Below are 60948 nucleotides of genomic sequence, written 5' to 3'. Positions count from 1 at the left end.
TTGTGCTGCAGAACGAACCAAAAACCAAAGCCCCCAAACCAAACCAAAAATATGGGGGGGGGGGGGGGGAAGGAAAACCACCCCAAAACACAACCAAAACCAGGCCTTCTGAACGAAAACCACCATTGTAAACTGTCCAGTTTATTATTAAAAACCAAAAAAAAAAAGAGAGAAATAATAATGACTACAACAGAGACAACATGAGATTTCATATCTAGACTAGCTTCCTGGTGTCGCACGGCACAAACATACAACAGGTTCGGTTTCTGTCTTTATTTAAAAGAACAAAGCAAAGAGATCGGAGTTGGGTGCTAGAGGCTTCCGTTTGTTTCCAAAAAGAAGTGTCATGTACATATATAAACCCTTCTGCACAAAGAAGGGTCTTGTCATGTCTTGAAATATCTTAAGTTTTGTCCTTCATGTTTTATGGAATAAAAAGTTCAGCCTTTTTATTGCATGAAACTAAACCTGGGGTTTTGTCCCCCGCCACGCGTGTCCCTGCCCATACACCTAGCTTCTTCTTCTTCTTCTTCTTGCATAATTCGTTGAGATCCTCCGAACGGCAGCTGACTCTCTTGATCCTGGAGAGGAGGAGGGGGAGGGAAATCACACACTCATCGTCATGCTGGGGGAATACTGGAAGAGAGACAGAGCCAGCGTGAGAAACCAGCCGGGCCAGACCCCCCGACACCGAAGGGGGATGCCAAAGGACGGCTGATGACAACTGTGCAGCAACCTAGTTGGATCCAATAAATCAGGAGGAGACTTGTATTTATCAGGGTATAATCTGCTCTGTAACTTGCTTTTTCTAGGGGTAAAAATCAGCAGAACAGTATGGGGTGAGATGCAATTAAAAACAAGTAATTAACATGCACGCGTGTATATGGTGCTAATAGAGGCAGAGGAGGAGGGATGTCTGGAAGTCTCGAATCAGGCAGGCCAGCATGGCCGGCTGCATCCGCACCATCCATCTCCTCTCCGTCCTGCGGGATCCTCTCCCCTCCATCTGTACACTCCCATCCCCCCCAGGACCCAAAACTGCACCCACCACTGTATTTCTTCCTCCCCACTTTCTGTCCTGGAGCAGCTCACAGGTCCAAAAGGCACCAACCACCAAGCCCACCCATCCCTGTGCCACCCCAGGGACCATCCCCAGGGCGGTCCTCACTCACATTGTCATTTTGGAAGGAATGGAGAAAGTTGCCTCCCAGCTCCCCGTCGTCTCTTGGAGTGCCCGGGGGATTGCTAATGCCACTTATGTTGTTTGGAGAATTCTGCAGGAGATGGAGAGGGGAGGCTGTGAGCAGGGCCCTGTGCCCCCCGAAACACCATGGCGGGAGGATGCAGCCCCCCCTGCCCCAGCCACGCTCCCTCAAAGTGCCCCCATCATTGGGGTCACACCGGCACCCCAGTGCTGAGAAAAGGGGGCCCACACACACTCTGCAGCTCACTTACTTTTGGAAGTCCATCTATGTCTCCTGACCCTGTGCGGCGGGGGACACAAAAGGAGAAGAGCATTACTGAGCGCACAGCGATGGTCCCCATGCCCTCCTGCCCTTCTCCTCCCTGGGTCCCCATCTGATTTCCAGCCAAAAGCTCTGCTTTGAGCGCTGGTCTGGACTGGGGGCTGACCCCAGGATGGGAGCAGGCACTGGGATGCTCTGCAGCCCCCAGGGAGTGAATGCCGCAGCCCCTCAGGTGGGTGCTCACCTAACGATCCGTTCATGTGATGGGGCTCCATGCCACCCATGCCGCCCATGGGGCCGTCAGAGCCGGGGCCCATCGGGAACTGCGGAAGAAGAAGGGAACAAACCCAAAATCAGCCACAAAACCACCCTGCGCATCTGCCATGGCCCTGGTGGCTCCATCTCTACCCCAGCCATGCCTCTGGAATGGGGCGAGAGGAGGGATGCATCCACCCCTGAGGCTGTGGGGAGGTCATGGTATAATAAATCGTGGAGTACCAAGTTGGAAGGGACCTCAAGGATCAACCTTTCTTGGCAAAAGCATGGTCCAGCTCCATCTTAACAAGCAGAATCCGGACAGACCCACGACAACGCAAAGGGCTCCCTCCAACCAACATTTAACCCTCCTGTATCCCCCACAACAGAGCTGCCACCACCTTGGCCGGAGCGGCAGGACCGCCGCTCTCTTAACAGGCATCAGAAATGAACAAAGTCACCCAAGAGTTAATCGCTTTTTGATGGTTTGTTTTATTCCTGTTTTGTAACAAATGGCTGAAATCAATTAAACTGCTTTGCTTGCAACTGATGAAGTTAATTATGATTTGTTATGGTATCTGATATGTAAATTATTAGAAAGCAGACTTACATTCGATCGACTGCCTGCGGGCGGTACTGGATTAATCATTGTGTAGATGTTGTCACTTGAATTTGTTGAATCTGTGGAACAGTGAAGCCCAGTAAGGCGGGTGATTAATTCATTTCTTAATTAAAACAAACTCGTGCCACTTGAACTCATTCTTTTGTATTTTATCACCTAAAATTCCCTCTAAGTACCACCATTTTCTGCCTAATTTGTATTTAATGAAGATCCACAAAGTTTTTAATCACAGAAATTCAACTGTGAAAAATAATTCAAGTTCCTGGTTGGGAAGTGCAGCGAGGTAATTCCCAGCTGTGGAGCACTCCTCACCTCCCTGAGCCCTGCAGCACCTGAATCCATAGGCGGATAGAAGGAATATCCCCAAATGCCATCCTGAAGCCAAGCAGCCCATGCCGCTCGCCCGGCACAAAGGCAAAAGCTGCATGAGTTGGTTATCACTGGTTGGGCATGGGTTGCCCATGCTTGGTGGTGCATCCCTAGGGATGAGGGTTTCCTAGCAGGGGAAGGGACTGGAGAAGGGGATTTCAGGGGGTTCATACCTGCAGGACTGGGCATGATGGGTGTCCCTGGAGGACCGCCGCCGCCGGGCGGACCCTGCAGAGAGACAAAGAAGGGCTCAGCCAGGCAAACGCCAGCAGCATCACCCGTCTGCCCACGTCTTCAAACGCCCCCCACAGCTGCACCTTGCACCCCCAAACCCAGCCCCCCAACAGGCAGAGCCACAACATCTCTGCACGCCGATGACAGGATGGACAGACAGAGCCGGGGGACTCACCACGTATGTACCAGGCGATGAAGAAGAGTATGGGATCTGTAGAGAGGAGAGAGCCAGGTTCAGCCATGGGGTGCACGGGGGGTTCTGAGGGCTGGACCCCAGTGTGGCGCAGCCAAAAGCCCCCACCACCCCCCAAGCCCAGCCAGGATGGGGGTACCAGGGCCCACCAGCCCCAGCTGCACCCCACAGAGGAGCAGGGTTTAGATGCAGTTCTGAACAAGAGGTTGAGGAACCCCTCTAATTAGCAGGATTCAGCTAATGAGGAGCGGCCTCATTTATGGGATGCTCCCCAAGCCAGGCTGGACAGAGCCTTGGGTGGCATGGTTTAGTGTGAGGTGTCCCTGCCAATGGCAAGGGGATGGAACGGGGTGATCCTAAGGTCCTTTCCAACCCAAACCATTCCATGATTGTGTGATACTCACTGAGTTAGCACTGCTGGGGTTCGGCCACGGTCTCCCGGCTCCCGGCCCCCTGAGATCAGAATGAAAGAGGGGAAAAGATAAGGTAAGTTGTGTTTCTATCCGCACAGTCCTGCAAAACCCGCGCTGGCACCCACACATCCCAAGGGGTTTTCCTTACATGTTAATTCCAGGCATGCCGGGACCTAGGGAGTTGGGTGGAGGTCTCATGCCGCTGCCGTAGTTCTGCAACGATAACCAAGGGTCAGTCTGCCATAAAGGGAAGGGAAACCAGAGAAGACAAAAGAAGGGGAAAAACCCCAAACAAACACAAACCCAAGAGGGTTTGTTTGCAAAACCAAGGGCAGCTATGAGATGATGAGGATGAATGTGGAGGCACTTAGCAAATGTGTTTATAACAAACCCCAGCAATATGGAAGGGAGCCAGGCTGAGCCCCGAAGTGCCCCCTGGTCTCTGATGCTGCGCTGGTGGAGGGAAAACAGCCTCCTCCCAGCTCCAGGAGATGAGGCCGCTCACAGCCCCCAGGCGCCAGCAGCAGCCCTTTGGGCTTGTCTGTGCAGGAGAAAACAGGGGCAGGAAGAGAACAGAAAGCGTTGCTTGGGAGGTTATTGCTGCAGCATACGGATGGGAAAAGGCTGCATGAGCTCCCCTCCGAGATGGAGCATCCCCTGCTCCCAGGCTGGAGCAAGGAAAAACCAAGCCAGGCTTGTTTTCCCCTTGCTTCCAAGCTCTCTGCTACATCCCCTGGAGCGTGTCTGCAGCCACAGGGAGCAGGCGAGGGCAGACAGCCCCTTGGGGCTGCTCTCCTGGCTTATTCCACCCCAGCTTTGCCCCCAGCTGGGACCAGGAGCCTCAGATCTGCGTCCCTCATCTCCTAAACCCAGCTCCAGTACAAAGCCAAGCCCAAGGCTTGGAAGGAAGAGGAATCCCCTGAATGCTGTGCTCCATTTGGTCTGCTTTGCTCCCTGTGCCCTCTGGGTGATGTGCAGCCAGATTTAGGTCACGCTACCGCTCCTCCCCTCCCACCTTCCTGCAGCGATGCATCTTTCTGGGCTGTATTTCTGCCATTTAGAGCAAAAACCGCTCGGGCAGGAGGAGGGATGAATGGCCGCTTCCTAATCTGAAGCCCCTCGGAGCGCTCCAAGCTGGATTTTAAGAGCAATACTCCAGTGCCATCGATTTCCCCTGGATTTATGGACACACGGGAGCATGGTGCTCCGCTGAGGGCATCGCCAAGTTTGTTTTGAAGAGGCAGAAAAGGGTTTTCCCTAAACAAATTACCAGCAAGTCCTTAATTGAGTGAAATTCCAGCCATTTACACTGAATAGCAGCATCAAACCCCCCCCCCCCTTCTTTTTTCCAAGGAAAGAAAAAGCTAAGCGTTTTTAATTGGAGCTGAAAGGCTGGAAAACGAAGCCAGCTGAAAAGATGCTCATGGATGGTGGGGAGGGAACGCAGCTGTGCCGAGCGACCTGGATGCCAGGCTCCGGCAAGACACCGCTGAAACCCAGCGAGCTACAAACACCCTTCACAAGAGGCACTGGCAAACCTAATCCTGGCTTCTGCAGAGCTGAAACTGCGACTATTAAAGGGAAAAAGGCAGCGGGGATCAGCTGTGAGGGATGATTCATCCTTGGTGCGTAATGAGTAGCTGTTGTCAGGATGCTGGGATGTCCTGGCTGGATGCTCTGCCGTCCTTTGGAGTAATTTAAGGATGTTTACGAAGGTCCTGATGCAAAGCTTAAAGGAAAAAAAGCCCCGGGTATGCAAGGTGTGAGGGGCTGATGGGCTTGGTTTGGTACGGTGTATATGATATAGGGGCTGGTCTCTTCTCCCAAGTAACAAGGGATGGGACAAGAGGAAACGGCTTCAAGCTGCACCAGGGGAGGTTTAGACTGGATGTTAGGAACAATTCCTTCCCCAGAGGGTGCTCAGGCATTGGAACAGGCTGCCCAGGGAAGTGCTGGAGTCACCGTCCCTGCAAGTGTCCATACACCGTGGAGACGAGGCCTCAGTGCCATGGGTTAGGGGTGGCCTTGGCAGTGCTGGGGTAATGGTTGGACTGGATGAGCTTAAAGGGCTTTTCCAGCCCAAGCAGTTCTATGTTATTTCTGGTGGCTGCCTGCACAGGCGCTGGCTCCCGGATGGCTGCAAGGAGGCAGCGCCCATGGGTGCCAGATTGGGAAGCCCAGCGCTTCTCCAGGGAAAAGCTGCCTCCAAACCCCCCCACCTCCATTCCCTCTCCCCAATGTACGTACACAGGGAACATCGGAGTCAAAAATAAAGCCCTGAACATTCACAACTCCCGCGGCTGCCGGAGCCGCCGCCATCCCACGCGGCGCTCAGCGCGCGCTCCCCGCTTCCAAGTTTCACTGCAAGTGGGAAAGCGAGCAGCCTCCCCCAGGCAAGCGCCGCCGCTCGCCTTGGCACAGGCCACGCTGACAAATGCCATCTTCTCTTTGGGAGCAATCCTCCAGGAAAACGGAGGAGCTGCGGCACAGCGCTGGCGCTAACGGGGGGCTCGTCCATGGAATGATGCTCGCGCAGGTTTGATCCCCTTGCGCCCGAATGGACCCTGCCGACACAGGCGGGCATCCCCGAGCAGCATCCTCATGCTGGTGTTAAAGAGAGGTGACACAAGCTCCCTCTTTACACAATATTCACTTCTCTCAACAGTCTCCGGGGGGAAAACAAAACAAGCCTGCAGCGCACCCGCTCGTCTCTTGACAGACTCCGATCCTCGTGCTACAAACTCGACGTAGGCGACGATGCAGAGAGGATAAACCTCCAACCAAAATATGGCAATCCGGTTTTGAAGTCTCGTAGAGGGAACAAACAGGAGTGAGTCAACAACGAGCCACTCCGTAAAGCGAATCCATGGGAAAGACGGCATATATTAACCCAGATCTGCTTAATTTCAAGAGTTTACTCCCCTTGCCTGAAATAGAGAGCTCAAGCAGGCAGGCGGAGGGGAAACCTCGCAGGGGAAAGCCTTATTCCCCTGCCGAAGGGATCTTTGCCATTCCTTGTTATTTATTTATTTCTAATGCAAGCCTCCTTTCCCTTTCCTGCTGTCAGGGTCGGAACTCTTTCCCAAGCAGGCAGTGTAATGCACTCAAAGGCTGCTTCGGCACGGCACTAAGTGCCATCCCCTTTGACGGAAGGGCAGGAGGGATGTTGCAATATCCTTAATGAGCTCCGAAGACCTCACTCATGTTAAAAGGAAGGGATTTCCAGATGCAAGACTAATGTAAAACACATTAACACTAATGGGGGGACAGGGTGTGTGGGGGGAACTCCCAGCCCTTTGAGCCTCAAGAGGTTGTTTGATGGAGCCTGTAAGATGCTCTTTGGTGCTGGGCTTACCTGTGGACCGGGACCCATGGGGCCCATCCCTCGCGGAGGATTCATCCTTTGCATGGGGCCGCCCATGTTAGGGTGCCCTGTTGAGAGGAAAGCAGGGGTGTTACATGGCACGGCAACCGCTTTGGGTCCCAAATTAACAGGCAATGAGAAAGGTTAACGTTCAACCCTCCTCTGCTGGGTTTACCTTGCTGTCGCGTGGGATCCATCGAATTGGGCAGCAATGGCTGTGTACCAGGAACGGCGCCCGGGGGCTGTGAAGGCAAGGGAAGGAAGAGTAAAAAACCACAGTAACTGCTAAAATGCAGCCCACAGACAGAGATTCGGGTTGAGGCTTTAGGCTTTCAGTGGGCTCCTCAGTGCGCAACCCGGGATGCACCATCCCTCCTGCTGCATCATAACCTGCGGTTGCTTGAGCATCCCGCATCCTGCTGCATCCCACATCCTGCTGCATCCCGGCCATATCTTCCTACAGCATCCGTGTGTTTGCCTCCCCTTTCCTTTCACAAACACCCTCTAAAAACCACGTAAGTCACCAGTGTTTCCTTCTCTCCCTGCAATCCATGCGATGTCAGGCTGCCATATTTTAGGGAAGCAAGGGGAAGCCCAGGCTGCACAGAGCAGAGGTGTCAAAGCTGGCAGGGAAAGGAGACCAGCAGCACAGCTCCCCAGTATTCACACAGCACCAGGTCCCAGCTGCACAGGTTGCAGTGGGGAGATGCTCCATTTGCAGCAGACCAGCATTCAGACCCATCCCCATGCAGGCAGAGGGGAAGGCGGATGCTCCCCCTCCCCAAACCCCCGTTTCTGCTCAGCCAACATGCTATTTAAAGTTCAAAGGCTGCTCTGAACAGATAAAGGGGCAGAAAATCGCAGATACCATCTGCCTGGGGGAAGCAAACTGTAAACAGTTTTGCTACAGCGCTGCCTTTCATTTGAGTGCCGACACAGGATGGATCCCACTGCTGGGGCGCAGCATGGGGACGGGGTGCACATGGCTGTGCCAAGGCACAGTCTGCCCAATGCCTTGTTTTGTGCAGCCTGGATACTGGCAGCAGAAGGAAGATAAACGAGGAGGGGTTGCAGAGATGGGTATTTACACTTGTGCTGTCTGACCTTCCTGCCTGCCTATTTATTCCTGTTGTCCCTCTGGATGTGACCATAACCTTGCTGAGCGAGGCATAGCTGCAAACCTGTGTTTTACACATGGTGTTTGGGGGGAAAGAATGAAATCCTTCTCATTAACTTTACCCACTCCTGGATGCTTGACCAGCCTCCCCAAACCAGTCTCCTGCCTGCCCCAGCTCACTGTGCTCACCTCCAGCAGAGCTCCGGAGGAGCCCAGGACCACAGCAGGATGAGGTCCCACTAAAACTGCCCCATGAGGAGGTGCAGTCAATTAATACCTCTCTAAAACAACCACCAGTGCCCTGGTGGGAGGCTCTTGCAGCCCAGCCAGGCTTGGGGGTCCTACATCAGCCCCCACTGTGTTTTTCCCAGCTCCATCTCAGCTGTCTCCCCACCATTTAGCAAGCTCCAGTGATTTAAGTCTCAAATCCACACAAAGCAAGCTGCTACATCCTATTTCCTGACTATCCCACTCTTTCTGCTAATAAGAGCTATACAAAAAACGATGTTGTTAGCCAAAAATCAAGCTCCCAAGATAACATTTACACAGTCACCTTTGCTCCTCAAAGGAATCACAGGTTTCCTTTAATGGTTCGGCCATTACCCTATGGATCTGCATAGCATCGTTGGGAAGGAGATGAATTCCTCACCCAAAGGCCACGCGTTCAGGCAGCGCGTGGGGTGGAAGCCTCCGTCCGTAAGGCCAGAAACAAAGTGCCCTTGTTTAAGCTGGGATAAGAGGATAAAACCCAACCCAAAAAATTCAGCAGCGACCTGCCCCGCTTGACCCCGCCGCTGATCCAAGCACTCGCTCGACCCAGCAGCGGGATTATCTCCATCGCTTTAATTTTCCGTGATTGCAGGGAAAATCCAGCCGGGCAGCAAGCATGCTGAGAACACCACAAATCAAAAGCAGCCTATTCCCCACCCTGGATATACGCCTGAACCTCAAAATAGCATTAAAATACCGTGGTTATGTGACAGCACCAAGAAAACAGGATGCCCGATGGAGGCGATGCGATGCTTGCCATCCAAACCCAAGGAGCACCTTCGGGATGCCCATCCCCTTGTCCCCCCCGATCCCAAACAAAAGCCATCCCTAGGAAACCCGCCGGCAGGGAGCACAGTACCTGGTTGCCCATCCTGATGGGGGGCCGGGGGCCTCCGGCGTAGCGCGGCGACATGAACGGCTGCGGGGACACAAAAGGGAGGTGAGGGCCGAGCTGCGGGGAGGCAGCACGCTCCCCACGCACGCCGGTTAGCCTGTACACGCCGTGTTTGTGTGAGTTTGGTGCTTTCTGGAGACATCCTCTTTAAAAAAGTGATACGTTTCCAAAGGAAAAAAAAAAAAACAACTAAAAATGGAAAGAAAAAAGGTGTCCGGAGTCCTCTTATATTTTTTTAAACAGTTTCTCTGTCGGTTTAGTGTTTGACATCGGCAATACTAGGTGAGGCTGTTCAAATCAGTGCATGGGAAACCCTGAGTGTTAGGTACTGGTCAGGTTTAAATATATAGAGGTATATAAAAAAAAGGTGGCAAATAAGCACATACAGACACGCACACACAAAAAAAACCCCCAGTGCTAAGTACTGATAAAAAACCAGAGGAAAGATTTAAAGTTACTCTTTTCTTGCTGCTACTAAACAGAAGCTTAAAAACCCACATCAAGTTAAACTTCTCAGGCTACCTTGGGAAGGTAAAACAGGCTGATACCCACGATTGACTCCTCAGTCCATTGACCACTGCACATCCAAAAAGAGGGGAAAGAAAAAAACCACCACAAAAAAAAAGGGGGAAAAAGCCAACATTGTGCTTCAGAGCTGGGATGCCCGGGGGGATGCTCCCCAGGGGAAGCGGGTTCCCGCTGCCCAGCATGCTTATAGAGGGGGGGAAGAAAAGGCAAATCGAGCGCACGTCCCAGTTCACAGCCCTACCCATCGCTAGTGTCTTTACCTGACTGTGGGGTCCCATCATGCTGTTAGGATTGTGGGGTGGAGGCTGTGCGTGTGGCGAGGGCTGTGACCCAGGCGGTCCCTGTGAGGTCAGACAGTAGAAGGAGGTTATAGATTAGCACATGAAAGCGCAGAAAAGAGCTAAAAAAAGGATTGACGGGTGGACCTGTTTTGTCAGGGAGTCCGTCCTCCCATTTTTCCTCTTTTTTTTTTTTCCAAGTGAGTTTCTATTCATTTGCAGCTGAACAATGAATAATGAGATATGGGAGGGGGGGAAAAAATGTTAAAAATATATATCCCAAATCAGAACATCTGTCAAAATACAGCAGCCACATCGTAAATAGTCCCGGGAGTTCAACCAAGTCTGCAAGGAGAAACACAACAGGGAAACACTTCGCAAGGGCGTGCAACCAGGAAGAAAAAAAATACACAGGAGAGGACCAAAGAGGTTGGGGAAATACAAAAAACACCCCCAAACCTAAAAAGAAAAAAGCATCGTTTTCCTCTCCCATCCCAAAGGTTGGAAACACCTCCGTTCTGGGGGGGAGGTTTGACAGTGGAGGTGCTGGAGAGGATGAGGAGCACGTCCCAGCTCGCGCCTGGGCAGCGTTTAGCCAGCACAACCGGGGCTGCATCGCCAGGCTGTAGGGATGCAACATCCTTCCTCGAGGTGGATTCCCTAAGGATTGGAGTAAAATGGCTTGCGAGCAAAGAAAGGATGTCTGGGGGTGGGGGTGGGGGGGAAAGGAGAGATTAGTCGGTGCAGGTTTAAGGCTGCAATGCAGCAGCCGCTGGCATTTTGGTCTTGAACACCCACTTTTTTGCTTTTTACTTTAGATTTCCCTTAAAAGCACGGAATGCTTGGAAAAGCCACGAGCTCAGTGCAGGAATATACCGGTGCGTGTTAACATAAAGGGAGGGGGAAAAAAAGGCTGTTTTTTGAGTCAAAGGAGGTGTAATTGGTAGTGAAAGCAAACGAGCTTTGTCAGTAGGTGATGGGAAGCGACGGCAGGCTCCAGGACCGGCGCCGGAGCAGATGTTCTCTACCTGCCTCGTTACTAATTTCAACAAGTGTTCGCCTTCTAGCTGCTGCCAGCAATGGCATGGTTTGTTACCATGAGCAATTTTCTTAATTAACAGACATTAATTAGCCATTTAGCAATTTTGCAAGCATTTGTTTAGCAGCTTTCCTAAACATGAATACCACTGTGATAATGGTACTGATTAGAGGGTCCCCTAATTAACAGTACAGGGAAGGAAAATTGAAATCACATAAATTAAAAAGGGAGGGGAAGTTAATGAAGGCAGGACATATTTGCACCTGCAAATCTTTTGTACAGCGGAAACTTGAGTGCAATGTAAATAAAGTAAGAGGGTGGGTTTTTTCCTCCTTTTTTTCTCCTCTCTTCTTTATTTGAACTGTTCGGTGGCGAGATGGAGCCAAGCGCATTGAAACCAACAGCCTCCTGCCAGCCTCCCTGCTCCAGCCGCTGCGCCTGCGGGAATGAAGTCCCACCGTTTATTCTCCAGGAGCTGAAGGCAATCAGTTCCTGGCCCTACTGCCCAGGGAGGCTTGGCTGGAAGAGGTCACAGCACCTCTGGTCAATCCTTCCAATGCCAACACAACCGCCTTCTCCATCCACATCCCATCAGAGCGGAGAAGACAAACCTCTGCGGTCTGATTGTAGCATCGAGCTCCTTTAGCAGAAGTCCTCTTCATGCATGAAACTCGACTTATTTCTGCTTCTGAGGTGGCTAACTCTGCGTGAATGCAAACTGAACCGGGGCAGCAGCCACTTCACATCATCAGTTCACGGAGGACAGCACTCCCCAGTGAGGTCTGGCCATCACAAAAGCCCTTCTACACGTTACGCCTGCAGGATTTGAGGTAGGGAATATTGGCAGATGTGCGATGAAACCAAATGGAAGGTTAAAAATAGGACTTGCAGGGGCCAATCAATCCCATCAATGCAAGAGTCAACAGGTCCTCCACAACGCCTGGTTTGCTGTGCTGCAAGGAGGAGGTCACTGCTATCCAGGTACTGCCTGAACAGGCACACAGACCCCATCCTGGAGTTATTAAACCCCTCATTAAACTCCTGACATCCTCCCCGTTGTACCCCCCAGGATGTGAGGGTGTGGGGATAACAGGTATTGATTGCACGGCCACCTACACGCACCCCGGCTGGGCCTGGAGGTGATGCTTTAGGTCTCCATCTGGAGCTTCAGAGCAAACAGCGTTTGGTTATTGCAGAAGAATCATCTATATGAGACAGCAGTGTTTTCACCAGAGAAAAATCGCCCATGGCAGCCGGATCCAGAGAGCATCAGTTGTTTGTGCTGCTGAATGCATCCTCCACAGTGTGGTCCTGCCCCGCTGCCCCAAGGCTGCTCCCTGGGCCGCTCCAGCCTCAGCACCGCAGCATCCTCGCCACTGCATTATCCCATGCGGTACCACTCGTGGCAGAGACTTCCGGATACCGTGACTGCAGACACCCAGCTTGTGCAAACATCTCGGCAGGCAGGGAGGAGCCAAAAGGGGCTTTTTTTCTTCTTCCTTTTAATTCTTTTCTTGCTTTTTCAAACCAGCAATGAGCAGCAGCATCCGAAACGCTCACTCCGGGCTGCAGTCACCGCAGCCCCCTCCCGGCTCGGCTGCTCTGCTCCATCAGGAACACAGACCTTCTGGATATTGTTATCTCCATAAATATTTGCAGATGTTTCAGGGCTGGGACCTGTGCGGGGCCAGGAACGCCTGCTGGATCGATTGCTTATTCGCATGGGTTTCCCTCGCTGCAGAGGAGGCGGGAGAGGATCCTGATGGATTGCGGTGGTTGAAACAAGTGCTCTGCAGAGATGACATGTGGGCTCCAACCAACAGAACCACCCTTTTCCCTTGAAAAATGTGTATTTAGCGGTTATTAACTAGTGCCGTGAGGAGCGGAGGCTGAACGAACGCAGTCCTGCTTCTTCCACATCCCAAATGCTCCAGAGTCACATCCCCTCAGAGCTCCATCCGACAGGACCTGCTTTGCAGCTAATCCACCCTCATCAAGACCAGCGCTCTCCCCAATGGGAGAAACCCCATCAAGTTCTGTTTTATTTCCCCCTCAAAACTGCATGCTTGAAGGGGGGGCTGCTCTTCACCTTCCTGTTGCTGCCTCAAAAATACCCCCAATAACCAACCCAAACAGCTAAAACAGTGTTAGAAGGAACTGTTTCTGACGGCTGTCGGTGTCCCAGTCTCTTCTCTGCTTCATGTTTTTCTCCCCTCTACACTATGGGCATGTTAAAAGCCCAACCCGGCCCATGGGATGACCAAAGTTTGCTGCTGCTGCTGCTTTCTACAGGGACTTCCCAGGCGATCGGGTTATTTCCAGTCTGTCTTTCATGAGCTCAACTCCTCAAAACTTCTTGTGAAATATTAAAGATGGAAAATGGCACGAGCGATCATAGCTCTGCGTGTGTCAATTTATGCTTCCAGCGTAACTCACCACAAATGGATCACGTTTTATGGGCTACAGACTTGCAGCTAATGGGCAAGTTTTCCTATTTAAGAACATTTCCAAGCACCCCTTGGGGGTGGCAGAACAACGCAGGATGGTACGAGAAGGCAAAGCATCGCTGCCACGGGATACCGACAGTTTGGAGTTAGCAATAGGAAGGCATCTTGTGCTTTAAAATACTTGCTCCTGCCTTCTGGCTTTGACATTAAGATAACACTAAACGAAATTAGATGGATATTAATTACAGATGTGTCTGGGTTTGTCAGATGGGAGCTTTAATTCTACCGAAGGAGAGGGAAGTTTTGCAAGTTGTCAACAAAAATAGAAGGTATCTCTGAAGGAGCCCTTAGGAGAGATGCTCCTGGTGCCTTCAAAGAGGAAGACCATGGTCGCCTTCCAGTGCTGGGACATAACTGCACCTTCCCAAGAGAGGGCAAGGCAGGGCAAGGCAAAGCAAGGCAAGGCAAGGCAGGCCAAAGCAAGGCAAGGCAAGGCAAGGCAAGCAGGGCAAGGCAAGGCAAGCAAGGCAAGGCAGGCCAAGTTCCCCCGCAGACAGCGAAAGGCAACCGTGGGCAGGAGCTCTGCCTCGCCTGCAGCTGGGGCTCCCAACTGCAGAAGCCTGGTTTTAAGGAATATGTTTAACACAAGCTCTTCAGGAAACAAACCCGTGTCAGCCGGAGCCAAGAACAGTCACCTCCATCTGGCTGGAGCACCCGAGAGAAAGTTGACTGCAAATCCCACCATATGCTCCAGACGCTCGGTACAAAAGCCTCGGGCATCCTCCTCAACTTCCAGAAAAAAGAACTTTCTCCAATGCTTGCTTTTCCTTTCCTCCAGCTCCTCAGCCACCTTCCTCCAAACCCTGCCTGGTGCATGGTTGATACCGGGTTCTGCCCTGGGATTTTGGGAAGGGCAGCCCGGTTTTGTGGCTCAATAGGTAACTGGTTGACCACACTTGGTGGTCACCTACGTCTGACGTATCCCAAATGAGGGATGGGAAATCCCACCGAGACATCAGGGCAGCCGAGCAGGGGGAAAATGGTGGCATCCAAAGGGGGAGCAGGACAACATGGACCCCTTCGTATCGCTCCTGGCTTTCCCATCCTCACCCCTATGGGGAACCTTACCCAAAGGGATGTGCTGCGGGATGCAGGGAGGAGAGGCGGGAAGGGCAGGGGATGTCGGGGGGCTCCGGAGCCCCCCATCCTCCCTGGCTCCCGAGGTCTCTCTGCATTAGGGGGCAGTGTGGGAACACGGAGCAGGCGGTGCTTTGTTTTGGTGCATCTCTCCGAGCTGCTGATGCATAGCTAACGCAGCGCCGACATTGATTTATGGTCAACTTTCCATTTCATCAGCGCGCGGGGTACAGGGCAGCACAGGGAGTTTGCACTGGGGAGAGGAGGCACAGCCACGGCTGCTGGCTGCCCCCCTGCCATGTATTTAGTGTTAAGGAGGTGCGGTATGAATTGTTTTCTGTTTCCAATTTTCCTTCCTACATTTCCCTGGCACCCTCCTTTTGAGGGATCTGCACCCCGGCATCCATCCAGCTTTCACAACAAAAGCAGGAATGCCTCCGATGACCTTTCGGAGGATGAGCAGAGGGTTTGTTTGCTCATCTCAATGGGACAAAGAGAGAGATTTCAATGCAAGCATCTACCCACGCCGGCCATCAACCCAGCCACCTTTTGTCCGGAGCACAGCCCAATGCCGTGCTGCTGGCTGGCACCACACAATGCCCCCGCAACCCAAGGGTGCCCAGGGCCTCTCCTTTCCTACCACTCTGGGGAGGCTTTGGGGCATTGCAGGCTGCATTTCCCTTGGCCCCCAGCCTGAAGGTCACTGCTGAGCCCCAGCATGGTGAAAGGACTCTCCCTGCAAGACGCAGCCTGGACTCCTCCTCTCCTCGCCCTTTCCCAATGTGTTACTTCCCTAAGCTCACTCCCATGGGTTTCTGGACCACCAGCTCCCAGGAATGGTCCATATCAATTCTCCCTTTGCTAAACAGCAGCGCTGTGTGGTACTGGGGGGGGGTGTTCATGCACCCCCAGGCTGGCAGTGCAGGGCTCCTGCAATCTCAGCTTCGCTCATGACTCCCCTTCTCAGCTCCCATATGAAGCCCCACCATGCCAGGACAGTGACAGGCTCTCTAAACCCTGTCAAAACCAGTCTGCCCATGCTTGCCCCCCCCCCCCAGGGATATCCCTTGCAAGCCTCTAGTGCTTGCAGTATGGTGAGGAAGAACAAGGTTCTGAAACCCCCTGAGCCTTCTCCATCCTCCAGTCTCCTAGCACCAGCTGAGGTGGTACCACCAGGAACCTCACTTCCTCCCAGTGCTGGCACACCAAGGGCTGGGGAGAAATTCTTTGCATCCCCTGTGACCTTTCTGGTTTTGCCCTCTTATGTTCAGCACTTTAGCTTCCTACAGAGATAGGAAATCACTCCCAGGCTGTGACCAGCTCCCTGCTGAGCCTGCAGCCCACCTCTGCATGAGCTGGTGTCCAGCATCTCCTGAAGCTGGAACGAGCTCCAGCACCTGCAACAAATCAGACAGGCTTTCATGGAGGCCATGTTCAGACTGTGTTAAGAGGTGGGATTTTGCTTCTCCCCTCCATCTCCAGAGCTGGGAGGAGAAACCAGATGTCGGAACGCTTTCAGGAAAGGCAGGCTCTTGAGATGTCACATGCGAGCCATATGCATCAGCACCCATTCTCTCTCCCCTCCTGCAGCTCCAGGGATGGGCAGCATCTCCACACAAGGCACCTGCACTGGTGCCACTGGGTTTTCAGGTCACAGAATCATTGAATAGTTAGGGCTGGAAAGGACCTTAAGATCATCTAGTTCCAACCCCTTAAGAAAGCAGGGCTGCTTCTGAACCTCCCTTCCCCAGAGGCTCCTGGTCCAGCTCCACAAGATGCAGGGAGCTAGAATCATCTGTTTGCTCCTGAATAGGACCCTCAGTGCAACACCACTATGTGAGTGAGGGCAGACAGGAAAGCACAGGGGACAGCTTGGAGGCTGTCAACGTGAAGAGTCGAGACAGGAGCATGAGCATGCACAGCACGCCTGGGGAGATGCGACTCCTCTTCCTCACCTTCCCCTCCTGGGAAAGCCAACCCCTACTCTTGAAGCCTTGCCCTAACTTGGTGCCAGCTCTGCATCCCTCGCAGCTCCGTGTGAAGCAGGAGCCCCAGAGGACACTCAGCTCCACCACAGGGCGAGATCAGGGCTCCTGGAGACACATTTGTTGGAAGCAGCAGCTTGGCACTCGAATTGCTGGCAGCGGCAGTGACCTGTGAGATAGCATCTCTGCTGCTGGCTTCACCCCGCGCTGCTACAAGCTTCGCCTGTTTTAGGGTTCCCGATCAATATCGGATATTCTCACTTTGTCAGAAGCATGCTCAGGAAATGGGATCTCTCTAAAAGAAACCCCAGGCCCTCCTTCCCCTTTCCCATACACACGCAAGCGGCAGTATCGGGCTCAGATATCGCCACAATAAATCACAAGCGCCTTATCGAGCCCGCCTGTCTACTGCCGGAGAAGTTCTCCCATGCACAAATCACAAGCCCAGATAAAAACCACCCCCACCATCTTGCCAAAACAAATATTCCTTTCAACCCTCATCCCGTTCGTTACACGAACAAGTGTCTCTTCCTCAAGGAGGAAGATTTGAATGCACCAAGAACTGACGCCACTGCAAAGAGATTGCGGAGCAACCCACAAAAAACTCCATAGTTCACGTCTGAAAACTCCTTCCCTATGTGCTTGTCGAGATCCTTTCCATCAGCATCACTCCAAACACATGTTACCCCCGCCTCGGTCAGAGCTCGGCGCAGAAGGAAGGAGTGAGGGGATTTGGGGGACTTTGCTAGGTATTCGCTTACAAGGTGCCTCCACGGCATGCGGGAATTTGGCTGGAGCCTGCAGCCACAGCCAGGGTTTGTTAATGCTCCCAGTGATTGCATTTGGAAAGAATCAAGCGGTTAACCAGAGGAGGGGGAAGAAGTTTCAGGGATCAAAATCCAGAATGTTTTCAATTATGCACGTCTGTTAGGGCCGGAGAACAAACACAGCCCCAACCCAAACACAAACCAAGCAGCTCTGGAGAAAAAACACTGGTTGTAAATACACAGTAACCTCTTCGAGCACGGAAGAGATTCGCTTTAAGGCCACAAAGAGTAGAAAGCAAACGTGGAAGGGCAGCGGGACACGAGTTATTCCTACACAGGTCAGCATGCTGCTTCCCTAGCATCCCCTTGGGATAAAAACACAGGCACAACAGCGCTGACACCCAGAGCGTAAGCAAACACGTGCGTGGTGTGGAGGGGAGCATCGGGAGGAGCGGGAGCCTACCTGGAAGAAGCCGGGTGGGATGGGGCCCCCGGGCATCCCGTCGTTCGGGGGAATGTTTCCAAGCACGGGACTCGGGGCGGCTGCTGCGCTCTGCAGGGAACAAAACCAGGACAAACACGGTGGGATGAGTCGGGAGTTAAGGGGAGAAACACATCTAGAAGGCTGTCTCTTCTGCCACATCCCAATGAGTCACTTCGCTTGCTACCTCCAGCGCCCCAAGCATCGCTGCCCATGCCCTGAGCATCTTCCCTCCATGGAGAAGCAAGCAGAGGGGCACCGGCCTCTGCGATTCGCCCATGGAGAAGATGTCTGCACAAAACCTGGTGATAATTCCAGGGCTTATTTATTCCTTTACCCAGGCATTTAGCTTCATTAATCCACCAAGGAGCCTCATCCTCCGTGTCAAGCTGTTTGCAAGCTTTTCGAGTACTTCTCTTACTCGCACAGGCTTGCTGGTTCGGTTCTGTCCTCTGAAAAAAGATGCTTCCCTGACCTCAGCAGCATGCCAAGGTCCTATTATGGATTTCCAAATTCACTGCACCCCATCTGTGGGGTCACATTCCCCTCGTGTCACCCCAGGATGAGCAACCAGAGAGGCTCCAGCTCTGAAAAGGAGGGATGGGGAAGGACACGAGGTACCAGGACACCCTGCTCAGCATCTCTATTTGTCTGTGCTTCCTTGCTGTGCTGTGGAGATGGAGGCACTGGGAAAGCACTGGAATGATGAGAAGCTCCTACCCAGAAGGAGAATGTAAGAAAAAGATCTTTTCTTAAAGACCTCTGCTCGCAACACATCCCTGTTGGAGTTCAGAGCAGTACCTGTGCTGCTGAAGCGCTCTGGTTTAACCATCACCATTACTCAGGGCAGTTACAAGGGAGGCTCCGTGATAGTAATTGGGTTTGGATCACTGAGCTACACCCTCCATGACTTTTACGACGGACTTACCCACCTAAAACCACATGGCAGGGCCGAGGGAAAGCGTCCACCGTAAAAGAAATTGGGAGAAGAATTTTCCACTGAGGAAATCCCATCAACAGATGGGGTACACGTGAGCCTGCTCAGGCTTGGTCCTACCCTGAAGCTTGGAGCATCCTGTCCCCACCAAACCCTGCGTCCTGACAGCAGCTGAGCCAGCCCCAGCCCCTCACCACATCCGATGCGGTGACAACCACAAGACTTGGGCAGGCCGGATAATGAAGGATTGTTATTAAGGACTAAGGCTTGCCAACGTGGGACCCCACGTTTGGTTGGGAATCTCACTATTCCAGAACAGAAAGCCTTGTAGAGGGCAAGCATCAGCCCCTGTGTCTTCCCAGGGGCCATCACTTGTCCCCCCTCCATCACGCTCTCCGGCAGCAGCCGACATGCAGGATGTGGGATGAAGGCCAGGATCACGCCGGATGAGCTGTCCCTTCTCCCACCCCAGCACGTCAGAGCTGCAAGTGCCAGAGATGACAGCACAGGCTGGCTCCCCAAAAAGAGACCCTCTTTGTGAAATAACCGGGGTCCTCCTGCAGCTACAGGGTCCCGAGCCCCCCCCCAGCATAACCCACACCACACTCCCCCCCATGTTCCTGAAGCAGGCATCCCAAGCAGCCTTCCCCACATCCCCAGCAAAGGTCAGATCTGAGTGTTTTTACGGTTAATAAAGAAAAGTCCTGGCAGGAAAAATAAGCCTGCCCATTCCAGGCTCTTTTTATACATCAGACGGCAGCAAAAATAGACGGGAGAGGGAGTGAACCCAGTTCTCCTCCTCCCTCCATCCCCCCAAGTGGGTCAGCTATAAAAGTAAAACCAAATCTTAATCCAAGGCCATGAACATATTGCAGTTTCTCTGCAAAGCAGATGACGGTTCTTAATGCAAAAATACATAAGACCGAGCCCCAAACTGCTGTGAGCCCATTTGGAATTTCCTTTATTAAACCCTCTATCACGCAAAACGCTTCTCTCCCAAGGCGGCGAGCGCCGCAATAAAGCTGCCAAGGTGATATTTTATGGTTCCAAGAGATTTCCAGCACACCATAATCCTTTGCTGGGGGAATCTCCCAAGGCAAAATGGATCCCCAAGCGGGGAGGAGCGAAGACGGATGTGGATTTGGGGGATCCAAGGGGAGAACACGCTGCCTTCCGCCACACGGAGCGGAGGGAAGGAGGGCAAAGAACATCTTGAAGCAAAGGCCCATTCTCCCACCAAACCAGAGTGCTTTTCCGTGTTAAAACACCCCGAAACCTCACCTATGCCTTCATGGTGCAAACGGGGATCCGAAGCTCCTCGCACATGTGGTGCTTGGCAGAACTCGGTCATTAAAAGCCCACAAGTGCCCTGAGCACGCTGCAGGATGGGAGCCAGCCTGGCCAGCCCTTGATGAATGATTTACGAGGCTGAGAAGTGACATTTTACTTCTCTTTTATTCCCTTCCCCAGCCCGGCCGCTAAGGTAAACACCAAGGCACCTTTAGCCCTGCCGAAGCAATGGGAGCGCAGCCGCGGCTGGAGCGGCTCCGCAAATCCCTTGGGATGAGCCAGAAAAGAAAGGAAAAGGGGGAAAAAAGGCAATGGGAATACATTTCCCAATCCCTAAGGGTGAGCACCCTAACCCCAGGGGCTTTCCAGCTCTCATTTCCAAAAACCAGGGCTTTTTTTCCTTCCCAGCTGGCTTATTTTGACCATTCTGGCTCAGAAACTCTTCTTAGGGACTTTGGAGATTTCAGCTGGAATTTGACTGCCAAGCCCCTACCCAAAAACCCCAAACCTCCCCTGCACAAGCAAAGGTGGAGATGCCCCGGAAGCTGGCAGGAGATGGGGAGCACAAGGCACAGTGTAGGAGCATGAAGCCCGTCTGTGCTCCATGTCCATGCTGGCGCATCCAGCAAACACATCCAGCCACCAAGGTCCCCATTGGCACATAACAGGGATTTCCTTCCAAATTTTCCACATTTCCTTCCACCAAAGCACTGCCAGAGAGGAGCAAGGATAGCTCAGGCACAGCCAGCATGCCGGCTCGCTTGCCTTTTATTAGATGGTAGATTTGCTCCATGCTGGAAATAAATATATATGTGCTCCTGGAGCGCACATCTACAGCTACAGACACACACATACATATATATATATTCATTTTTCCCTACATATGTTGGCTTTTCCCCCCTTTTTTGGTGGAAGCCAGCGGAGCGGTGACAATCTGGATCCCCGCGTTTCACTTCCAAACCAAAGCTCTCAGTTAACACACCGGCTCGGTACGCCAGCAGATGCCGTCTAAGCCTTTAAATCGCGCACTAATTGCACTAATTGAGCTAACAGTCTCTGTTTCGTCTCCCTACCCTGAGTCAACCAGCATCTTCTGGTACTGCTGTAGAGATCCAAGCTGTTGACTGTAGTGTTATTTTGTCAGCCATTAAACGATTCATCAGAGTCATTAATTGATTTATTACCGCTGCCTGCGCGTATAGCTTTGCAAATAAAGAAGGATGGAGGTCAGGAGGCAATGGGAAGCGGACAAAACAGCACAGCCAGGAGCTGGGCACTTGAATTATCAGTAGCAGATTTGCTCACGCAGGACCTCTGGCACCAGGTTATGGGGGGGGGGGGAAACAGGGACAAAATAAAAAGGAAATATGTGCTGTTTGGCTGCACCGCAAAACCAGTTAGCTTTTTCAGCTAAGATCTATGTAGGATGTAAAAGGGCTATTAAAACCATCTTGTTTTCTTAACCTAATCCTTAGGAAGAGAGCGGGTTATTTCCCTGTATTAACTGTGTTTAAGAGTGGCAGGGAAGCGGCACTGGTGCGGCTGCACCGAGCAACTCCCCAGTCCCTGGAGCATCCTGAGTGCTCCAGCAGCATCTCGGTGTGACCCAGATGTGCTTTCCCAAGGCTGGCTGTGCCAGAGCACCCCTCGGCTCATCCCACGGCCCCGGGAGGAGCTGTGGGCCGGAGCTGTTGTTTATTTACCCTCTTCACTGCAGGATTTAGGTCTCTGTGAGGGTTTGCTCAGAGCAGGGTGCGGCGAGCAGCTTCCTGCCCCCCGCCCTGCGGCACGCTCGACCCGAGAGGAGCTGTGAGGCACCACCGAGGTGCAGAGGGTTTCGGGGGCTGAACGGAAAAGCCGCAGCCGGCAGCGCAGAGGTGATGGGTTGAGATCATAGACTCATAGAACGGTTTGGGTGGGAAAGGACCCTAAGATCATCCAGTTCTAGCCCCTCTGCCATGGCAGGCATCACCAGGCAGTGTGTCACTGCCCCCAGCGCCAGGGTAGCCCTGGTAATAAAAGGCAGCACTCAAGAAGGGAAAGTCTGGGGAGCTGGGGAGCTTTTTGGATGCGCTGTTTGCATGGCAGGATTCTTCCTTCTCATTCAGGGAGTGCGGCGATAGGACAAGGAATAATGGGTTTAAACTGAAACAGGGGAAGTTCAATCGGGATATAAGGAAGAAGTTCTTTACCGAGAGGGTGGTGAGGCACTGGAATGGGCTGCCCAAGGAAGTTGTGAATGCTCCATCCTTAGCAGTGCTCAAGGCCAAGTTGGACAGAGACTTGCATGACACGGTCTGGTGTGAGGCATCCCTGCCCATGGCAGAGAGGTCGGAACTGGATGATCTTAAGGTCCTTTCCAACCCAAGCCATTCTACGATCCCCACTGCTGGACATGCCTGAGCCACCTCCAAGAGCATCTCAAAAGTGGGCTAAGGCGCTGCACCCCGTCCTGCAAGGCTCCCAGTGTCACAGCAAGACAACATCCTGCGTGGTGGCCCAAGCCAGCCTGCCACCCACCCCAACACACCACGCTTCACCAACACAAGTGATGGTTTCTATTGACTGTGAAAAACAGGATCCCATCGGTGGTATTTGCTGTTGTTAAGCACAAGCTGGTGCCCCCACCGCACGCTGCGGGCGAGCAGCTTAGGGTGGCACAGGCAGTGGTGCAGCTCACCTCAGCATCACCAAACACTTTGTCTTAATAAAGATAACCTCCAAACAGTGGTGCAAGGCACCAGCAGGCAGCGGAGAGGATGCCCCCTTCACGACCCAGCCTCCATCAACCCAGCAGCGAGATAGGGAGAGCAGAAATATCTTCACAGCACAGACCTAAAACCAAACTAAGGAGGGCTGGGTATTCGGTTTGCTGGCTCACACCTCGCAGCCACAACAGGAGCAGCACAAGGCACTCGAGGGCAGCTGCCTTCGGGATGCTCAGGACACGCAGGTGATCTGGTCTCTATCTGCCTCCCTTTGATTTCATTTCTTGTGCCTAGAGCACAAGCTTTGGAGCCTAAGGAAGAAATCAGCGTGCGGGGTCAGGACTTAAGCAGGCTGCGTAAACAGGTAATGCGGAATTTAATTGGACTCTGGTTAAGCCTTTTCATCTCGTTAAAGCTGCCTTCATCTTACAGAGCCAGGTTTTCAATTTAATAACAGAACCCTCCCACACCTCGCCGTAACCCGATTAATGCTGGGGAGGACAGCACGCCAACCGCTTCCTCTGGACCGAGCCCTCAGATGCTCTCCTGCATCAGTCCCCGGGCCGGTGACAGCATCTGTGTTGCATCAATGTGCATGATAAGAAGTAAAACACCAGCCCGCTGCAGCTGATGAGGGTGATTTCCAGCCCACGTGCCAGTGCTCACGGTGCTTGCAAAGCTTCTCAGGGTGCTTTTGGGGCACATGGGAGACCATCCAGTGCTGAGCCACTTGGCTGGATGCTCCAGGAGACAAAACAAACCGGTTTTGGTGTATTTTAGGGTAAGAGGAGGTGAAAGGAGACCAGGCCGAAGCTTTGCTTGTTGGCAAGAGGAAGAGATAAATAAGAAAACAGATTGTTGTAGCAGTATCACCACAGCACCCAAACAGCATCACCGTGCTCCCCTGGGACACCAAGCTGTGCGTACAAGTTCAGCTTAATCATACCTCTATGCCAGCACAAGCTGCCTGTGCTCCTTTTAAATACATCACCTGCAAGCTGCCCAGCACACAAAGCACCAGCGTACACCCCGGCCATGAACAGCCACGCTTCTTCCCCCCTCCTTTAAGAAGAAAGAAACAAGCCCCAGCCCTGCATCTTTCCTGAGCTCAGAACCAGAAAGGCACAACAGTTGAATGGCGTTTCAAGCTAATACGGGGCTTTTTCCCCCCTCCTTGTAAAGGATAATCTGAGACAGCAGCTCCGTCCTCCACAGAACAATAGGATTTTAATCTCTTAAGTCGGCGTCCCCCTTATCCCCGGGAAGGAAACCCCCTTCAGTCATTTACAAGTTTGTAAATAAGGCTCTTGGTAGCATCTCGCGGACATCTGCTCCGCCAGCCCGCCAGCGTTCCTGCTAACATTTACAAACATCCTTCCACAAACACCCAGCGCTCTGCTGAGCTGGCTTTCTCTAAATATATCCCAAGGAAATAACTTGGCAGAGCTGCAAACATTTCACAGCAACCGAATTAAAGGGGGGGGGGATAAAGCATGGGAGGTGTAAACCAGACTAAATGCAATTAGGCTCGGTTTTGCACACGCGTGTGGATGGAGAGGGTTTACAAAGGGAAACTCCTGGGAAGTCAAGCCAGGCCTGGTGGCAGTGTTTCCCCTCACTTAGGAGGGGCTTTGCAGAGGAGCTCCAGTGCTTTGGGTACACAGATGCACCCCATCGCTGGTATTTAGGGATGCTTTGTGATGGGCATCCCTGAGTCCCCCCATCCCCAGCTTGGAGCGATGGTGAAGCCAAAGGTCCCGGCTCTCCCAGTGTTGGCACATTCCCCAGCACAAGACCCATGTGCAGCCTACACCTTAAGACCAGTGTACAAACCCTCCTCACTTCCTAGCAGCTCAAATGGATCTCGTGCAATTAGCAGCCTGGAGAATGCTGTAAATACACAGGTATTAATTACTATCAAGTCTCCTCTAATAAGTCCTGCAACAGACAGGCCAGGCTCTTTTCCAGCAATCAATACCACCCATTTCAGGGCCCACCTGCCAAAAAAGTTATATAAAATAATTAGATAAAATTTTCATTAGATAATGCAATTGCTTAGGACTATTAATCTACTGCTCATCTACCAGCGCAGGATACTCTGCTCCACCAAGGGCCACCGCTGCAGTGCACCTCCTCACACCAACAACGTGCGTTTTCTCCTGCCCTGCACACTTGGTGCTTCCCCCTGGATTTGCTCCTGATGTACCCACAAAATTAGCTTACAAATGAAAGTCAGAGGTTTTAAAACTATTATTATTTCCTAAACCAAAAGGGAAATAGCCCCAGCAAGCAAAGCTGCCAGGAGAGGTAATTTGTTGGAGTTTTCTCCAACAAAAGTTGTGATAGTTAAAGCAGATGGGAATTTACTCCCCATGATAGCCCTCGCTTTGTGCTGCTGCTGTTGAGGTATAATTAAGTGGGGTTGCATGGTGGGATGCTCGTCGGCATGTGCATTGCCTCACCCTCCATCCTCGCCTTAACCATCACAGCTGAAATCAAATCCTCTCCTTTACCGGCCTGTGAAAAGCTGAGATTAAGGAAAAATACTGCTTCCCTCTCAAGAAACTAAAGGAATAATTTGGTGATGGGGAGCAAGGCAGCCGGACTTCTGCTTCCCAGTGCCTGTGCACATCACCGCTCCCCTGCCTTCTGCCTTCTTCCAGGTTGAAACTGCCAAGTGAATTTTGGAAGGGGTTAGAAGAAAAACTAGATTTAAATAGGTAATCTAATTTAAGAGAAAAAAGTATATAATCCACACCTTTGGACAAATGCTGTGCTGCTGCACCATGTGCATTCGGAAAGCCATAGTTTTAATGTGTCCGAAGGATTTACTAACAACTAACGAGGATACTGCCTATCCCCTCCGCTAGCCAGCACACCACAAAACACCCCAAAGGCATCCAGTGCCCAGCAGTGATTTCCACATTGAAGATGGGCACAGATTGGAAATATTATGGGGTTCCATTTATTTTTGCCACCTCGCGTTTCAGCTCCCTCGTCTCATTGGTTGCTGCTTGGTATCAAAAAGAATACAAAATAAACTGCGAGTGATGAGAGCCAGTGATGCCCAGAACCCTCATCCAGATCCAGGCAAAGGGGTGAGATCCCCTCCTCCCAGTGCCTGCCTTTGCAGTACAGCGGGAAACACTGTGACCTCCCCGGAAAACATTCATTTCCATTGTTTGGGCAGCGGGATGCTGTGGGATGGAGCACAGACACCCGGCACTTCCCACCCCCGGTCCAGCCAGAGGAGACCAGGATCCGGCTCTGCCCTGCGGGAAAACATCCCAGTTTTCTCCATCCTCTCCCGCCGCAGGGAAAAGAGAGGAGGGAATTAATGCAAATACTCCCATTCTTGTCATGCACTTGAATGCCAAAATATCCCATTTGCTTAAGCCTATTTTACTGCTAGCAGCTGCCCCAGTATTATTCCCCGACACCAAAGGCAAAGGGCAAAAGAAGTTGGTCCGGAGCAGGTGAACGCCATCTGCCTGTCCCTGACAAGATGCTGATGGCCACCATCTTCGTGTAATAACACAAAGCCCGTTTGAAGCACTGCTGTAACCTTCTGCAGGCGTTCAGACGGGTTTTGAAGAGCCAGCCGAGCACCCGTCCCCGCTCGCAGTGGCCCCTGATGGATTTGCCTGCTGATCTGTGAAGTTTTCCCACACCGAGCCTTTAAAAACCAAATAAATAATCAAATCCCCGTCTCTAACAAAGCAGCAGGTTAACAACCGCAACAAAAAATCACTGTTTTTAACAAAGTGGCTGTGCTGATGTTTGAAGGTGCTTCGCCGCATCTTCTCCGCACAGTATCTTCTATTAAATATGCCAGTGGAGGGATGGAAATGCCTTAAATTGAGGCGGAGGTGGCAGCTGACTTAAACAAAGGCTGTGACTTGCTGCGTGGGTACAAAGTCCAGCACCTCGCACAAACCCTGTTGAGGCAGATGGGGAGGAAGGCAGTGGACTTTGCTCAGGAGCAGCCGGCACCGCTGTGGCCAGGCCAAGGCCATGCTATCAGAGCCCTAAATTAACCTGGACGGATGGAACTGCTATTTTAAGGACTGCTGTATTCAGTAGCAATGATGGCTTTTGTCCTCCCCATCCCTCAAACAGCACCCATCCTATAGGACACATCCTATACCACCCACCATCCTGGGAGCACTGCCATGATAAGCCCACCAGGTTTCTGCACCCTTGATGCTTCCCAGGAAGCAAATATGGGCTTGGAAGTCCTTTGTGAGGCTGCGGTTGTGCTCCAAGAGCTAACCCAGCCTTTCATGAGCCTTTGCTGGGACAGCAACATCAGTGTGCCATGAGGAAAGCCTTTGGCAAACCCCATTCCCAAGCAAGATGGGTTTTGCAACACAGTGATGCCTCAGTGGTGTGCATGGAAAAAAGCCATCGTGCCTCAGCATCATTCCTACAATTTCCAAGGGGATGTTTTAAAACTGGTAAAAATATTCTGCCCTCCATGCATGTACATGGAAATGCTGCCTAAGAAAGCAGCTGCAAAGCATCCTGCACCCCAGCATCCATGCAGTGTTGTGCTGTGGGGCGATGGAGCTGCACCCTGCATCCTGTGTTTGCATCCTGCATCCATCGTGCTTTACTGCCTAGATATGAAGCTGCAGAGCATCCTGCACCCCTGCATCCCGCAGCAGCAGTGCCAGCCCTCCCCGAGCCCTGGACAGCCATGGATAAGGTCACGACGTGTGCAACATCCCGAGTCCCACATCCCTGGGGAGCAGGTTTGACCGCGCAGCGTGGCGCGGCACCGAGCACACTGACGCTCTCTCCGGGCAAGCTTAAAGCTTGAGCAAACAGCTCAGGCTGGACACGCGTCAAGCCCATGGAGGATGCAACACGTGGGTGCGAGGCGGCGGCAGGAGGAAAATCCCAGCTTTCCTCATCACCAGCTGGCACAGGATCCCACCACCGCTCTGACCCGGCAGCACAGAGACCGGGACACAGCTCCAGGGGCACCAAAGCGGTGCTGGCTGTCCCCAGCAATCATCCCTGCGCATCTGCCAGGGGTCACAGACGAGGGGTTTTGGGGACGTGGAGATTGCAGCAACTTTCCCCTCCTCTCTGCCCATATAATCCTCCAGGCTAATCCCTTCCAGCCATATGGAGCCCTCATATCCCAAACCTGCCCCCTGGGAAGCACCCGTTGCCACCCCTCTGCACCCCGTATCCCTTTGGGAGCAGCACTTTGGACCTCAAGAGCAGTGCATGGGTGGGAAAAGAGCACAAGTCCCTCCTTAGCCCCCAGGAGATGCTCCCAACTGCTGCACACACACCGTTTCTCATGAAAATCCACACTAAAGCACTCTGTAAAGCCAGGTAAGCGCAGCCCCCATGTCTGCTCCTTCCTCCCTTTTTCAACATCAGGGTTTATTGCAGTTATTGGTGGGTGCTGCCCCCCAAAAATACTGTTTCCCAGCTCTGGTAATTGCTCGAGGCATTTGGAAATTAATAGAGCAGCAAGAGCAAAGGACAGGAGGAGTAAATCTGACGTAAGCCAGCCTGTAATTCAGTGCTATTCCCGAGAACTGGTGCCTTGCTCCACAGACAAAAAAAAGGCAGGGGCTAAGCTAGCTTGGAGGGGGAGCAGATCCTCCCTGGTAGGCTGGAATTTTTGGGGAGGAGGAGGGTGAATGGGAAGAGTTTCATTTCCAGAGCATTTTAACCATTTCAGCATGTTTTGGAGGAGAAGAGGTGTGGATCCGTGGGACGGGAGGGAATTCACTGCATCACCTCGCCTCCAGCCCTGCTCTTCCTCACCTACCCCTATCTGGGATAGGAAACACCACTCCAAAGTGGCCCCACATTCTGTTTACCTTAATGGCAGCTCTCCATATTGCTTCATCAGTCCGGCCAGAGCTGAGCTGTGGGGCTTCCCTGTGGAAAAGTCCCTTTGGAGCTGTGTAACTGGCAGAGCCCACGTCAGGGGTGGATTTCGGATGGAAAACGTGGGGTTTGATTAATTCAGCCACTCTTTCTTCGCTGCGTGTTCACATTGCGGTTTGGCTGGATGAAACCCCGAGCTGTGTTACCCTTAAAGCTTACAACACGTGAACTATTTCACTCCTAAGAGCACCTCTCCCTGTCAAAATCAGGCGGTTAATACAAAACCCCCCATTTATGAACTGGGAGCTTTTTGAAGCCGGCTCTGGAGGGACCCTATAAAACCAGCAGGCAACCTCCCTCCCCCTGACCCTGCAATAAACTAGCACGGGAGGCAGAGAAACTTCAAGTCTTGAGAGCAAGGAGGGAAAAAGGAGAATTAGCCTCAGGCTTTCAGACAGCAAAGGGGGAAGGGAGCGATGTGAGAGCACTGAGCATCACTGCAAGGTCTTGTTTGGACTGGCAGCACTGGTGATAGAGCGGGTGAGCAGGACGGGAGGGATGCATGGGGATGATGAGCAGAGGGAGGGGATGGGCACGGGGGTCATGGCAGTGAGCTGCTGATGGAAACTTCCTGATGGCCTTTTTCTCTTTCTCCTTTTACATCCAACATCTGACATCCGTAAGTGGCTCCTCCATTCCCCTCTCACAACACCCCCATACCAGCCCAGGCACATCACTGGTGGGTCTGTACCAGTGGCATGGACCTGACAGCACCCTCCTCTCCATGGGGACATGCTCATGGGGACCCATTCCTACAGCAAACCCTCCCCATTCCCCAAAGCTGAGCATCCCACAGCCTCCCGGCTCTGATGCCTGCTGCTCCCTGGGAGCAAAACACCCCCAAAACCCACAGGGAGCCACAGGCAGACCCAGCTTCTCCTGGGAAAACTCTTCCTGACCATGGCATGGAAGCAACATTAGGGACGAGGGGCCTTTGTGTAGGCAGCACCCTGCTAAGCCGCACAAAGCTGGGAGGGGGCTGTTCTCAAAGGCTCCTGGTGCAGGGAAGGGCCCCCTTCCATCTTCCCCCCTCCCCGGGCACCGGCTTTGGCTTTTGTATGGTCTTGGCCGGATTCGTTAACTCCCCTCCCGGAGCTGGGGCCTCCTCCGCCTGCAATCCCTGCGGATTTTACCTCCGGGCAAGAGCAAGGGGGGAAAGGAGAAGGGGGGGCAGCCCAGAGCCATAAAAGAGCCTAGTAAAAACAACAGACTGCGGTTGGGGGATAGATCCGCGATGGCTTTAAAAAAGCACACCGCTGAGGAGAGTGTGATGGCTCTGCCAAGAGGAAAGAAGTGTCTTCCCACTTGCAAACAAGAGTTAATTATAGACGAGAAAAGGCCCAGGAAAGTGTTAAAACCATCTGTGCCATGAGGAAGAGGCTGGGGCCGGGCGGGCGAAGGCAGCAGCGCTGACAGATGCTGTGTACAGGCAGCCTGGACCCATCCCTCCATGCTGGGCTGTGCCGTGCCGTGCCTCCCTTGCGGTGCCATGCTCCCACCCTGCCGTCCTTGTCCTGCCATCATTCCAAGCCAGTGGTGTCAACAAGCCACAGTGCTGCTTTAGTGGTTTAGTGTGAGGTGTCCCTGCCCATGGCAGGCAGTTGGAACTGGATGATCTTCAGGTCCTTCCCAACCCTAACTATTCTATGATTCTATAAGGTCCTACACACCCCCAGCGGGACCCCAAAACAGCTGCACTCCCGCAGGGATGCACAAACAGGAAGATTCAGCACACAAAGTCATCACCAACCCCAAAAAGTGCCCTGGGATGCATGGAAGAGACATCCCTGGGATGCACGGAAGAGACATCCCTGAGATGCACAGCACAGCCTCACCAGGAGAATTGTCCTAAATACCTCTCACAGAAGCATCACACTGGTAGCTCCCAAGGCACAGACCTCTTTGTACCCGTTCTGACCCCAAACCCTAGGGTAAAGAGCCCTGTGCGATGACGCCAAGCACCCTGCATTGCCCCTGCCATCTCCCGGACAGGGCTGAGGATGGACGTGCCGCTCACCATGGGAAGGATGGGGAGCAGGGGAGGCCAGAGAGCAGCCTGCACCGCGCCGCCTGACCCCGCAGCCGGATCCCAACCGCTTCACAAATATTTACCTAGCTGCTTTTTAAACAAACCCCAAACGCCGCAGGGTTTAAAGTCCACGTCCCAAACAGCTCCTGTCTTGCTCTTGCTTGTCCTCAGGTCCCCAGCCGCCTGCCCAGGGAGTCTCCACGCTCCTGACCCCCTGATTCTAAAGACAGTGGAGGCAGGCAGGCAGGCTCCTGCCTGGTCAGGCAGCCGGGCCGGCAGCACCACTTCTGCCTCTGATTTTATTAGGGACATTCAGGCTGGATGATGCCTGAACACGCAACTGGTGCCTTTCAGAGGAGACCTCATGCTGATGAGCTTGCATATAGATTCACCGCAGAAAATAATTAGCCGTAATTAAGGGCTTCTGGCTTATGGCTCCAGCAATTGTTTAAACAGCAGAGCCCCGCTCAAATGAAGTTCAGGACTCGCCAGTAAGTATTTCTTCACTGGGATACAGTTTAGTTTCAAACTCCTGCCTGGGCTGCTCAGATTGGGGTTGGAGATGCTTCTCCCGTGAGGAGGTATAGGAGCTGCATGGCCCTGATCCCAAAATCCTTCCCTTTTGGAGCAAAAACCTGTTGGGGTAAGAGAAAGGAAGGAAGAACAGTAGGAAAAAAAAGCTGGGAACTGGAGGAGTGTGGATGAAGAGCAAGAAGGTGCTGCCGGCAGGTAGCTCCATGGCCTGACATGGGCACCAATGCCTGTTGCATGGAAGGACAAGCTGGCATTTTGGCTCAGGGAGATGGAGGCGCAGTCTGAAGCTCTTCCACGTAGCATCTACCCACTGTGCCAGCCCCTGTCCCACCTGCAGCGCTCCCTCCCTATGGACAACATATGGCACGTCTCACCTCATTAGAGACATAACTAGCAGAAATAATAAGCAAGTCCTAACACAGTATCTAAACTAATGCACTAGAACAAGCTCTGCAGAACCGAGGTTTTCTGGTGTCCTCCCAAAACCCTGCTCCCAAAGCCAGCCACGGTCCTGCAGCATGCTCCTGCTTGACAACACCAGCCTGGGTGACATCAAGCAGGCAAAGCAGAGTTAAAGGTGAAGATTAATGTCCATGTCAAGGCAGCTCCTAAAAGGCCTCACTTGGTTAAGCAGCCTTGAGATTTTGGCCATCAAAGGCAATGCTGACAACGTGGCCGTATGCTGCCCTGGTGCACTCAGGGGTCATCTACACAACTGTGATCTCCGGAGCAAGGAGCTGACAAGAGGGAGTCCCAGGCTGCTGGGGAAGGATGCAGGAACCATGCATGGGTAGAAACCTGCAGGTAGCTCCATAATACATGCATTGAAAGTTTACTTTTTAGTTAACACCAGCCCTCTTTCAATGCTGGAGAAGAGGGAACCCATCAGTGTCCTGCTGTCCACCACAAGGCACCATGCTGTGATGCTGTCCCACCATGCTGGACCAGGTCAAGGACAAGAGAAGAGGAGCCCATTTGACCGCCTGCATAGGAGCTCTGTCCCAGCATGGTGGGAACGTCGTATGGGGATGCTGGCCCTCGGCCTGGGTAGCTCCTCCTCTCCAATGCAAGTCCTGCAGCCACCTCAGGGCCACAGAGTATGGAAAGCGCAGCCGATCCTGCAAATCAGTATTTCTGCTGTTTTCTTTGAGGAAAAGGGATGTTTTCCCCTGTGGCTGCTTCTTCCAGCAGAAATAACCTCAGGAAGTGGCAGGAGCAAAACTGCCACCCGAAAGGGCATCTTCACATGTTTGGTGCCTCCCCAGAGGGACAAGCTGGGAGCACCACTGGCTCCTGCCAACTGCAGGGCTTTTCCAAGCATGATCTAGGAGCACCGTGGGAAACACGCATGGAAAATGGCCATATCATAAACCAACTCAACTTTATGACCTGAACATTTTAAGATGTAGCAGGAGCCTTTGTACTGTGGCCATAACTGCAATATATCAGTTAGCCATCGCTTCCACCAAGATCTAGAGCTCTAGATTTCGCAGCACACGCTGACTTAAAGACCCATATCAAATACATTATGATACCACTGCTTCCCGTTACCCACACTGATGATTCAATTAATTTAAAAACAGCAGTGAAATGTAATTTCACCATTAACCCTGCAATGCCCAGGAACCATCAGCTGGGAAGACAGCAGCTGCCTTGCCCAGGTTTGGGTGGACCAGGAGAGCGAAGGAATGAAAGAAGAGGAAAATATGGATGTGAGTGGATAAACAGGGTAAGGCAGGATCTTTCCTAAGCCCTTTGCAGTGGTAGAAAGTGTAGGAAAGTTCGCAGGAGAGATGGGACAGGGAGCAAATGGTGCCTGCAAAGGGCTTTACTCAAAGCAGGCTCTTGGGGGAAAGGCTCACCCTCCTCCTTCTACCTCCTTGGCTCGAATCCACATGGTCCCGCAGAACTCTAAAGACAAACACGAAGCAGAGCACAGAACACGCTGTGCTCCAGAAGGGTAACCCTGGAGCCTGCCTGGGTCTTGCCTCGGATCCATCAGTAGGGCCAAGGGTTAACAGGAACCGTCAAATGAAGCGCAAACGCCATAAAGGCAAGCTGTTCTTTCAGGGGGGTAAAAGGTTGCCCTTCAGAGACCTGCAGTGATGGGCTGCACGTAGGCTCGGGCCTCGGGTCAAGCAGAGCTCACCCATGGCTTCAGGACGCAGCCCAGCTCACTGCTGAGGAGCAGCACAGAAGGGACACGGCTGCCTGACGAGCTTCCCTCGCCGACACGTGCCCGGAGAAGAATAGTTATCCCAAGCAGAGCTCTCCCATCTGCTTTTGTTTTCCAGTCTTCAGTCCCGGGCTCCACTAAAGCCCCTGAAGTCACCGGGCATCTGTTCTCCTCCACCCATCGCAATCTGCCAGCCACCGCCGCTCTGACAGCCATCCATCACGCTGTAATACGCTGACCACGAGACCCAGTGGGACATCATTTTCAAGTCAAATGCAGCAGTTAGCATAAAATAAAGCATCGCCCTGGTTTGGGTTGGGTTCGTTGGGGTTTTTTTTCCCCCTGACAATCCCGCAGCTGCAGCTAGGGACTCAGTATGCAACAAAAGTGAGGGGAGGGGGGGAAAGAGGCACAGGAAAAATGGCAATTCTACTCTTCTGAGTCATAACAATTATGACGTTGTGATAAGAAACATTTTCTATGAATTTTTAAGTACCAGTAATCCTGTTTTGCAATTGTCCCCCGGGAACAAGGCGACAGATTGAATGGGGCTGACAGTTATTTCCATCCTGACAACGCGGCTCCGACGCACCGTCTCCTCCCTCCTTCCCTCCAAACTTCCCAGCCTGGTGTTCAGCCCATCGCTCCCGATCCAGTTTACGTGGGGCAAGCAAAGCGGAGCTGGCTGAGGCACCAGGGAGGACATCCTCAATAACCCTGTGGAAACCACCCCACAGCCCCCAAACCCCAAGCATGCAGTTGTGCATGCGCCCATAAAGCAGAATTGTCCTCCAACAGCATGCAGGGGGAGGAAATACACTCAATAGCATCCCTTTTCCCTGCACAAACAGCTATCCCCTTGAGAAACCTTCAGCTGTGAGCTATCAGGCAAGTGGAGCATCTTGGTCCAGCCATAGCAAACAGCCTTGTGGGTCCCAGGAAGATGGGGATCAGCAAGGAAGAGCATCACTCACCAGTTCAGTATTTGAGACTCCTAAATTTCCATCACCACCCTAACTAAACACCTGCAGATTCATTTCACCGATGCTGAAACAGCTGCAGAAGGTGGCAGGGAAACGCACCTTTGTGTTGAAGTCTTTTAGACTGGGAACAAAACTAGTTCCTTTTACCTCTTTTGTAAAATGAGCACTGTCATCAGAATCAGTGCCGAGGAGCGAGTTTGTTTTGCAGAGGATCAAATAAATAATGGATGATGAAGGAAAGCTGCCACAGCGAGACTGCTCAAGAGACGCTCTACTCAAGGCAGCCTCCCCCGATATCCTTGTTCTTACAGCTCCTCATGCCAGCACCAGTTCCAACCCCAACAATGAGCCCAAACCTGGGTACCAAGGGGTGCACCAGCCTAAGTGACACGCTCCAGGGCATGGGAGCCTTATGGCCCTTGTCTTTGGCAGCCCATACATACGATGGGGATGTGTTTTAATTGCTGCTGAGCAAGGAGAGAGATGTGGGATGCACTCCTGCAAACTCGGGGCATTGCACGGCTCCTGGGGCATGAGCAGCCCGGCAAAGAGCAGCATTCCCAAAGGGAAGCCTAGCTCACTGTCCTCCAGCGCCAGCCATCCCTATCCACCAGACTGTCAGGAAGTCCCAATCCTCTCAATAATATGTTAAAAAATAAGAGGTAAACCCCAAGTTTCTCCTTCCCTGTGAGCAGCCACCCCATGCCTCTCCCACCTCCACTCTGGGACCACTCTATGCCACCATCCCAGCACCCTACATGAGCAGGGGCAATGCCCTGTGAGGGCAGCTTGGGCCTTCAGGAGCTATATAGCCAGAAGACACTAAACCCAGCCCGTCAATTTAGATGCAAATTCATTTAAGATGCAATAGAGGGCTTACAAAAGAAGGTGCCTTCGATGCTGCTTGCTTCTGCTAAGGCTGCGGTGGCTCCCAAGGGTGCTGAATGGGTGAGCTTGAGGGATGTGTGCTGGGATGCAGCGGCTTTCACCTCTGGACCAGTCCTTGCCTGAAACCTGGCTCAATTGAGACCAGAAGCCTGAAAGCTGTGCGAGCTGCTGCCATGGGAGCACTGCAAGCACAGAAGCATGCCCACCACCGCTGCCTCTTCCACACCTCTTCCCAGCAAGTCCTTGGTTCTATTCCACCGAGACTGGCGCCCTTTGTTTCCAGCTTTGCTTCCCTCCCTTGAGCCTGGGCAGCCTTCCTCCTTCTCCTCCTCCTCCCCATCCCCACCCCGGCAGCCCCAGGGTCAGGCTGCAGCCCTGCAGGTCCCCAGGGCAGCTTCTCAGACAGCATAACCGCTCCTGCACAAAGTTAGCCCTATTGCTGGGGCCAATTGCAGGGGTGCCTTTAACCAACTCACAGATAAAGCCTCCTGCTCCGAGACGCCAAGCAAAAAGCAGCCGGACGGCAGGGAAAGGGAAAGAAAAACCCAATGCAACCCCCCCACGGAGGCTGCAAAGTCACCGCACAGGCGCACGGGGTGATTATTTATAGCCTTTCCCTCTGCAAAAGCCAAAAATAATTGTTCCAGCCCAATTACTGGATTTCGGAGCGCTCGGCTCAGGGGTAGCCACTGAAGCGCCTTGAGCCGCCTGCAATGGGTTTGCGTGGTGAGGTTTTGGTAATGGGGGGGGGTACAGGGGTGAGATGCTGCTAGAAGATTCTCCTGTGTCTGACAGAGCCAATGCCAGCCGGCTCCGAGGTGGATCTGCCAATGCTGAGCCCATCAGCGATGCTGGCAGCACCTCTGGGAGGAGGTATTTAAGGAGGGGAAAAGTTGCTGCACAACAGCAAATTCAGGTGGAGAGAGGAGTGAGAACATGGGAGAGAAACAACCCTGCAGGCACCAAGGTCAGGGGAGAAGGAGAGGAGGAGGTGCTCCAGGCGCTGGAGCAGAGATTCCCCTGCAGCCTGTGATGAGGCAGGCTGTGCCCCTGCAGCCCATGGAGGTCCACGGTGGAGCACGTATCTACCTGCAGCACGGGGAGGATGCCGTGTCAGCAGAGGAGGCTGTGATCCCACGGGATGCCCACGGTGGAGCAGTCTGTTCCCAAAGGCTGCACCCATGGAAGGGACCCATGCTGGAGCAGTTCGTGAAGAGCCGCAGCCTGTGGGAAGGGCTCATGCTGGAGAAGTGCATGGAGGGACTGCCTGCTGTGGGAAGGACTCATGCTGGAGCAGGGAAGAGTGAGGAGTCCTCCCCTGAGGAGCAAGGAGCGGCAGAGACAACGTGGGATGAACTGACCACAACCCCTGTTCCTCATCCCCCTGTGCTGCTGGGGGAAGGAGGCAGGGAATTCAGGAGTAAAGCCTGGGAAGATGGGAGGAAGATTTGGGTTTATTTCTCATTATCCTGCTCTGATCTGAGTGCTAATAAATCAAATTAATCTCTCCCCCCGTCGAGTCTGGTTTGCCCATGATGGTAATTGTGAGTGATCTCCCTGTCCTTATCTCAACCCACGAGCCTTTCATTGTATTCTCCCTCCCCTGTCCAGCTGAGGATGGGCGGATAGAGCAGCTTTGGTGTCCAGGCAGGCTGAACCCACCACATGCAATTAGCACCCAGGGAGATGGGATGGCCAATGGCAGCAGGCACCTCGAGAGAGATGGCAAGCCAGGTTTTGGTGAGGAGGACGTGTCTCACGTATCTAACCTCCATGGGGTTGAGCTGGGGCTCCAAAAGGCTCCCCAGTGAAGTGCTGGGCTCTGAGGAGGTTTCACTGCAGGTTGTGCTAACCCCAGGAGCCCCATGAAGGTCTGACCATGCACACCAGCTGGGAACATGCATGGGGAAACACTGAGTTGGGTTCCTTCCACTGTCCTGAAGCCCAGCAAGACCTAAAGCCTCCTGCAGCCTCCTGCTCAGACACCTTCCCAGCCAGTTCAGCCCTCCCTCAGCTTCCCATTCCCCTCTGGTTCTGTTTGGAGAGAGCATTTCCTTCTCCCTTGGCTCAACACTCCCACACCTTCCTCCTCTCCCACAGGCGAGGAAGAGCAACCGCGTTTTGCATGGGAAGAGGGGGAAGCACCAGGCTCCCACTCCGAGTCTCCTACCTCTGCACTCCTTCCCTAACATAAAAGAACATAATACATACACACAGCAAACACACTGGTGGTGGAGAGAAGCAAAAGGGAATTCAAGGCTGCTCAACTGCTGCAGTTGCAGCCAAAACTGATCTCCCAGGTTGGGTTCCCACATTGTCATAGGATCCCAGACTGGTTTGGGTTAAAGACCTTAAAGCTCATCCAGTCCAACCCCTGCCACGGGCAGGGACACCTTCCACTAGAGCAGCTTGCTCCAAGCCCCTGTGTCCAACCTGGCCTTGAACACTGCCAGGGATGGGGCAGCCACAGCTTCTCTGGGCACCCTGTGCCAGCGCCTCAGCACCCTCACAGGGAAGAACTTTGGGGGATGTTTTGTCTCTTGACAAGCCCATCAAACATCCACAGCCCCCAGCATGGCTGCAAGGACAGGCATCAACCACTGCTGCCTTCAGAGGGCGTAAGCCCAGGCTCCCTCTGCATCTCACAAACACATCTGCTGGCTTGACTCATTGGGAGGTCTCAGAAACCTCCAGTTTTGTGACACGCAGGTAAAGCAGAAGGACTTCTGAAGGCCTCTTCCAATCCAAACTATTCCATGAAACCCAGCTGCTCTGATTGCCCCAGCCAAAGAGTCAGCAGAAGCCCGGATGCGGAGGAACCTGCACGGAAGCCCAGAGGTGATCCCACCGCAATCCCAAGTAAACACTTGTCTTTCTGTTTGGAGATAGCCTCAGTTTTTTCCTTCCTGGGGAGAAAGTTTTCCTCTGATATCTCCTTTGGAAGGTACAGATGTGCCATTCTGAGCTGCTTTCATGTCAGCGATCACCTGGGGTCCCCATGAGATGCACCCTACACAGCAGAACACCCATCTGCCAGCACGTGCTTATAACTCAGGCAGCCAGCGAAGCTGCAAACACCTAAACAACCACCCCAAAACATGCCCATTCCCTTCCACATGACTCATCCCACCCCATGCCCACCTTCATCCCAGGAATGACCTGCAGGCCTCTTCCTCCCAGGTGTCTATGGGACACCTCCGACTGGGGCTCAAGGACTGGATGCTCTATGAGGACCACCGAGCCCGCAGCTGGGAGGAAAACAGAGCGGGGGGACCCCACCGAGCCTTGTATCCCCCCTCCTTCCCTGCGAGGCTGCGCCGGCTCCATCCGCTCCCGCGATCCAAGCGGAGCAGATGGCACGCGCAACACTTTCGGCTCCGCTTTCCAGCCGCCATCGCAGAGCAGCTTCTCAGCAGGGCGGAGGCGGGGGGGGAGACGGCTTTTTTTTCCCTATTTTCCCTTGGAATTCTGATTTTCTTCACAAAAACCCCCATGTATAATCCTGACATCCAGGAGCCCCGTGTTCTGCCGAAGGACAGTGCGTGCCGGCTGGTGGGCAGTGTGTCTGTGCCTAGGGAACAGGCGGACCGCCTGAAATCCCCGTCAACAGGGGCAAATCCTGGAAAGGCTCACAAAGCAGAGATGGGGGGGGAAAAAAGGGATGAAGTGATCAAAAAAAGGCTTTCTAGGGATTCTGCTGGCTCGCATGGATTTGCTCTCTTTTCACGGCTCATCCACTGCTTACTGAGGGGCAGCTTCTGCCTCTGCCACCCCAGAAGGGCAGGCAGGGGGTGTGGAGAAGCATGCTCTGAGCAGAGGAGATCCAGAGGGAAGCTAAGCCATGTTCCAGCTCTCCTAGGACATCAGTCCTCCTGTCTCTACCAGCTAAGATGGAGCAAGGGAGATGCTGTCCCACCTGGGGTACCCACCCGCTTGGGTACCAGATCCGCCTGGGTCCGATGCCACAGTGCTCTCATCCTACACCGATGGCTCAATCCAGGTTTTTTGCTTCCCGGTGGAAGCCAACACCTACAGTGAGGCTGGGAAACCATAAATCTGGGCATCGCAGACACCAGATTGCTTTCAGCAGCCACGCTCTGCACAGAGCTCGGCGATAAGTAACAAAAAGTCTGCGCTTTGCACCGCTGATTTCTTGTCTGGGGATGCATAAAACCTGGGAGATGACAGATCGGCACCTCGATCCAAGAGCATCCCCGCGCTGGCTCTGCCGGAGAGGCGGATAAACAAAGGCAGCTCTTCCCAGCGTCCACAGGCAGCTGCCACCGTGCAATGGAGGGAGGGGGGAGAAAAACAAAAGAGGTCTGCACCGCCGGGATCTGTGGGAATGGGATGCGCCCGGCGCGATCCCGGCCCTTTTATGCTGTTGGTACCCACAAGGAGATGGGCCATAGCTCCTTGGTCACCTTTGCCACATGCCCAAACCACTCATCATTGAACAGGGAGGAGGAAACCATCCCAGTTTTGGGCACAGAGTGGATCAGCCATCCCAGCGAAGAGCTCAGTGATGGTTCGGACCAGGCTGCACTGGGTGCTGCTGGGTGCAAGAGGTGCCCATCTGAATCCCATATGGGACTGCACAGGCAGAAGAGTCCGAGCGCCTGTCTGATGGTACCTAGAGATATTGTGAGGTCAAATAACTGGTAGGAAGGTTTTCTGATGTGGTTTCTTAATTCGGGTGGCCCCATCACTGGCAAGGACCGGTGGGCGCTCACCAACGCTTGGTCATGACAGCAAGGGAAAAGGGAATGTGCTGGGAAACACCGAGTTGAGGATGTTTACAAGAGGAAAACAAGAGTTGAAGGCCATGGCTGCGGCACTGAAACACGCAAGTCTTGGTCCATCTGTATGTGGGTACACGCTGGTTGTGTTCGTTTGGCTTCGTGAGCTCAGAACAGCCTAAAGCAGCTGGAATAACACTGCCCTCCTTCCCCAAAACACCGGTTGGACCCCTGCACCTCATCTCCACCAGCTTTCCAATCACTGCTGCCCTGTTTGTGCCACATCAGTTTGTTGCTTGAGAGCCCTACTGCTGGGCTTCACCTCGCAAGAGCTGCACAGACCCCAAAATTAGGGGTTTGGAAGTGCCAACAAGAGCACCTCTAGCTCCTGGGTGTGAAATCCTATGAAACATGGATTGTTTCATCAGGCTACCAGGGCAAATCCCTCGGAAAGAGGGAAAACAAGGCAGGAAACCACCTTTGTCACCCCAAAGTTGAACAACCACCACTCAGGCTGCGGGGAAGCCTGCTCCCCATTCCCAAGCACCATCTCCCAGGGCCCACCAGCACCCAGGGAGGGGACCAGTGAAAGGACGGTGGCACCGGCCCCCCCGGGGCTTAGCCAAGGAATGCTGGGGGCAGCGCTGGGAGGGGAGAGCAGCCGCGGTGGCGGCGGCGCTGGGAAGGGAACCAGCTGGAGAGCCGCAGCCTCATGAAATAATGAAATGCCAAACCAACCCCTGCATCTTCCACAGTCTCTCAGGTCACCTACCAGATTAGGAGGCCTGTTGCTAAGGCAACCATATCTTGCAAGTGCTAGCTGAACTTCCCCATCGTTTTTAACCCTTTCGGGAGCAAAAAAAGAAGGGGGGGAAAATAAAGAGGGGAAAAGGAGAAGAAATGCATGGAAAATACATATAAAATAAAAGGGTGACGCCGATGGTGCAGCCCATGGGAGGCTGGCGGAGGCAAAGGGGGGGTGGCTGGGCAAGGGAAATAAAAGAAGAGGCGCTCCAGCAGCCACCTCCCGCTCTGGCTCCTTTCCAGGAGGCTAATAAAATTATTCAGCATCCACGCACGCACACGGATGAGACCCAGCAAACTTTGGGATGCGCCTGGCACGGCAGCGGGGACACGGCGGGGGGGAAAGGAAAAGGCAACAAAAAGTGAGGTCTATGCATCCGAAATGGGGGCAAACAAAGCAAAAATGGAACTTTTCTGTTTACTCCCCCCTTTCAAACACAAGCCCCTCGCAGACGCCGGGCGAGCCCCACTGCTGCAGCGAGCAGCCGGCAGCCCGGCGCCGCACGGAAGGGGACAGATGGCCGGCGCTGTGCCCCGCAGCCACGTCGGGATGGAGGTGATGGGCGCCCATGGCCACCCTGCCAGGTCTGCGGCAAGCAAGGGCCTGGAGCATCCACGTCATGGATACACGGCTTATACCCTGCACCGATACCCCTCACCACGCAGTGATCACATCCCAGTGGAGTGATGGGGACCCCATTTTGAACGCACACAAGCAGGGAGCTCCAAAGAGCTGGGATAACAGAGGCCTGCGAGCAATAAGGAATCGTGAAAATAAAGGAGCGAGGCGACGCACAGGCAGCACCAGGGGAAGGAATGAGGAAAAACAAAAAGAAAACAAGGAGGGAAGGGAGGGAAAAAGGCATGGAAACGAGGAGAAAATGTGGAGCGGCATAAATGAGGCGCGCGGGGGGAGGCAGGGCAGCACGTGCTGCCTCCTGAGCACGGGCAGCGCACACGGATGGCTCCTGCCCAACGGGGTTAGCATCACACTGGGGAGCAAACCGACGCCAGGGAAAGGGGCTCCCACTGCCATGGGGTGGTATTTCGGTGTGGGGTATCGGCTCTGCCACCCAGCACACCTTCATTCCCTTGTTAAGATCTCTTTGGGAGAGAAAAAGCCTCCGCTGGCACCGCTGTAAAAGATGCTCGATGGCAAACGTTGAAGGGATCCCCCCTTTTCCCACCCTTCTTAAGGTCAGGGTGGGGGCAGCACGTGACAACTCCTGCTGAATTCCCCCTCAAAGACGGAAACGTGCTCCCAAAGCTGCCTTATTCCCGCCAGCATGCTCCAAAATCATCGCAAAGAGAGGTGCGAGGGTCCGTGCAAACCCAGCCCTGCTCTGGGGCTGCGGTGAGATGGGCTGCTGGCATTGCCATCCGGCTCTGGTCCTGCCCTCTGACCTCGTCCCCATGCCAGCACCCCTGCACGTTGCCAAGTGGCTGGCGGGAGAAACTTAATTAGCCATGTCCATCAATCCCAAACATCTGTAACCAGCAAAATTTACAACCAGAAATAAAGAGGAGTGACCTTCGCGGCGCTGAAAGACAGTTGGGTTCTTGTATTACAACGGTAGGGACAGGCAAAATTCATTATCTCTAATAGCCGTCCTTATAACCAGATTAAACACAAAGGCAGCAATTCCGTATTCCCTGACCTGCCACCGTCCCCATCCCAAGCGGACGGGACCTCCCCTCTGCCGCAGCACCGCTCACACAAACCCCACCGCTGCTAATTCAGCTGATGTTTATGCATGTGGCATCTCCATCCCTCCTACCAGGGAAAGACAATACCACGGCTCATCCCACCTCACCGGGCTGGGGACACCCAGCTGGGGTCACAGCCCTCCTGGTCCTTCTCCAAGGAGATGCTCAGCTCCCTTGCGAGCATCCCAGGGTACCAATGGTGAACTCCCCACCGCACCAGGGATGCTGCGGTGGTACCCAGAGCTAGGGTACACGATGCAAGCGAAAAAACACCTATCTTCAGCACACAACCAACCAGAGCACGACCCTCCAGAAATAACCATCGCCATGTCCCAGTGCATGGATGTTCCCAAGCATGAGGGGTTGTGTCTTGAAGATGCAGCCAAAGCTTTCACCTCCAGCTGCGAGATGCATTCGGTGCCAATCGCCAGCCGAGGAGCAAGAGCCTGTTATTTTCATCAGAGGATGTTCTCTGTGGGGACCTTCAGCTGCCAGCCAGCAGAAACAAGCCACTGGAGACAACTTGAGCCTCCTAATGGCTGTTTCTTCACCGGCCCCTGCGCCAGGACAGCTCCATCTCTAGGAGATGAACACCAGCGGGTTTCTCCCATGCTCAACAGCAACAAGTCCGACTGCTTGGAAAACACTTAAGGTGGGGGAGGAAGCTCCAAATGGACCATGCGGATGGTGCACGGTGCTGGAGCAGCGGTAAAAGTTAAAATTAATTAGCTGGCAAGATGACAAAGAAGCCATTGTGCAGCACAGTGGAGCAATCCAAGTACAAAGGCTTTATATAAGTCATGTTGAAAACTCCTTGATGACTGCAGGTAAGGACGGACAAGCTGTCAAGACGTGCCATGACACCCTGAAAGGCTCCGGGACAAGCAAGTAAATGTGCTGTTAACAATGAAACAACCACTGGATGCTCCAGCCTGGACCTTCTCTCCAAAGAAGACTGGCAAAGACGTGAAGCATCTAGGTGCTACTGGTGCTGCGATGCCCAGGATAAAGCAAAATGAGATGGTTTGGGGTTTTTTCCATGGAAAACTGTACTTGGCAGGACTGGAGATGCCCATGTGCAATATGGACCAGTGACTGCTTCCTTGTGAGCTCCCATCTCCATCCCCAGCCATACCCCACCAAGCACACAAAGCATGCCAAAAGCATCCCTCATGAGACCTCGCATTCCAAAGCGTGGCTGCCCCTGCCTCAAACCAGACCCCAACAGGGTCTTACAAAACCAGACCTACCTCCTGTGTAAGAGAAAGACCCAGCCAAAGGGTGTCCATCACCAACAGGCAGACCCACGTTCTGCTCCTTGCGAAGAACAGGCACCCTGCCCTGAGCCACTGGGGCACAGGAGTGGGACAAGAAGGGACGAAGCTGTGATGATGCGGCTGCTGCCGCCAGCCGTAACCTTCCCTCTTCCCCTCCCCATCCCACAGGCAGATGGATGGTGGTGCAGGGGGAGGCCGGCTGCGATGCCGGAAGGAGGGAACCACTTCTCCTTCCTCATCCTCCTCACTGCAAGCACCACTCCCAGGCAGGGGGATGTGGAGGCTCAGGCAGCCCTTGTGCCCCACAGGCTGCCCTTATCCCAATGGGGCTTCCTCCAGAAACAGGGACAAGCACCCAGTGAGGGCCAGGCAGAGCAGGAGGATGCTGTGTTGGGCTTTGGCAGGGGAGTGGAGCCAAATGAGACGCTGCAGCCTTATCTGCCCACCCCAAACCAGCCTCGAGGAAGCGCCCTGCCCCCTTCCCCAGCATGCCCCACCTTTTTCACTTAAATAAAAAGCAAAACACACCAACCCAACAAACCAGGCTCCCAACTCCTCCCCTGCCCTGAGGCTGAGCTGCAAAAGCACTGCTTGGGGCAGGCAGCAGCTCTGTGCCTGCTCTGGAGGGAGAGGCAGGCACTGCTGGCTCACATGGGGGTGATGCAGGGGCATTTCCCCCCTTATGGTTGGCAGAAGTTAATAGATAAGTGAAGCCAAGGGTTGGGAAACACTCAGTGCAAGCCTGGAACTAAGGGAATGCCAGCCAGCCACTTGGTGGGCACTCAGTGCTGGACCAGACATGATGAGAGAAGCATGTGTGGGAGCTGGGGCAGGAAGGGGGCACAGAAGAAAACCCACATCAGGATGGAGGGACTGGCTTAGGGCTGCTGCGCCCACTGGGAACGCCATGGGATGCCAGCACCCGCGCCGTGCCGGGAGTCAGAGGTGCTGCAGTGCATCCTTGTAGCTGAGAAATCCCAATTATAGGTGCAGACTCAGCCCTGCGAGGTTGTGAGGAACCAGCCCAAACCCAGGGAATAAACCCCACCCCAAGCCGCGTCTGAGGCGAGCAGAAGGGGCGGCGAGAGCTCATTTTCACTACAGAAAGCCACCGCACCCCAGGAGGAGAGGCACCAGATCAAATGTTCAAGGGTTGATGCAGAAACATTAAGGAGGGGAAAGAAATGGGAAAGAAAATGTTAGCTTAAGACACAGCCAGAGGTCTTCCTTTGGACTTTATCTCGAGGCGGCAGGCTGCAGCGGCGCTGCTCGCACACACACAGGCAGACAGACGGACCCCACAGCCTCCTGCCCAGCCTGGGGGACACAGAGGTGGAAATCACCTTGGTAAAAGCCACTGGTTGTGGTGGTGACGGCAGTGGAGGAGGAAGGGTAAGGCCGGCTGGAGGGTACTTGATGGCTGGGTGCAAAGCACTGCTCTGCCACGCTGCCCCAAACACACATCAAATATACAGGCGCATGCACCTATATCTGTTTGTATCCATATGTAAACCTTAATTCTCCATATTGCACAGATATAATTGCATATATAATCACACACATATATATATTGCTTAATTCTCATATTAACAACCTCCAGACACAGAGCATTAAACTCAGGCAGGAGGCTGAGCATTTCTCCTCCAAAAACTACACAATTTAAACGCACAAACCTGAGACAAAAGAAAAGCTGCCTTTACCAGAGGGAGCTGCACAAACCCTACCCAAATACCCCCAGGCAGCCTTCTTGCCCCAGCCAGGCGCAGGGAATGGGTATCACTGCTATGGGATGCAGGGATGGGAGCAGGGAGGTGGCGGCGGGGCGGCTGTGTCCTGCCACGCGTGTGGGAAGCAGCACTCAAAAGCAGCACTGATGTGTTTTGGAAATCCCCCCCTTGACTGCTCAGCTGCAGCTTTGAACTCGGCTCCTGGCACTTGTGGCCACAAGCAGGAGTTGTGAGAGAAGAAAAGAAAACAACCAAAGCAAGGCAGAGGCGAGGTATTTGTTTACTTGCAAAGAGCTGGGTTTGCTCCCTGCCAGCCTGCAGGAGAGTGCTGCTTCCACCCCACAGCCCCCGGTGGGTATCCCCATGGGAATCTGCAGGGTCAGGACTCTCAGGGAAAAGCTGCTGGGAAATAAAGGGGGGGAACATGTGGGTTGATCAGAAGCCTCAGTGGGAGTTTCAAACCTGACCCATGAGGGGGATGCTGGTGATGCGGTGTGATGCTCACGGGGATACAGCCCTCTCTGTGGTCCCCATGGGCAGACCCCAGCACTGGTTTGGATGCGCGTGAGCCGCTGTGGGTGCTGCACTGCCCTCCCTCTGCCATCCCCTCTGTTCATAAGGACCAAACGCCGCTGCAGTGGGTCCCCCACCTCTTCTCTAGCACAGCCCCCCCTTCACCAAGGGTTTCGCACAGCCGGGTGCCATTTAGGTGGTGCCAGCTCTGCCATGGGGCCATGCACGGTGAAGGAGGAGTCAGAGCCAGAGCCCCCCGCCCGCTCCTGAGCCCCGCTCCGGCTCCGGCAGCTGTTTCCAATAGATCCAGGGACAGCTTTACAAGAGAAAAACCGGGAACAAAAGGTAGGAGAAAATCCAAGTTTCCAAGGTAAGGAAGGAAATGATCAGGAGAACAGGAAAGCCTCACTCGTACCCAATACACGGCGTCCTGACCTAACGAACCTCCCCACTGCCCGCTGCAGCAGCACGGGGAGCCCCCCCCGGTACAGCACAGCCCCTTTGTTCCTGGGAAGGGACCCCAGAAAGCAGGGGAGGGCAGGGCTGCGAGCTTTGTGCTCGCCCACAGCCGAGCATCTGCCAGGGGCGTTCGCTCCCGCCGCGGTCCCCTCGCCGGCCTCACCGCGCTGGCCCACGTGGCCGCGGCGCTGCCGGGGCAAACAATGGGATGGCGCGGGCTGCTCGCCATGCAAGGCCTTCCTCCCCATCATCATCCTCCTCCTCCCTGCTGCAGGCTTGGCCTGCCATCGAGGGGGGGTTAGAAACAGAACACAGAAAACCTATAGATGATAAGACTCGGATCTGCTTTGCTGGTGCGCATCGGTGAGGGCACGCTGAACCGCGAACACCAAGAGCGGTGATGGGGATGGCACAGCACCCGAACGCACACCCCAACATCCATGTGAACAAGAGGTCCCCGACTGTGGCGCAAGCCATCCCATTGCCAGCCAGGACGGAAGAAATCCTCCTTCTCCTCCCGTCCCAACCCTCGGCTTTTCCGGAGAAACCCCTCCCGAATCGGATCCAGAGAAACTTTGCTTCTTCACACCATTTGTTGACACAAAATCCATCCCCTGCCTTACTTTTGCAGAGGCACTCGGGGTGGGGTAGAAGGGGGGGAACGTCTGTTTCCATTTGAATCTGTCAAAATTAGCATTCAGTAATTAAAAATCACACCCTTTCTCTTAATAACCTAACCAGCATGATACAATCAGGTTGTGCCAACTCTTTAATCTAATTGACTAATTACAGATTTTAATTTAGTCAGTTACTGAACAACTGTTGACAATTTGTTTTCATTAGGGACAGAACAGGATAAATATTTAGGCTCCCCAGTCAAAGACTAAGACATAAGCTCTGGGCTCTGACCTCCAGTTTCACGCCGGCGCCTTCTCCATCGGCATCACCCATGGAAAGGTGCTGCTCTGAACCAGCCCGATCCCACCACCGTGCAGTGGGAAGCAACGGCAGCAGAGGTTGCCTTGTCCCAGTAGCCAATATTGTCTAAAATAGAGCATTAAACTAACCCAGCTTTGCACAGCACCGCAGTAAAAGTGGGGTTTAAGGGATGCTCAGGCTCGCAGGCAGGATGCGCACACCAGGACCCGGAACTGGGAGGGAAGCTGAGCCCAGTGCGCTGCTGGGAGAGGGAATTTGTGTATGTGCTCTATGTATTTCTTTACAGCGATGTGGAGCCTTGCCGCTGCTCCTGGCAGCCTGCCACTCCCGAAGGAAGGCTCCTCTCTCCGGTTACCTACTGGGGAACCCTGTCCCTGCAGAGCGGGGCTGGATGGAGCCCAGATGGAGCGCAGTCCCGCATGGAGATGGGATGGAGCTGCACGTTCCGCCATGCCCAGGACTCAGGCAATATCCACAGGGGCTCCCAGGGACCACACAAAGCTGTTCCCATCCCCTGTCCTTGCGCTGTGCCAAACCTACCCCAAAACCACCTGCTCTTCCATGCAACGTGTTTCGAATGCATGTGCTGCAAAGGGCCTATGGCAGAAGCACCCATGGACCACCACCACCAGAGAAGAACTCATGGACCACCACCATCACCACAGAAGCATTCATGGACCACCACCACCACCACGCTTGCTGGTCCCACCCACACCCTACTCAGCCACGGATGCCTACAGCAAGAGTCTCACAGCCTTTGCTGGTCCTGGAGGGGGAAGACAGCCTGGTACAGGAGAGATGACAATCACCTCATCTGCCAGGTGCCACCAAATCATGAGGTGGCCACACAGACACCAAGGAGCAGAAGATGCTCTGACAACAAGGAGATGTCACTCTGAAGCCTAGGGACACTCAGACATCAATGCCAGGATGGGGCGCCTGTCCTGCATCCATTCAGGGCACGATGGACAGATCCATCAGAAAAGGACCATTTTCCACACCTCACCTCCAAAGCGTGCTAGGAGAACATTTACAGCAGTGCAATGACCGGATTTGGGGTTCAAACTCTAGTGCCTGGGTGACACCCTCAGCCAGTACCTCCAACAGGCCAAAACCCTTCCAGAGCCTTCATCTCAGAGGGTTTCATCTCATCCCCCACCAAGCACACTAACGCAAACAAGCCCATACGTTACGTCCATCTATCTCCAGAGGCTTCAGACACCTCCTCAATAAGACCTCAATCCAAGAGGAACTGTTTCAGATGTGGGGGGAAAGCAAGAACCCTGCTAGTCCACAACCAGGATGGAAGGACACAAGCCCCAAGCACATCATCTTCTCCCAGACTGGCAGTGAGCACTGCCACTGCAGCAGAGCATCCTTCCAGACCCAAGTTAGAAAGAACTGCAGCAGCTTTCCAAAGTTAAAACAATAAAATCAATACTTTACATTAATGGCAAGCTGAAGCCACCGCTCCATAGATCTTACACTGCAAAAACAGCATCTCAAGTGCTCCCAAGTGTGGGTCCTTCTCAGGGGGGAAAAAGCAGAGGAGGGGAAGGATGAAGTCAAGGTCTCCAGAAGCCAAAGGCTACCCTGATTTTTCTCCCCTGCACACTGACACTCCGAGCTGGCCGTGCAGGCAGAGCAATACCACAAAAAGTATGTAGCAACAGTCAACTAGATTTAAGTTCATTTTCTATAGCTCGAGGCCAAAATCGACTGAAGTGGTTCTGGTGATCAAGTTTTCTGCAATTCCCCTTTCTGTGTATTAGCTCTTTGACAGAAATTCACTGCGGTATTTAAACTGGCAGTCATCACCGCTAACTCAAATTGTATTGGCTTTCATGGCGTTGAAATGCTCAACTGCGACCAGCCATCGGCCAATTCCCAGATAACGCCGCGGCTGAAATCCCCTGTCATGCCAAGCGATCCCGTTGCAAGCTCGCCGGCTCCAGGAGCGTGCCGGAACGCCGGCACTCTCACCATGGGGCTTTGCCCAGTGTAGGAGCACAAGTCAGTGGCTACGGGTTGAGTTTTAGGAGTTGATGGTGCTTTTAACTTGGATAAACTCTTTGGATACCGGTGGGAGAAGCTGACTAATAACCCTCCAGCCAGCTCAACTTGTCAGTTGTGTTAAGACTCCCAGCCATGCTGGAGATGGAAGGAAAGAGAAGCACAGTTGTTCCTCATGCCTGCTCCAGGTGGATCCCCACTCCCATCACCCCTTTCCACCAAGTCCCAGCAGCCTTTTGTCCCGGCTTAGGAGAAAAAACCTCAGGGGAAAGGTAAAACCCAATATCCCTAAGCCACTGCAAGAGCCCATAGCCTTCAAGGGTCTCCCAAAAAAGAAGGGTGGGATTTCTCCTTTTGCTTTTACTCTTGCCAAACAGTTAAATATTAAAAACTGGAAGGGAAATTGGCAATTTGTCCTGCTGTTCCTAATAGTTTTCATGCAGTTGCACTGGGAGACGAAGTGGAAGTGACGCAGCATGCAAATCCCATTGTTAGCACCCCACTAACAAGGCGCACCATCCCTTTCCCAAAGATGGGCCTCCCAACCCAGCACTCCTCTGGCTATGACAAGCCCTGGTGCTACCACACTGCTCCTGGAGCATCCCAGTTTTGTCCTTCAAGAAGCGTGGTAAATACATCATCTTTGGGTAAATAAAACCATATTTTGGGCAAAACCCAAGCTGGCTACGCAGAGCTTGCCCACCATTGGCCAAGTGTAAATAGAATGTCTTACCAATCTGGGACAAGACTTGTATTGGGGTACTTTGAACCACAAACACCATACAAAGCAATTCAAGACCCCCTGGTCCAGCCCCACTTGGGGCTTGGACCCTGCTTTAGTTGCCACACATTGCTGATGGGCTGCATCCCAGCTCCAGCATCCATCTGCAAGGCTGGCCACTGTGCATACAGATACCAGGATCCTGCCCTAGCATGGAGACTGGTGAGAAACAAGGCGCTATTCACACTGCCCTGGTTATCATTGCGTTCTTTGGTCAATATTTAAGTTTTGGCTGGGCAGGTCCCTCGCCCTGTAAAGCACACGCTACGCCGGGAAACCACCGCTCCTCACAGCAGGATTGTGCCATGAGCATCCGCCACCGGCCACGCCAGGGAGAAGCACAACCCCTGCTTTGAGGCCGAAACGTGCCCCAGGAAACCAAACCAGTGCCACAAGCCAAGGCACAGGGGAGTGAAAATCTTCTTTCAAGTCTTAGTGGTAAAACCCAAAAGGTAAAAGCACTTGGGGCTGTTACAAAACTGCCTTACACCGAGAATTAAAACCAATCAGGATTGTGTCTATTTACTGTAAGCTTAAAGCAACGTGTATTAAAGAAGTTTATGTGAATCATCTAATGCACTCAGGCCCATTGTTAGAATTATTACCAAGCTAAAAAAAAGATTAATTTCTCTAAATACACTAAATCCTCAGACACGATGAGGAGACTGCTGTGAACAGAACATTACCGTGTCTTGGTTGTTAATGCCGTTTTCACCTGCGGCTTTGCCACCCAAAGATCTACCTTTGCCTTGCTCCTGATGAGCCTCCTGTCCCAACCAAGCTCCAAAAAGCACCCAAACAGACCAGAATCTGGCTCAAAACACCCAGAAGCATGCAGCTGATCACACTGGTTGTCAGCCCTGACCCTCAGTTCAGGAGTTCACCATCTTAATCCAACCCAGTAAAAACAAATGATGCCGAGAGCAGCCACGGGGAGGGACAGACAGATGGACAACCCCCACCTAACAAACAGCCAGACCCGTTTCCCACATGCTCCAATGGAATGGACATCTCCCCACCTACAAGGCTCAGTTATGAGGCTCTCCAGCAGCCTGGCATTGCCCATGCCCCAGGGCGACAACCATGTCCAGAGCCAGCACACCGGAGCACCACAGAGGTCCCTAAGGCACTCGCCCGGCGCTACTTGCCGGCAAAGCCTCGCGCATCCCAACCCAGGCATGTCGAGGCAACGAGAAACTTGGGAAGGGAGGGAAAAATGGTTTCCATACCATAGGCTCCCTGGAGCAGACAAAACCAGCTCCTGCTACAGGGTTTAAACTCACTTGACTGGGGTCCAAGCAAGCAGCCAGGTGACTAATCCTTTGATGCAAATTCCTCCCGACGCGTGCGGGATGGGAGCGGGCAGACAACCCATCGCCCACCGGAGCCAACATGCCATGCACCCTCACCAAAGGTGTGTCTTTGGGAGGCACCTCAAGGATCCCCATCCCTGGGTCACGTTAACACCTTACAGAGAACAACCCGAAATACTGATGCAGGAGATGCCCACCATCAACCAAAGGGGGGCTGCAACACCATCTTCAACAAGCAAACACCTCTACCATGCTGGTCTCAAGGGGGGACTCAGACAACCAAGGATGCCTCCAGGCATTCCAAAGGCAAGGAGCGAGTAAATGGGGCATTCACAGTAAAAAAATGGGGCATTCAACAGCGTTTTGGGGAACCTCCACCCTCCTCCCCACCTCAACCAAGGCATCCTCAGCCGAAATCTCTCACCATCGACCCTCTCTTAAATGCTTTGTTGTCCATTGCTATGCAAAAGCACTTCATTCTACCAGTAGCCCAAATGCCTTTAAGTGCTTAAGATAAGTATCTGAGCTCATTTACATAATTGCAACGTTATGAAATACTGTTCAGTCAAATGAGAACGCTGTCGGTTCATAAAAACCCACCCTCGGTCGGTTCCACGCTGGCTCCGGGTGAGCGGAGGAGCCGGAGCTCCCCAACGCCGTCATTACCGCGAGGATTAGAAACTTGTTACTCACATAGTCATGAAAGGCTTTCGCTTCACTCGAATGCTCACAAGTGTCTCGCCTTTCGGGAGCTGCGCAGTAAAGGTCCCAAAACACGCTGCACGGTGGAGAGAGGCAAACACAGAGAGGCAGTTACTCATGGGGGCTCACGCACCGACACCGGGGGTCATTGGAGGTGAGATGCTTCCCACCCCCGTGGGCCCATGGGAGGGGACCTCAGGCTGTGCATCCAAGCTCGGCACCACTTGGATCTCTGGAAGTGCTGCGGCCACCAGGATGAGTGTTTTAAGAGGCAAAAGTCGCCTTTGAGCGGTAACAACCACAGCACCTTACGGACTTCTCCACCCACCACGGCCACCCCAATGGCCCCAACACAACTTGGGCTCTCCAGGCGCGTCCAGCAGCCCTCCAGCCACCGAGCAGGAAGCTTCAGCTCCAGCCTAACGCCTCCCAGCCCAACGCTCCCGGGGGTGCCCGGGGCGCTTCAGGGCTTGCCTTGCTGCTGACTCACGCCCATCACCGTGGCTTCACCCCCCACCACGGGGGCTGCGCACCCCCGACGGTGCCCTCAGCTTAGACGGTCCCGTTGCCGTGGCCCCCGGTACTTACCACCACCAGGAGTGCAGGAAGCCGGGGGGCTCGCCCAACGTGATGTTCTTTTCCCACCGGATCTGCGGGCGAGAGGAAGGCGGGTTGGAGGGGGATGGAAAGGAGGGAATGGAGGGGTGGGGGGGTTTAGGGGTGGTCACGGGTGGGCGTGGGCCCCCACGCTCGGCGACCCCCCGGCGCCGCCGCCGCCCCGCGCAAGATGGAGGGCGGGCGTGCGTGCGGCGGCGCACAAAGGGCGCGGGGGGCGGCGGGGCTCACCTCGGACAGGAAGGTCTGCGCAGACTTCTGGGCGCCGACGTGCAGCAGGTACTCGTAGACGTACAGCGCCAGCCTGCAACAGCCGAGCGGCGGCCGTCAGGGGGGCAGCAACGGGAAAGGGAAGGAGGAGCCCCCCCGCCCGCCCCGCACAAAGCCGCCCTCCACCGCCGCCCCGCTTCCACCTCGCACCCCCCCCTCTTCCCCGCTCCTCCCGCCGCCGCCGCTCTTACTTCTCTCGCGCCTGCCCGTCCGAGGGCACCGCCGAGCCCTTCCCTTTGGCGAACATGGTCCGCGCCGCGCAGGGGGTGGCGGCCGCCGCCGCTGCCGGGAGCCGCTGTGCCCGCCGCGGAGGGAGCGCCGGGGGCTGTCAGAGCGCGGGCCGCCACCGCGCCCCCATCGCCCCGCCGCCGCCGCCGCTCGCTGCGCCCGCCGCGCCGCTGGCCGCGCACCCGAGCGTGGCCACGCCCCCACCGCCGACGGGCGCTCGCCTCCTCCAATCAGCGCCGAGAGAGGGCGGGGTCTGCCCGAGCCACGCCCCCCTCCGGAGGCGGCGGGCGGCCTCCCGCGGCGGGGAAGGAGGGAGGCAGAGCGGCGGCGCGCGGTCCTACCGCCCCTCCCCTGCTCGGCCCGCTGACGGCGCGGCTGCCCTGGCGCCGTGCCGCGCCATGGCCCTTTAAGGCGCCGGGCCGCGGCGCGCAGCGCACGCTGATTGGTCGGCGCCACGGAGACCTCGCGAGGGGGGCCTTGAAACCGCCCGCCGGGCGGGGAGGGAGGGAGAGAGGGGAGGAGAGGGGGGAGCGCGTCGGTGCGGCCGGGCGGGACCCGCTGGGGCCGGGCGGGAGGCGGGGGGAAGCGGGGACAGGACCGGCCCCCACCTACCTCCCACCACCTCCGGCCCCCACCGCCTCCGGCCCGGCCCCGCGCTGCGGGCGGGTACCTCAGGGCCCGGCGGCCTGGCTGTGGGGAGGCCTGAGGAGAGCCTGGGGCCGGGCTCCCCCCGCTGCCAACTTGAGCGCCTCTGGTAACGGGGCGAGGCTTGCAGCGGGGCCTCGCTGGCTGCTTGGCTTTGAGGCCCTTAAAAACAACGGGGAAACGCGCCCCGTTGGGGCTGTGGGCAACCTGTTTTCTTCTCGCCGGGGTTTCGGGCAGGGTACCCGTGTGTTAGGAGGCTGGGCTCTGCACCCCTCGTCCCACAGAGGGTGGGAATTCCCTGTGGGAATGTAGGAGCAAACTAACCAGCGCTCCCTGCTTTTAGTGACAGGTTACACAGAACCAGATATTGGAGCTGCACAAAAATAAGGGCTTCAGAGGGCTCTTCCCCTTGTCCCAGCCTTGCCTCTACGTCCAAAACAACGAACAGAAAGCAGCAGGGATGGAGGCTGCGTGCTGGGTAAGGTGGTGTGATCAGATAGGTAAGATTGAGAGGTTAAACACGTTGAGGCTTATCCTGCCAACACTGAGGAGCCTGAACAGCGCTTTATGGGTCCGGCATCCCTCCTGCAAGGGCAGAGAGGCTCCTGAAGATGGTGTGGGGAGCCACGGGGTTGAGGAGCACCTCCTGGGGCTGTGGGTAGTGCTGCTGTGCCCCGTGGGAATGTTCCTGGCCATAGGGACCTGTCTGAGCAGGGCCAAACTCGCTTTAAAGCACGGCTTAAAGCAAGCCGTGGTTGGAAAAGAGATGTCCTGGCAATGCGGTAGGTCGGGAAGGATCAAGACTTGAAGGCATCCTAGATCTTTGCTTTGGAAAGAGGAAAACTGGTGTTTCACACAAGGTTTGGTTTGCAGGGTGATGGTGGAGATGACAAGACAGGCGTTAAGAGCTCTGCTCTGTGCATGCCTCTGCAGCAGAGACTGGAGGGCCAGGCCAGACAAATCCCAGACTTTGTGTCTCCAGAGCCTCTGCATCCCGCTGCTGTGCTGATGGGCTCAAAAATAACCGGGAGCCTCCCGTGGGATTGAGGCTATGGGATAAATCAGACCCTCCAGCTGCACTAAATGTTCCTGGTTCAAAACAGTACCCTCACATTCTACACCATGTGCACAGAGGTGGGAAGCATTAATGCTGCTGCCATGGTTGGTGCAGTGCCCTCTGCAGCTAAGGGACCTCTCCTTGCACGGGGTATTCCCTGCCCTGGTCCTCACTGGGAGCTTGTTTGCTTTGAAGTCATTGATTTTCTGGGATAGGTGAGTGGACAAAACGCAGCCACCTCCTCTCCCAGCCCCTGGGACATGAAGCTAGCCCAGGGAAACCCACTGGGAGCTGGGATCTCCCATCTATAAGTGCCTTCATCAGTCTGCTTGCAGGTCACCAACCAGGAAGGGAAGACATCTCCGAGATGCGCTGAGGAGAGACAGCCTGGGGGAGCTGGGAAGCTGCTTCATCTCTCCCTCCTCTCCTCCAGACCAGCTCCAGTTCTTGGCTGTTGCTAGGGTAGATGGAGAAGAGCAATTTGATGGAGAGCTTCCCATAAGTGAACCAAAGGGAAGTATCAATACTGCCATCCCAGGGTGCCAGAGCCTGACCTGCCACATGCCGAGTGTCAGCACAGTGAGGGTGGGAACTCCTGGCCCGTGTGAATCCACCGGCGACCTGATGATTAGAGCAAATTACAAGCTGGTGCTTTGGACCAACTCAGCCCGGGTTCAGAAGGGAGGCTAATTTCATATCATCACCACCGCAGAATGCAATTAAATGGCTCTGCAAAGTTCTAACGCAAGTCATGGCAGGAAACTCGGGGAGAGAAATAAATCCCCACACCCAGAGGCAGCCGCTCTGTCTAGCCGAGTCGCAGGAGGACACGCTATGGCTACCGAGCACTCCCAAGGCTTGGAGGTCCTCTTTGCTTGGCCAGGCTTTCTCTTTGTCAGGAGTTTTTCTTGGCTTGCAGCAATTAAGGCACCAGAAGTCATTAAAAACCCCAAACCAAGAGCTGCTTTAACCACCCACCTGGGGATTTCTCCCGGCCGTTAGGGTGTATTGCAGAGCACTCATCCAGCAGGATGACCCAGGAGACCCTGCTCCATGCCCAACGGCAGGAGAAGGTGCTGGGTACCCACAGGGACCAAGCAGCATCCCCTGTGCACAGCGAGGGGAAGGCACGGAGGCACCAGGCTCTGCCAGCAGCTCATGTGGGGCTGCTGTGGGATCCCCGTGGGCAGGCTCCCAGTGGGCAGGGATGCGCAGCAGGAAGGACAGGTTTGGGAAGGAGTAGCTGTGGGAAGAGTGGCCTGTGCACGTTGCATATTAATGCTCTGCGTGCTTTAATTGCGGCGGGGCCTATCGCGCGGGGCCATTAGCATGCAATGCGGAGGAACACGTATTTTTTGGGATGCCTGCCTGGCTCGCGGGCTCTCAGCCACAGGGAAAGGGAGGGGGGGAGCTGTGGGATGCAGGGAGAGGTGTAACTCGTCCCCTCCCCAGGGACGCTGCTGGAGCTGCAGCTCCTTCCTCGAGCCCCTGATTCATCCCCGCTGCCATCTGCTGCGCCCTCGCTCTTCCCCGCAGATGTCCTCCTTCCTTCCCCAGAAGGAGATGAGAGCCGGGGACGAGGTGCCAAGCGCGGCTTCAAACAGCATCTAATAAAACACGGGATTAATGTCTTCTGACTGGCGCTCAATGGCTCTGATTAAGCAGAGCAGGATTTAATTAGCTTGTTTGGACTGCCTCGAAACCGGTGCCAAAGGTGGGGAGTCTCAGCGGCTCATCCCACCGACCACAAGCCGATGGGGGCCTGCAGGTCCTTCCCCTGTGGAGCAGAGCCCACTCCCTGCCCCACCAGCTCCTTCGGGATCCACTGACCGTCCTCTGCACCGCTTTGACTGTGCTTAATCCCAGTGGCACCCATGGGGCAGGCACGGCGGGAGGATGGGTGATGGGGATACAGGCAGGTTGGTGGCCCTGCCAAAGGGGCGCTTCTGTCCTCCCAAGCTGCATCTCACCCTCCAAACCCTGTGCCTCCTGGCACAAGCCAAACTCGCCCTGCCACCAGCGAGTCCTTGAATGTAAAGTAACCCTGTTCTCTCCCTGATTTACTACCAGTTGCTGGCTCCTCTCCTCTCCCTCCGCCTGTCTCCTTTAACCCATTTCATTATCTATGCTAGCTTAGGCTTGTCTACGTGGGAACATCACGGGGAAGTTATTGCAAAATAGATGGGCTGTGAATGTAAAGCACGGCTGCTATTCCCCAGCAGCTCGGATTCCTCACCACAATCCTGCATGAACCTCGGCTGCAGGCAGGCATTGCGAAGAGCAGAGCAGGAGCACCCATGTGGGATACAGCTCCCAGGCTATGGGGAAGGCTGGGACATGGTGCTGCATTCCCAGAGCCGGCACTCCTGGGATTTCAACAAACAGAGGTAGAAGGCTCCAAGGGAGAAGGCACCAAAGAGCCAGGGAGCACAGACAACTCGTGAGCCCCAAACTTGCACTCCTGGGTGTAGGTTGGACTCTTGAGGCACAGGATGAGCTGTGCAAGGGCAAAACCCAAAGTGTCAGACGCTGTCACCCCATTGTCCTGACGGGGTCACCTCTGCCCACCTCCAACCAGTGCCAACCACTCCGGGTGAGTCTGGGCTGCCTGGTCTTCACCTCCCATGCTGCTAGCATCCATCTCCCTGCAAGGGACATCCCACCCCAAGCAAATCAGCACGCAGGAGCTGTGGTCCTGCCCCAGCCTGGCTGTGACCAGTGCTGGTGTCTTTGCTGTGCTGCGTCTGATCCTGCAGCAGCAGCTACATGGGGACAAGCACCAGCATGGGGTGAGGGTGCTGCAGGGGGTTACTGATAAGTGCTGCCTGTAGGTCTCTTATGGAGATAGTACAGCAGAGACACCTCCCCAGGGGGTTCCTATGTGTCTGTAGATCCTACAGATGATGGGATGATGCCTGTCTTTGGGGTTCCTTGATCATCCCATAGGGATGGGCTGTGAGCTGCACTACCCACTGCCCGGTGTCATCCATTCTCAAGCGAAGGGTTGCAGCCTTGCTGGGGTATCAGCAGTTGTCAACTGCCTCTGCAGCCAGGCAGAAACCCCTTTTATCAACCACCTATCTGCAGTTTAACATCAGTGGTGTCCTTATCCCCCTGCCCTCGCGGAGACTGGGTTTAGGTAAGGAGCAGGCACCCAGCTGGTGTTATGGGAACTCAGCCCAGCTCAGCTGGGTCCGGTCTTGAGCCTCCTCGCCCTGCCCAGCCAGCGCCTTTGGGTCTTATCGCTCCCGTTCCTCCTCCAGGCCCAGTCCCTTATCTGTCACCTCTTCCCTCTGTCCCTGCCTGATAGTCACCACCGGCAGTGCCCCACGCCAGCCCCTGCAATGGGCAGGAGCTTCCCTTTGGCTCTGCTTTCCTGGGATGCCCCATGGAGGGTGACCTTGGGTTCTGGAGCAGACGTTCTCCCTGCTGCCAGCAGCTCTATGGGTGCTCCCATCCCGTTGGATGCAGGATGCTGCACACATTGGGCTCACCCCCAGGCCATGGACCCTGCTTCCACACTGCACTGAGCACCCTTTTCCTAACACAAAACCAAACCCATTTCATTGGGCCCATGCTTTCCTGGCTTGCTCCTTCAGTTTGTTATATGGAAACGCTGTGACCGGCTCTCCCACTTCGACCTTCAGGCAGGGAGCACTTCCCCATCCTGCTTTCACCCTTACTGTTTTAAGCATGGTCTCTTTCTCCCTCTGAGCACTCATCATTCGTGTCTAGCCTGTGCAATGTGCTGACCCAGCACTCCTGCCCGCTCCTCCATCCGTTTTGCCTCCACACATGATGCACCTCCATAATCTCCTGAGGAAGGATGTGCAGAGCAGGGTCACAGTGCTGCATCAGTTGCTGTGACCACACAGGGTCCCCATGCACCAGCCCATGGGGCCCTGCTCCCAGGTTTTCCTCACTGCCCACCCCACTTCTTGGCCCAGATACCTTCAGGGATGTGGGAAACCCCAAAACATGTAATTAGGGGGCTGCCTGCAGGATGGTGGTGCTCCTTTGTGATGCTCCTGCTGTGCTGGCCGGCTTGCTGGCCCTTGGGACCTCTGTGCTCAGGCTGTTGAGAGCCTCCTCACATCCCTGCCCTGACTGCTGCCAAGTAGGAAGCAGGCAGGGACTTGTGACCACTTGCAAGAGCCTGGGGAGGAACAACAGCCCAGATGTGAACAACAACCCAGATGTGGACAACAGCCCAGGTGTGGACAACAGCCCAGGTATGGACAACAGCCCAGATGTGAACAACAGCCAGGTATGGACAACAGCCCAGATGTGAATAGCCCAGATGTGACCACAGCCCAGATGGGAACTGTATCCCAGTGCTGACCATGCCACAAGCATGCCAGTGCTGCTGCCCCACTGCCTCCCTCTACTCCCAAATCTCTTATCCTGCTGGTAGCACAGCCTCTGGGGCTTTGCCATGCCCACAGCCCAGGTGCCACCACCCTCACATGGTGCCACCACCATCATCAACCCATTGAGCAACACAAGAGCCATCGCATCAGACCTAGATGGAGGTGTGGGCTGTAACTGCAAGACCTCATTAGCTTAATGAATGCAGTTCAAAGCTGGGCTTTGGATGAGTTTTGGGCATACAGCAAACTCTTTGGGAGTGCCAGGTTAGGACATGGCCTTGGTGTCTCCAGAAAGCCTCATCTCCCAGTTTCTGAGCACAGTAACCACCAAACCAGGAGGTTCTCATAAAGGAAATCAGCAAAGACAACTACTTTTATGTGTGCGCTTAAGTATTTAGGTCAGTATTTTTAGACTAAATAGCCGTGGGTTGGTTCCTATCTTTTCACTTCCATTTTTCACACTTCAGCTTCATTTTCCAGAATCTGGTTGCACTGAAGCAGCAATCGGGTGTTTTCAAAGCTCTCACACCTACCAGCACCCTGACCTCCCTGGCTCCTCTGGCCTTTTCCTCTCCCCTCAGCTATGAGCACCATTTGGGGCTCAATCCATCCCCCTTTGCCTTAAAGATATCCCTGGGAACAAGCAAGGGAAAGGAGGGATGTGCTACGTGGGGGTCAGCTCTGCAAGGCTGTGGGGAGCTTTGCTGGTCCATACTGGGTATGGGGAGCACACAGTGCACGGCTGTGATTAAACACGATGGGTGCGTGTGGCTCCATGCACGGCTCCAATCCTGCACCCAGTGCCACCCAGGCCCAGGGACCGCCCCGGCTGCACGCTGGGCGTTGCACCCTGCAGCCTGCTATTAAAAGCAAACCATCTAGAAGAGTCCTTCGGAGCGAAAGCAGCTTTTAAAGGAAACATTGGCAGCCTGGTTTGGCTTGCAGCAGCGCCTGCCTTGCGAACGGCCTCCAAAATTAGAAGAGGCTCCGAAACTTAGGATGGATGTTACTGCAGCACAGTGGGGAGGGGGAGAGAAGGGGAGGCTCGAACCCGCTGTGCTTCCCCAGAAATCAAGATGCTGCTCCGTAACCCATCGATACACCCTTGGTTTGGGGGGGGGGGGGGGGAAGATGGGATCGCTGTGGGAATGGGGATCAGCACTTGGCCAGCGTGGAAGTCCTGGGCACGCACATGTGGCTGGGAAAAGCAGTGGTTTCTCTGTGCTAAACACGCTCCACGGGAGTGACGGGGATGTGCCAAAGCCTCTTCATGGCTTAGCTCCTAATAAACACGCTGCGGATGGGAAGCGAGCCTTTGGCTTTCCCTTGTGCAAGTGAGCAGGGAGCTCACCCCGGCCATGCTCCAGCCCTATGAGCTGAGGGGGCCGGGGGGGGTGCAGAGGGCACATCCCTGCAGGTCCCTGGGGTTGGGGCTGGGCTCCTGCCTGCTCTCCATTGCTCCTGGGGG

At 54.3% G+C, this 60948-nt stretch overlaps 1 protein-coding gene across 3 annotated transcripts; it reads right to left on the bottom strand.

Moving 5' to 3' along the window:
• Positions 1–258: 258 nt before the first annotated feature.
• Positions 259–53572, bottom strand: SSBP3 (single stranded DNA binding protein 3). Of its 3 annotated transcripts, none has more exons than XM_080622476.1 (18): positions 53372–53572; positions 53142–53214; positions 52884–52945; positions 52287–52371; positions 17843–17932; positions 9987–10067; positions 9163–9222; positions 7092–7158; positions 6908–6984; positions 3701–3765; positions 3544–3592; positions 3122–3157; positions 2886–2940; positions 2332–2402; positions 1711–1789; positions 1456–1484; positions 1173–1274; positions 259–636 (listed from the first exon to the last, which is right to left on the bottom strand). In XM_080622476.1, the coding sequence occupies exons 1-18, from the start codon at positions 53425–53427 to the stop codon at positions 607–609; spliced, it is 1167 nt and encodes a 388-aa protein (XP_080478602.1). In that variant the 5' UTR covers positions 53428–53572; the 3' UTR covers positions 259–606. The 3 variants fall into 3 exon arrangements, with proteins under 3 accessions (XP_080478602.1, XP_080478604.1, XP_080478603.1); XM_080622478.1 differs by having other exon boundaries at positions 259–581; XM_080622477.1 differs by lacking the exon at positions 9987–10067.
• Between the last annotated feature and the right edge of the window lie 7376 nt (positions 53573–60948).

Source organism: Psittacula echo, assembly GCF_963264785.1.
Source record: "Psittacula echo genome assembly, chromosome: 7".
Lineage (NCBI taxonomy): Eukaryota > Metazoa > Chordata > Aves > Psittaciformes > Psittacidae > Psittacula > Psittacula echo.
The sequence above is the reverse complement of the archived record's forward strand: the minus strand, read 5'-3'. Positions and strand labels throughout refer to the sequence as shown.

Excerpts from the sequence above, each read along its gene's own strand:
- SSBP3 (XM_080622478.1), bottom strand. The coding sequence starts at position 53,427 with ATGTTCGCCAAAGGGAAGGGCTCGGCGGTGCCCTCGGACGGGCAGGCG. Across the intron at positions 7,159-9,162 it reads CCATCAGGATGGGCAACCAG|CCCCCGGGCGCCGTTCCTGG; the intron begins GTACTGTGCTCC and ends TTGCCTTCACAG. Across the intron at positions 582-1,172 it reads ATTCCTTCCAAAATGACAAT|GATCAAGAGAGTCAGCTGCC; the intron begins GTGAGTGAGGAC and ends CCTCCTCTCCAG.